The sequence below is a fragment of the Ictalurus punctatus genome, chromosome 5 (genome assembly GCF_001660625.3).
Source record: "Ictalurus punctatus breed USDA103 chromosome 5, Coco_2.0, whole genome shotgun sequence".
NCBI classification, from domain to species: Eukaryota; Metazoa; Chordata; class Actinopteri; order Siluriformes; family Ictaluridae; genus Ictalurus; species Ictalurus punctatus.
The window spans coordinates 18057819-18128563 of NC_030420.2; the positions used below are offsets into that span (position 1 = coordinate 18057819).

The 70745-nt window shown below is 37.8% G+C and overlaps 7 protein-coding genes and 1 long non-coding RNA gene across 10 annotated transcripts in view; 3 read left to right on the forward strand and 5 right to left on the reverse strand.

Moving 5' to 3' along the window:
- Positions 1–9472: 9472 nt before the first annotated feature.
- On the reverse strand, positions 9473–14849 carry ptger4a (prostaglandin E receptor 4 (subtype EP4) a). Its single transcript, XM_017467073.3, has 2 exons — positions 13254–14849; positions 9473–10560 (listed from the first exon to the last, which is right to left on the reverse strand). Exons 1-2 carry the CDS (start codon positions 14031–14033, stop codon positions 10033–10035), a joined length of 1308 nt encoding a protein of 435 aa, XP_017322562.1. The 5' UTR covers positions 14034–14849; the 3' UTR covers positions 9473–10032.
- Positions 14850–23332: 8483 nt separating this feature from the next.
- Positions 23333–34112, reverse strand: mrps27 (mitochondrial ribosomal protein S27). The gene is made up of 11 exons (XM_017468931.3): positions 33992–34112; positions 33470–33547; positions 33190–33260; positions 31037–31095; positions 30794–30908; positions 30548–30626; positions 30306–30421; positions 27815–27917; positions 27219–27361; positions 24069–24221; positions 23333–23720 (listed from the first exon to the last, which is right to left on the reverse strand). The coding sequence occupies exons 1-11, from the start codon at positions 34065–34067 to the stop codon at positions 23481–23483; spliced, it is 1233 nt and encodes a 410-aa protein (XP_017324420.1). The 5' UTR covers positions 34068–34112; the 3' UTR covers positions 23333–23480.
- A 7572-nt stretch (positions 34113–41684) lies between these two features.
- znf366 (zinc finger protein 366) lies at positions 41685–46640 on the reverse strand. Of its 2 annotated transcripts, XM_017468819.3 has the most exons (6): positions 46517–46640; positions 44250–45456; positions 43776–43967; positions 42894–42917; positions 42592–42766; positions 41685–42467 (listed from the first exon to the last, which is right to left on the reverse strand). In XM_017468819.3, the coding sequence occupies exons 2-6, from the start codon at positions 45309–45311 to the stop codon at positions 42100–42102; spliced, it is 1821 nt and encodes a 606-aa protein (XP_017324308.1). In that variant the 5' UTR covers positions 45312–45456; positions 46517–46640; the 3' UTR covers positions 41685–42099. The 2 variants fall into 2 exon arrangements, with proteins under 2 accessions (XP_017324308.1, XP_017324310.1); XM_017468821.3 differs by lacking the exon at positions 42894–42917 and having other exon boundaries at positions 41686–42467; positions 46517–46639.
- A 2326-nt stretch (positions 46641–48966) lies between these two features.
- LOC108265942 (isotocin-neurophysin IT 2) lies at positions 48967–51259 on the forward strand. The gene is made up of 4 exons (XM_017468822.3): positions 48967–49046; positions 49183–49304; positions 49498–49702; positions 50712–51259. The coding sequence occupies exons 2-4, from the start codon at positions 49185–49187 to the stop codon at positions 50846–50848; spliced, it is 462 nt and encodes a 153-aa protein (XP_017324311.1). The 5' UTR covers positions 48967–49046; positions 49183–49184; the 3' UTR covers positions 50849–51259.
- On the reverse strand, positions 49557–52206 carry LOC124628188 (uncharacterized). The gene is made up of 3 exons (XR_006982549.2): positions 52025–52206; positions 50698–50852; positions 49557–49691 (listed from the first exon to the last, which is right to left on the reverse strand). It is a non-coding gene; the product is annotated as an uncharacterized LOC124628188 (long non-coding RNA).
- A 218-nt stretch (positions 52207–52424) lies between these two features.
- Positions 52425–53458, forward strand: fabp1 (fatty acid binding protein 1). The gene is made up of 4 exons (NM_001201025.1): positions 52425–52494; positions 52727–52899; positions 53110–53202; positions 53346–53458. Exons 1-4 carry the CDS (start codon positions 52428–52430, stop codon positions 53397–53399), a joined length of 387 nt encoding a protein of 128 aa, NP_001187954.1. The 5' UTR covers positions 52425–52427; the 3' UTR covers positions 53400–53458.
- Positions 53459–54797: 1339 nt separating this feature from the next.
- On the reverse strand, positions 54798–61809 carry smyd1b (SET and MYND domain containing 1b). 2 transcript variants are annotated; one of them, XM_017467162.3, is made up of 10 exons: positions 61602–61809; positions 60409–60585; positions 59995–60208; positions 59752–59882; positions 59180–59218; positions 57764–57959; positions 56641–56733; positions 56190–56353; positions 55910–56078; positions 54798–55223 (listed from the first exon to the last, which is right to left on the reverse strand). In XM_017467162.3, exons 1-10 carry the CDS (start codon positions 61721–61723, stop codon positions 55068–55070), a joined length of 1461 nt encoding a protein of 486 aa, XP_017322651.2. In that variant the 5' UTR covers positions 61724–61809; the 3' UTR covers positions 54798–55067. The 2 variants fall into 2 exon arrangements, with proteins under 2 accessions (XP_017322651.2, XP_017322652.2); XM_017467163.3 differs by lacking the exon at positions 59180–59218 and having other exon boundaries at positions 61602–61808.
- Positions 61810–67573: 5764 nt separating this feature from the next.
- lzts3b (leucine zipper, putative tumor suppressor family member 3b) overlaps positions 67574–70745 on the forward strand; it is a 12554-nt gene continuing 9382 nt past the window's right edge. Inside the window, exons 1-2 of the mRNA XM_017467252.3 lie at positions 67574–68147; positions 68452–68988. Of these exons, the coding sequence (XP_017322741.1) occupies positions 67659–68147; positions 68452–68988 (1026 nt within the window). The 5' untranslated portion in view covers positions 67574–67658. The remainder of the gene's footprint in view (positions 68148–68451; positions 68989–70745) is intronic.

Below are 70745 nucleotides of genomic sequence, written 5' to 3' on the forward strand. Positions count from 1 at the left end.
TCAACAACAGTAGGATGACATCAAGTGACCTACAGAAAGAATTGCAGCTGGGGTGAAGTGCAAAGCCCTTCATCAATGAGAAGCAAAGAAGAGCCAAGCTGAGGTTTGCGAAAGACCATTGGACTGGATTGGACTGTAGAGGACTGGAGTAAGGTCATCTTCTCTGATGAGTCCAATTTTCAGCTTTGCCCAACACCTGGTCATCTAATGGTTAGACGGAGACCTGGAGATGCCTACAAGCCACAGTGTCTCGCACCCACTGTGACATTTGGTGGAGGATCGGTGATGATCTTGGGGTGTTTGGAGGTGCTTCAGCAAGGCTGGAATCAGGCAGATTTGTCTTTGTGAAGGACACATGAATCAAGCCATGTACAAGGCTGTCCTGGAAGAAAACTTGTTTCCTTCTACACTGACAGTGTTCCCCAACTCTGAGGATTGTTTTTTCCTGCAGCACAATGCTCCATGCCACACAGCCAGGTCAATCAAGGTGTGGATGGAGGACCATCAGATCAAGACCCTGTCATGGCCATACCAATCTCCAGACCTGAACCACATATCTCTGGAATGTGATCAAGAGGAAGATGAATGGTCACAAGCCATCAAACAAAGCCGAGCTGCTTGAATTTTTGCACCAGGAGTGGCATAAAGTCACCCAACATCAATATGAAAGACTGTTGAAGAACATGCCAAGATGCATGTAAGCTGTGATTGAAAATCAGGGTTATTCCACCAAATATTGATTCATGAACTCTTCATATAGTTAAAACATTAGTATTATGTTGTTTAAAAATGAATACAAACTTATTTTCTTTGCATTATTCGAGGTCTGAGAACGTTGCATCTTTTTGTTATTTCGACCAATTGTCAATTTCTATAAATAAACGCCCTAAATGACAATATTTTTATTTGGAATTTGGGAGAAATGTTGTCATTAGTTTATAGAATAAAACAAAAATGTTCATTTTACCCAAAAACATATCTAATAATAATAGTAAAACCACATAATTGTAAAACCAGGAAACTGGGAAAAAAAATTCCAGAGCCATATATTTTATTTTTATATATATATATATCTATATATATATATATATATATATATATATATATATATATATATATATATATATATATATACATATACATACATACATACATACATACATACACACACACAGCCTTAGCCCAGACTTGAACCCAATTGAACATCTCTGGAGAGATCTGAAAATGGCTGTGCACCGACGCTACCCATCCAACCTGATGGAGCTTGAGAGGTCCTGCAAAGAAGAATGGGGAGAAACTGCCCAAAAATAGGTGTGCCAAGCTTGTAGCATAATACTCAAAAAGACTTGAGGCTGTAATTGGTGTTTCAACAAAGTATTGAGCAAAGGCTGTGAATACTTATGTGCATGTGCTTTTTTTGATTTTTATTTTTAATAGATTTGCAAATATTTCAAACAAACTTCTTTCATTTTGTCATTATGGGGTATTGTTTGTAGAATTTTGAGGAAATAATGAATTGAATCCATTTTGGAATCAAAAAGTCTTTTGACTTTGTACCAATGACTAAAAATATGTTTTGCCTAGTGCAAATGTAGAGACCTGATTTCTTTTTTCTTTTTTTTTCTTTTTTTTACAGGAAATCACAAACCACCACTATTAAAGTTTTCATATTTATCATTGCATTCTTATAGTCATTAACCTGGAATTGAGTAGGTTTAATCCAAACCTAAATAACAAGTATAAAGTTAACATGAACCTAATCTGTTCTGTAAGTAGAAAGGTCAGGAATAAAAACCTCTATAACATATTATTATATGCATTTAAGTAATGTTTATGAAATAGATTTGTACTAAGGGGATCAGTTGAGTTAATTTTACTGTTAAAGGTGTATCTGGCAATACACTTAAGAATATTTGATAAAGCTTGCAGACATGGGGCTTTAACTGTTCTGCAGGCAAACTGTTATAAACAGATTTAGAAGATAGCGTGTCTGACAAAGAAACTCAGCTTTCAACATGTTAAACACATGTTTACTTGTACTGTGTTCATACAGAATTATGCAGTGACCAGTAAGTATTCATTCATTCATTTATATTCAGTAACCACTTTATCCTGCTTAGGGTCACGATGGATCTGGCATCTATCCTGGGAACACTGGGCATGTGGCAGAAATACACCCTGGATTGGATGCTAGTTGGATTTGCATGTTTATCATGCTTTGGGAAAAAAGGTTATATAGGATTAAATACAGGTATAGATTGCACATGGATATTGTATTTTATAGTGTTTAAAGAAGGAAATCATATCGATGGGAAAAATGTGCCCTTTGTGACCACAGTGCTTGGTTGATGAACTCTGTCTATATTTGACCTTCTGCATGTTTTCTCTTGAATAGCTTTTGATCTCTGTATTAGCCTGTGTATATATATATATATATATACACACACATACACACACACACACATCCATATTTAACCCCTGTCATGTTTCCAAATGCTTGTGGATTTTGGACTCTTAGGGTTCCAAATAAAAATACACACACTTGTATTAAGTCACCAATTCTATTACAACCACTAAAATATCAACACGAATAATATAATGATAGATAAAACAAACAAAAAATACTAATATATATATTTATATATATATATATACACACACACAAACACACACACACACACACACACACACACACACACACACACACACACACACACACACACACAGTATCTCACAAAAGTGAGTACACCCCTCACAGTTTTGTAAATATTTGATTATATCTTTTCATGTGACAACACTGAAGAAATGACACTTTGCTACAATATAAAGTAGTGAGTGTACAGCTTGTATAACAGTGTAAATTTGCTGTCCCCTCTAAATAACTCAACACACAGCCATTAATGTCTAAACCACTGGCAACAAAAGTGAGTACACCCCTAAGTGAAAATGTCCAAATTGGGCCCAGCTCCGTGATGCCATCATGGAGGAGTGGAAGAGGACTCCAGTGGCAACCTGTGAAGCTCTGGTGAACTCCATGCCCAAGAGGGTTAAGGCAGTGCTGGAAAATAATGGTGGCCACACAAAATATTGTCACTTTTGTTGCCCGCGGTTTAGACATTAATGGCTGTGTGTTGAGTTATTTTGAGGGGACAGCAAATTTACACTGTTGTACAAGCTGTACACTCACTACTTTACAATGTGGCAAAGTGTCATTTCTTCAGTGTGTACTCACTTTTGTGAGATACTGTGTATATATATATATATATATATATATATATATATATATATATATATATATATATATATATATATATATATATATATATATATATGATTGTAATTTCAGTCAGCTGGCTGGTTATGACTATCATTAAAAATGTATATAAACTCTGTAGGACTCATGTGGACGCCTAACCATCACACCCAGCAGTTATGTTTTTGTTTTCCTGCATCCCAATTCAAAACTAGAAACCAAGTACCTTAAATAGTCTCATTTGGGTTAACCGAAATTGTGTACATAAACATAATTATTAAAGCATGTTTAATAATGGTAATGATTTTTATTAATACTACAAGTCATGGTAGTAATTACAAGGGTCATAACAGGATTTTGAGTGTTTTCCTTCTGTTTGGGAGTGTAATGTATCTGTTTGTGAATGTATAAGCTCTGCAAAGTTCCAAAACAAAATATTTTCCCACAAAGGGATTTATTCTATAGAACAGAGAACACGCCTCTAGACCTGCCCAAAACGTGCCGTAAGAAGTCCAGATTTACTTTTGTAATTTCTCTACATCACGGCATACACGATCAGCATAAACCCACCCAAAGACAGCCACAGAGAAAGAAGGCGTGAATTCAGACACCATGTCGCGGAGACGCTGTGTGTTTATCCTTCCAAAAACAGACGAAATTAGGAATCAGTGGTTACTGTTTATTTATAACGCTGTTCCTGGGCAGTACAACCCAACCGTTTGCTTGTGCACAGTGCATTTTACAGAGGACAGCTTCCTGAACCTGGTTGAGTACAAGGCTGGCTATACATAAAGGCTACTCCTGAAAAGTGGGACGATTCTCACTTTGCTCTGACAATTTTGTGCTTCTGAATCATAACCTGTAAGTGTGTTTGATTATTTTATGAAGTATCTGCAATTGATTGTTCAAATGCGGAGTTTTGTGTTGTGGCTCAGTTGTAGACCTCTATTAATGTGCTAGCTAAAGTTTGCTAAGTTGCCTCAGTTTTGTAAGTGTTTGTTTGTATGTCGGTCGTCTGACAGACGTTGATTGTAGCTGCTGTTGTGATTGTATCTAGAATCACAGCTTTCCAATTGTATATCACATGAGTGCCTATATAGACACAGATGTGTACAGCATAGTTAGGGGTCAGAATTTACTTGTATCTGAAAGGAGAGGGAGTTACAAAGTAAAAACTTTGAACCTGTGAAACGTTCTGCTCAAGTCATGTTTGCAAACTTGCTTCGGCTTGATCATCCACATTTTCTGAATCGGGCTCAAACTGATACAGTTAAAACTGACAAAATGTTGATTACGTATTTAGAACTGCTGTAGAAGCCTTGGAGGCTAACGCTAAGGGGTTACTTTTCCGACACACGCAAGGTTCTTGGCCAATCACAATGCAATGGGTCAGCTGTCCAATCAGAGCACTCTGGGCTTTTCGGATGGAGGGAATTTGGAGAAATCAGAGCGTTTTATGCAGCCTGGGAATAGAGGTACTTCAATAATGTCCAGTAATTGACAAATAATGGGTTTTTTGGACATTAAAGCATGCTAACCTATTCTCTTACAACCAATAAACAACATAATAAATGTTTAAAAAATGATGATATGACTCCTTTAATACAATGAGTTAACAAAATCTTAATACTTAAGTATTTCCATTCTTAATTACTATTCATATATTACTCAGAGACTGTTACTGTATGCACTTCATTATTTCATGATGCATAACTGATAACTTGCTTTGATAACTTGTTTGATAACTTGCACTAACAAGTATTAACTCATCATTATGAAAGCACTAGTTAAGTATTAAAACATTTGGAGTGTGTTTGTGGGATTTCTTGCCCATTCATTCAAAAGAGCACTTGTGAGGTCAGACACTGATGTTGAACGAGAAGGCCTGGCTTGCAATAAACCAATTCATCCAAAAGGTGTTCAATGATCTCAAGCAGGCTACTGGAATTCCTCCACACCAAACCTGTCAAACCATGTCTTTATTGACTTGGCTTTGTGCACGGGGGCACAGTCATGCTGGAACAAGAAAGGGCCTTCTCCAAACTATTGCCACAAAGCTGAAAGCAAATGATTGACTAAAATGTCTTGGTACTGTATGCTGTAGCATTAACATTAGCATTACCCATCACTGGAACTAAGGGCCCTAGAGCAAACCCTGAAAAACAGCCCCAGACCATTATCTCTCCTTCACCAAACTTTACTGTTGGCACTATGACTTCACGTAGGTAGTGTTCTCCTGGCATCTGCCAAACCCAGGCCAGACTGCCAGATAGTAAAACGTAATTCACCACACCAAAGAACAAGTTTCCACTGCTCCAGGTGGAAGTGTACTTTACACCGCTCAACCTGACATTTGGCATTGTGCATACTGATCTTAGGCTTGTGTGTAGCTACCTGGTTACATACACTATAGAACCAAAACTGGGCCATAAAAACCTTGGCCCCTTAGTTCCAGTGAAAGTAAATTTGAATGCTACAGCATACAAAGACATTCTAGAAAATGTACTTCAAACTGGCAGCAGTTTTGGAAAGGCCCATATATGGCTGAGAGTCGGAGGTGTCCACATACTTTTTGGCCAAAATTTCCTGTGAAATAAACTTGTAAATAATGATCAAAATATCTTTAGCATGGGAATGTGGCCTTAAAAAAATTCCAGGGCTTGAAAACTGTCTGCATCATGAACCTTAAGAATGTTTGTTTTTAGAATTAGTATCATCATGCATCTCAGCATGTGTAGCCTTACTGGAGTACAGTCTGCATATTCTCAAAGTCAGTCACAAGAGTGCTGTGTGCCAGTTTTCCTGCTGAAAATACGATTCATTCATTAATCTTCAGTAACGCCTTTATCTTGGTCAGGGCAAAAGGGTGGAAAATTCACCCTGGATGAGACGCCAGTCCATAGCAGGGCACCATGAACACAGACACATTTACACACTTATTTACATCTAGCATCTAGGAAATGTAGCATTGTACCACACTCCAGAAATGAGGGTCATTTTGTGGATTCATTGAGTATAATCACAGTTATGTTATATCCATTTCTGTTCAAGGTTGTAACACTAGGACTACAACTGCTATGATAGCTTTAGGACTGCAATTGCCACAAACAGTTTTGCACTCAAGTCTCCTTCAGTGAACAGTGGAGAAGTTCAACAAAACAGACTTCATGTAAAAACTGAAATGGATTTTCCTGGTTACACAATTGCACTATTTGACCATGTAGTATTAGCACATTTATAGAAGGGATTTGGTGGTATCTGGTATCACCCAAATGAGGATGGGTTCCCTTTTGAGTCTGGTTCCTCTCCAGGTTTCTTCCTCATAGCGTCTCAGGGAGTTTTTCCTTGCCACCATTGCCAATGGCTTGCACATTAGGGATAAATTCTACATTTAATCTATATACTGAGTTTATATATTTCTGTAAAGCTGCTTTGGGACAATGTCCATTGTTAAAAGCGCTATACAAATAAAACTGAATTGAATATTCCAAGGGGGTAAATACTTATGAAAGACCTATATATCATTTATATTGCACCCAAAGAATTTAAATACTGTGTATTCAATCATTTTCTTTGCTGAGTATTTGAGCAGTTGAAAAGACCAAACTGCATATCCCTGTCAGAAAGAAGGACAATACTGCTCTACATGCATGGCATTGATACTGCAACTGCTAATGTAAGCCATATTGAAATTTTAAAGAAATAAGTGCAATGATTAAAGAGTATTATATAAACTTATCGACTCCTAAAGATTCAGAGAATGGGAAAAAATACAAGCAGCCTATACAAATAAGAGCAAACATTGCATGAAGGCAGCAATTCAGGTAGCAAAAACATCTTACCCCATGTAAGCTCTAGTGTGGTCCTTTATATGGGTCATGGGTCATGTAAAAATCTGAAATTCTCATTTGTACCCTTATGAAATGTGATATATATCAGCTAAATACAGGCTGCTAATTTATACTTGAATAGTGCATGGCCTATGCTGACCCTGCACTCTGACCCCAACCTCCTCACATGCTGGGAATATGCAAAGAAAAAAAGAATTTCACTGTGCTGTAATGTATATGTGACCAATAAAGGCTTATTATCATTATTATCATTATGGCCTCATTTGCCACAAATAACAACGATAAATGTGATAAGCTAAAACAGAATTACCAAATATATTTCAGTAGTTGCAGTTCAAAGATGCAGTGCCCTGCATGAAGGAGCAAGCTTTTCAAGCTTCTCTCTACCAAAGTCCTTATAGCACTCCTGATAGATGAGCCTCTGGAAATAAATACCTGTTTAAGTTTTGTCCAGCAGGAGGAAAACTCTCTTCACCAACATTTAATATACTCTACCAAAGGGTGCAAATGTTAATAAGAGTACAAAATATTTTTCTTGGTGTTATTCATTTTATATCCACTTCAATGGGAGCCTATGACTATACACACATATCATAGGGCAGCTTAACAGATCTAAATAATAATAATAATAATAATAATAATAATAATAATAATAATAATAATAATAATAAAAAAAACCCAGAATTAATTATATTTACTCATTTCCCCTACGCTTACTCAGGCCATATTTCATGGGTCTGAACACTTCAGTTTAGCAAACTCAGCAAGAGTGGGAGTAAGAAAAGTTTGGGGAAACAAATGTTTTACTTCCTTATAAATGCAGTGTGACTAGTGCAAAGGAGATCAGTATGGACCAGGGAGTGGTGGGTTAGACTATTGGGATAGTTGATTAGTATTGTTAGCCTTCTTCTGGTAAAATATACAGTATCTCACAAAAGTGAGTACACCCCTCACATTTCTGTAAATATTTGATTATATCTTTTCATGTGACAACACTGAAGAAATGACACTTTGGTACAATGTAAAGTAGTGAGTGTACAGCTTGTAGAACAGTATAAATTTGCTGTCCCCTCAAAATAACTCAACACACAGCCATTAATGTCTAAACCGCTGGCAACAAAAGTGAGTACACCCCTAAGTGAAAATGTCCAAATTGGGCCCAAAGTGTCAATATTTTGTGTGGCCACCATTATTTTCCAGCACTGCCTTAACCCTCTTGGGCATGGAGTTCACCAGAGCTTCACAGGTTGCCACTGGAGTCCTCTTCCACTCCTCCATGACAACTTCATGGAGCTTGTGGATGAGAGAGACCTTGTGCTCCTCCACCTTCCGTTTGAGGATGCCCCAGAGATGCTCAATAGGGTTTAGTCCATCACTTTCACCCTCAGCTTCTTTAGCAAGGCAGTGGTCGTCTTGGAGGTGTGTTTGTGGTCGTCATCATGCTGGAATACTGCCCTGCGGCCCAGTCTCCGAAGGGAGGGGATCATGCTCTGCTTCAGTATGTCACAGTACATGTTGGCATTCATGGTTCCCTCAATGAACTGTAGCTCTCCAGTGCCATTAGCACTCATGCAGCCCCAGACCATGACACTCCCACCACCATGCTTGACTGTAGGCAAGACACACTTGTCTTTGTACTCCTCACCTGGTTGCCGCCACACACGCTTGACACCATCTGAACCAAATAAGTTTATCTTGGGCTCATCAGACCACAGGACATGTAATCCATGTCCTTAGTCTTCTTGTCTTCAGCAAACTGTTTGCGCACTTTCTTGTGCATCATCTTTAGAAGAGGCTTCCTTCTTGGACGACAGCCATGCAGACCAATTTGATGCAGTGTGCGGCGTATGGCCTGAGCACTGACAAACTGACCCTCCACCCCTTCAAAATCTGCAGCAATGCTGGCAGCACTCATACGTTTATTCATTGAGGGAACCATGAATGCCAACATGCATGTACTGTGACATACTGAAGCAGAGCATGATCAGTATGCAGTATTCCAGCATGATAGTGACCCCAAACACAACTCCAAGACAACCACTGCCTTGCTAAAAAAAAATGGTGGCCACACAAAATATTGACACTTTGGGCCCAAATTACACATTTTCACTTAGGGGTGTACTCACTTTTGTTGCCAGCGGTTTAGACATTAATGGCTGTGTGTTATTTTGAGGGGACAGCAAATTTACACTGTTATACAAGCTGTACACTCACTACTTTACATTGTAGCAAAGTGTCATTTCTTCAGTGTTGTCACATGAAAAGATATAATCAAATATTTACAGAAATGTGAGGGGTGTACTCACTTTTGTGAGATACTGTACATAAAATGGTTTGAAAATACAAATAAATCATGAAAATGTTCTTTTTTCTATTTTTATTATTGAAAATTAACAATATATAGTATGACAAGAGCAAGGAATACAATCATAAATTTTATTTACACATATTCTATTAATATGAGCCTCTCATTCTCATGACATTCTGACACACTCTTTTGTAGAGGATGTTTTGAGCTCATCAACATGCTTACTGGGGCTTAAATTACTCACACTGCAGCTCACATTTATTTATGCAAGAATATAACATTTCTTTGGGAAGTGGAATGCTCAAAAACTTGCAAACATTTTTGTTAGGTTCATCTGTGCACAGTTTATTTCATGATCATGCTGTGACCAGTTTGAACCCTGCTGGAAAAATAAGTGTATCACTATTGTATGTAGCTAGTTATGGGATTTTTAGAGTATTTCAGTGTTTTATTTGTAGTATAGAACATGGCTGGTTCTAAATATCCTTTGTTAAAAATTCATGTTACAGCTGCCATTAAAATGGTACAAATGAAAATAACAAAAATACTTATAAATGCCAGTAGGCTTACAGATGTCACCGCACCTGGCTTTTAGCACTAAATAGTTTTTTCCTTGAAATTCACAAATTTAATGTCATTTGAGGATCCGGTTCTTTTAAGCATGAAGGATGACTTGTGTGGTTAATAGGGCATGGTTCTGCCTCATTCTCTGAACTGTTCCTGTTGGAGAACTCTGTGCCAAGGTGTTTGGAGGAATATGGAGAGGACCCAATGCGACTTGAACTGCATGTGTCTTTGTAGGGCTCAGTGATTGCAGAGAGATAAAGAAAAGTCTGTGAGGTGCTTCTGACCTCCCGCATATTCCGAGATACAAGTGATAGCGAGTCTTTGGAGATAATGGAGGACACTCGCTGACGCTCCAGCCAGTGGAAACTGGCCTGTGTCTGCTGCCCACGAGCAATGATCTTGCAGAACAGATAATTGATGTTTTTTGTGAGTTTGATTAGGACTGTTTTCCGAAGTAGTATGTAGATCCATGGATCTAGAATAGGGTTGGTTGAAGCAAACCGTATAGCCAAAAGATCTGGGTTTTTGTCCAACCGTTTCTCCACTGGAGTCTTATATATTTGGTTGATGAACACCTGCACCTATAGACAAGATGTTGAAGGATTACATGGGATTATGTGGGAAAGGAAGAATAAACATAAAGCCATGAAAATTTAATTAGCATCACTATTTGCTCTGTTCTACATACAGACACCAAAAACCGCTAAAATTTGACATTTTCTGGCCTCTACTCACCAAAAAAGAGCTAAATGTTTAGGGGTTCTTAAACTTTAGTGCTTGAGAGTCTGGCTAGTACAGTTTGATATGCCTGATCCATATTGGCCCATTATGATCCAGATTGGCCCATTATTAATCCGTTAATGAGTTGGAACATGTGTGTCGCAGTAGGGCAACTGCACAGTGTGGGTGTCCACAGAACTGGAATTGAGAAGTTTTGAAATTGCCAGTTCATCCTATGGAGACTGTTGAGGCTAAGAGACATACTGTTGTACCTTGCCTTTACTGTTTAGTGTAAAATATTAGTATTCAATTTTAGACATTACTACTTTACAGAGGTACTCCATAATACAATATTGTGCATAGTATGAAATTTGGGAAATAGCGTTTGCTCTGAAGAACTTATTGTTTGCAGTTTGCCTTACCCCTATCTGTAGCACATCCATGTTTGTGATTTTGATCACATGGTGTCACTACTATGGAGGGGCAATTATTCTAATACATGCATTTAAAATACACATTTGAATGATATATTTCGTCGTCATTTGTATTTGATTTCCAAAATGATTTGTGTTTCAAAATTTCAAAATACAGAAAATACTTTGCATAGTGAAATCATGTGAGGGACTTTAGATCCCTTGATTTCGATTATTTGATTTAGTTTTTTTATGTTATTTGTATAAAATAATTTTTCCTCTATTTTCAAAATACAGAAAATATTTTTGTTATGGTTTGATCCAAGTGATCTTAGACCTGGCAACTGCCCTAGAGCTGTCCAGCAGCTACCGGTGACACCACAGACTTGTGAAAGTCTGTACCTACAATTTGTGAACAGTTTATGAACAGTGCATCGGCTTCCCTACCAACAAACTTGCCAGTGATGGAAACAGAGATGTAACAGTGTGTTTCCTGACTAATTTCTCTTCAGCATGTGGCCAATACCAAGACTGATGTTACTGGATATTTAATAGGTGTTTCATGTGAACTGAAATGTCTTTTATTATTTGCAATATTATTTTATTATAGTATTATCGTTTATCATATTTATCTAGAATCATTAAAATAACTCACAAAAAAATAAAACGTTAAATTGTGACACTGTTAAGGCTGTGCACGGATGAAGATAAAACATCACCTTGTTTTTAAAGAGGTGTTTCATCTGATCCGTAATGTCTTTTATTATCTATCTTCATCTGGCTAACAAGATGGATGCTAGCTGGAGATAAGAGATAATATGTCAAGAATATTCAGTAATACTTCAGAAACCAATGTAACAATACAATATAATGCTTGATCCTTTCTAATTTACTGCATAGCACTAGTAGATTATTGGGGGATAGCTATATTTAGCCACCGTCCACCAGCATCCTACCCTTAACATCTTAAGTGGAATTATTACACCATGTAATTTCAAAATGACAAAATACTGTATTGCTTTTTAATTTTTAAAAAATTGTTTTCAGTCTTTACTCGTGGATTATTTTGCATCAAATTGATGTATTTGACTTTCTCTGGTCACTGCTTAGTAACAGCAATGTTGACTTTCAATTGCAAAGTATAAATACAAGAAAAAGTTTGTGTGTTCTGAGATTACCCTATTACTATTACTTGATAGCTCAGTCACCATGATTAGGGAAGCCTGCACACAGTTGCAACGGGAGGGCAGGTGTAAATATCTTCTTTTGTTATGCAAGCCTAAACTGTCATATTCACTGTGTATATGCTGGATATTGTTCTCTTTGACCATGGGAAAGTTCAACCATGCACATCTCCACTCCAAACATAGCTTATAAAGAAAAATCTGAGGAGCAAAGTAGCCTATGTAAATGAAACCTTGTTTGCATTTTGAATACTCTACTTCACCATAAAATTAAATGTGCATTTTCCAATACCTCATCTGTCCATGGATAAAGATGCTGCATAATATTTCATTTAAAAAATGTTATAATCTTACACTACTAACTGATTTGAAAAGGTAGGTCCACTCTTAGAAAAGGGTGCTCTTCCAGGGACTCCTCGAACGTTACTTGAATAGTTAATAGTTCTGAGCTTTTTTTAAAAAAAGTTCTGCTTGGAACCCTTTCTGATAAGGTTCCACATATAACCTTTTAGGGTTCCACCAGTGGAAGAACTGAAGAAAGTGTTTAAGAGTTCCAGATTTAACCTTACGGACCGTATGGTTACTAATAAATCGGCTTTTCTTTACACACTATACTGTGGAGAATATGGAACAGGTATATATGTTTGGTTAAAAATAGGTGAAAAATAAAGTTTGTTTGCAGTTTTTCTGTTGATGTAGAAAGCAATAAAAAGGTATATTTGTCTACACTCTTAGAAAGCAAGAAAAAAAGATTAAATCTACTGTAAGATCCTAAATAAAGGAAAATCTAAGTGGTTTTTCAGCTGTTCTCTCTGTGGTTTATAGTTTTTTTTCCTATTATAAACCTTTTAGGAAACAAAGAACACTTAACTATCCAAAGTACCCTAAAGGGGTGTCTTTTTTTCCCCCAAGGTGTGCCATGAAGTGCAATGATAGGCTGATGGATGAAAAACTCACGACGAGAGGAATGGAGCAAACGAGCACCACGGCAGATGTGGCGATGAGCAGCACGACCATGTGGATCTCGGCTCCTGCAAGGCGCCTACAGCTGCGCTTCCTGCCGACCTCCGTGGCTCTCCCCTGATCGCTGCTCAGCGACATCCTCCGTACAAACCTGCGGTGCATCCGCATCAGTGCGCCACACACCGCCACATTGCAGACGACCGTGGCCAGGATGAGGGCGAAGCTGACACCGGCGTACATGTACGAGAAGGCAGCATGTACATTTTTCTCGGTCCTCCAATCTAGGAAGCACCATGTCTCCGGATACTGCATGGTGACCCGGCCGAAACCAACGCTCGGAAGGGCGCAGAAAACACCGTTGGAGACGTAAATGGCGAGAAGCGTGGCGCCAGCCAGCCTCTGGTTAACATAGTCGTTATAGAAGTATGCGTGGTTTATGGCCACGTACCTCTCCACAGACATGGCACAGATGATACTGAGGCCGGCCAAAGAGAAGAAGAGCAGGACGAATCCGAAGTACTGGCACAGAGGCTCTCCAGCCGGCCACGAGCCCTTCACGTACGTGACAATAGTGACAGGACTCGCGAGCACCGTGCCCAAAAGATCCGTGACCGCGAGGCCGCACACCAGCGTGTAAAATATCGTCTCCTTCTGCTCTTTTCTGGATTTACACAGCACGACGATGGCGATCAGGTTGCTCATCACCCCGAATATGAACATGACCACCGGGACCGTAGGTTCCATCCTTAATTGAGAAATAGTGCCGTTGTACATTTTGGACGCGCCCGTTCTGGTTCCCGAAATTTCTTTCAAAAGTACATAGATTTTGCGCGAGACAAAAAAATGGCCTTTGCGTGATCGGAATATTGAGTATATTGACTTGAACTGTGTAAAAAAAAAAAGTAGAAAACTCACAAAAGAAGACAGTATAAATATCTTACTTTCTTTTCTTTTCTGCGACGCACGGGTCTTAATTTGGCGCAGGCGCGTTGGAGGAGTGTATAAGTTTTACAGGTTTGCCCCGCCTCTGCTTTCCTTACTCTAATGCAGAAAATAATATAGCAAGAATTATAAGCTTTTTTATAGTTTCAATAAAAACTAAATTAAATCGAAGTACATCTGGCTGTGTTAAAGATAACCACGAATTCACGATTTCACATTATGACTTGAATGAAGCTACAGTGATAAATGATGCCTAAGGTCAGGAGGGCTCGTAGTTTGCGGTGATTCTGTTGTCGTAAATATGAGTCCTAAGTTAATAAACTTTTCCCCCTGGATACCAAAAACGACACGCATCTTTTTTTTTGAATGAATTTCATTGATGTAGTTTGTAGCTATTATTATTATTATTATTATTAATATTATTTACACTTTCTAACAAGTTAGCAAAAAGCATGTCTGACCGGTCAAAGAAGATGATGTGGTAGGCCTAAAGGCAGAGTATAAAGTGCAGAACACAATAAGTGGAAAAAAGGCAGTGGTGTCTCAATGGTTCTGGGTTACTGATCAAAAGGTTGTAGGTTCAAGCCCCAGCACCACCAAACTGCCACTGTTGGGCCCTTGAGCAAGGCCCTTAACCCCATCTGCTACTTCCTAACAAGCTGGGATATGAAGAGGAAAAAAAAAAAAGAATTTCACTGTGCTGTAATGTATATGTGACCAGTAAAGTTTTCTTCTTCTTCAAAAAAGAAACAATAATAATAACTCATTCATTCATTCATTAAATGTAATATTTGGGGTAGCCTATTTAGCCTAATAAGTTTCCTAATATGCAATAATATGCAAAGGTCTTAAGCACATGCAGAGAAATACTATAGAACAAAGATGCTTTCAAAATAATGAAATTAAATGTTTCTCCATTTAAAAACAAAAAACAAAAAAAACATAAAGAGCAGTAAACAGTCATAAATGAAACAAATGCAATATTTGCTTTAAAAAAGTAGGCTCATATAGAATTAGTGCAGTTTTATAAGGAAATGAGCTGTAAGTTTTATTGAGCATCTTGCAAAACCAGCCACAGTTCTTCTGGAGATTTTGACTGTCGCACTTGCTTTTTATATTTGCAGCAAAACCCAGCAGCCTTCATAAGAGAAAAGTGTCTCTTACCACTTAATATGTTGCTTTCTTTACAGACATACAAACATTTTTTCTGTAACATTTCATTTTATGCTAGAAAGCTAATGTTTGGGAATCTAAAATGTTTTCGGACTGACTCAGTAATGTAGAAGTCATAAAATAAAAATCTAATAAAAATGATTACATTTACAAAATATACTCTTTCTGAGCATTACATATGTACAGCTTGTAGCATGGGGTAACCTGCCATTAAGAGATACATCTTCACTGTCCAATAATAGTGAGATCCTATCTGAAAATGTAGACTGAGTTATGACTAGCAAATCTGTTTGTGAATAGAAAAGGAAAAAAGAAACATTTGACTACAGCCCTGGGGTGTTCCTGTTATGAGTAGCAGGGCGTGAGAGTTTGTACTAGTATCCTTGGCAAGCTTTATATTACTTGCAGAAGAAAGTATCAGGTACAAGTGCCAGGTTTAACTTTGTTCTGAAGTCTAGTAAGACATTTAATTATGTTAATTGTGTTAAATGTTGAAGTGAAGTTTATGAAAATCATGCAGATAGGCATAATCTGTTCATATTCAGATTTGACACAATAAAAAAAAATAGGATACTTTATTGCCACACAGCAAGATGATATTCATAGTATATATGGAAAATAAGGAGAGAATAAAACACAAGACTGGCATCACAGAGTGAAAGGTGCTAGTCTGGGAAATATTAATGTTGAATTGAAGTCTATGATGAGTACGCAGCTACTGAGATGTTGAGAAGACTGTTTAGATACTGACAAATGGGGTAAAGTCCCAGAATGACTATCACAACAACAGGCCTGTTAGTTTGTTATATGCACTGCAGTGGTTCCATATGTGCATACTTCCAAATGAGCAAGAATTAGGTACTCAAAAAACCTTTATAGTCACGCATGTGCGAGCACTGGCTTGAGTTGTTCAGGCATGTTGTCTTTGCTTACTCTGGACCAGGCATGATAACGTGGTTCTTAAAACACTGTGCAGTTGAATATTATTTAAAAGAGGTGTCAAAGAGAAGCCTGAGCTCCAGGATAAACACAGTGCTAGTAGGAACAGACAAGACAAACCATGAAATGAGTGCCACTGACACAATTAACTCTAGTGCCAAAAACACAATCCTCTCATGCCTGAAAAAAAAAATCATACATCAAGTTGACATAAAAAAATTCCAAGAAAGTACTGCAGTGCTATGACATGGCGCAGCATGCATACTGCCTGAATTCACTCTCAGTAAAATGTTTAATTACTGAGGTATGCTAGTCAGCCTGAATGCCGTGTGTTTGGCATCACATATTGTTGTTCTGTCAACCCTCAATTATGTAAGAAAGGTAGCAAGGGGATAAGTCCTCCATAAACCTGCCTATACAGAACATGCATGCATGTGAAACCTCTAGCTAACAGACTCTTGTCAGACAGCCAGATATGGATTTACTAATAATTTGTTCCACATTATTTAGCTAGTGTATGGTGTAAATGTCAGGGGAATATGTAGGAAAATACAGAAAAACATCTGAAAACCACAATTATGAAGCCTTTTGAATGTTTATTGCTGTGGATATGCACCTTAACAGTGAGCCAAGCTTTATTTCAAAGGGTAAGAGGTTTCAGTTTATCATATGGGGCTTCTTGAATTTTGCCAGTGGCTATTCTATTTATAAGCATAACAACTACTAAGAACAGGGAACAATTATTTCTTTGTAGTAGTCAACATGTGGAGACACATTTGTTGGCTGGTTGGCAAAGTGCATAATAATAGTTCCCATTCCTGTTTTCAACCTGTGGTCTTTGAGATTATCATCTATTTTTATGCCTTTATGCATAAGAATATATTTATGATGCATTTTTAAAGATAAATGTAACTTTCATTTAACTTTACTGAAATATTATAGCTTATATACATGTCATTGGGAATAATTGTATTCCAATTTATATATACAGCCTTACACTGAGCATGCTCAGTAATTAGTTCTTTAAAACTCACAAAGCTGGTTTCCGAATTACAGATTAAGAGGCACACTGGTTGGAAATAAGAAAATGGAACAAAATGTTTTAAAATAAAAAATAATCCAGACTAAATATTGCCTATTATGGGAGTATGATGTGGAGCTTTGTCATCAGCAAGGCTGGAGGTATGAAACAACAAAGCATTTCATCATTGTGATTTATTCACTTTTACTGTAAGTGCATATGGCATTAAAAAAAAAACACAGTAGTTATTCCTGATAACCCATCATAGTTGTGAAATACAAAGTGTTTTGTATTTCAATATACATGATGAATCATTTCTGGTCATTTAAAGCTACACTGTATTAAAAAGAGCTTAATTTATAGTAACTTACTGGCTCCCAAGTTGATGTAGCAAATCATGGACAGGCAATTTAAACTGGAAATTAAAAGTGATGTATTTTATTGTAAACTGGGTGGTAGCAGATGATAATAGACCCTAAATCATAATGGTAAAAAAAATGCATTAAAAAAAAGCATTGTTCCTTGCGGGTCTAATCAGAAGGTTTTTATTTGCCACAATGCCAAAAACAAGCTTCTATCATTTTCAAACGAAGGCTACAGAAATTCAAGCATATAAGCAACATTTTAAAAAGCAGTAAAAACAGCAAGATTTAACCAGGAAGTAAACACAAACATCTTTAAAATAGTAAGTGATTTTTTTTTTTTTTTTTTTGGTGAAGATGGTGGTGCGTGCTGGGTTGCATTTTCTAGCCTACAGTTGGTTCTGGCATTGTGTAGCACAAATAAAGCCATGAGAAAGCAACATGTTTATTCAGTGTCTTCTGTAGGGGAACAGATTTTAGTTTAACTCTTTTATTACCAATAAAGATCTAAGATCTTTGAAATTTGAAAGAGTTAAACATATGTAAGAACAGACTACACAAAGAACTTCCATCCATCCATCCATCCATCTTCTATACCGCTTATCCTTCATTCAGGGTCACAGGGAAACCTGGAGCCTATCCCAGGGAGCATCGGGCATGAGGCGGGGTACACCCTGGACAGGGTGCCAATCCATCGCAGGGCACACACTACACAAAGAACTTGTTAAAATTAAAACAAAGAAAGAAAAAGAAAAATATTTTCCCAGTGTACCAGACGGCTGTAGCAGCTGTAAAATGTCTAAAGTATTATACTGGTAAGTATTATATCTTATTATAGAAATGACAGAAATTCATTTGGTACAATGTCAAACTAAACTACTTCATTTTCAAAGCCATCAATGTCAATATCAGAAAGGCTACAGAAGGCTATGTGCACTTTTTCATCCAGAAATCATAATTTTAATCATGATGGACAACGTACTATTTACAGTGACACCAAATACTGTCACTGATTTAAAACTCACACTGTTTTCGCATCATAGTGTGATTACTGGATGAAAAGGCCCATATTTAATCAAATTAATTTAGAATCTGTCAGCTGGGGAAAGGATGGATATGAACCCACTAACTGCGGAATATGAGTAACATCACATTTAATAGACCATAAATCCGATTAAGTGTAAATGCTCTTAAATATTCCTTTAATTGACCTAAATGGCTCCTTCTCATCCATCCCTAATGTTTCTGGTCTTCTCTTCATTTTGTAACTAAATTGTGAGTCTCCACTGACAGCTCAAAATAAGCCTGGGACAAATATGCACTGTGTGCAGAAAAGAGGTCTTGTGACTTACAGTTAACTCTAGAACTGTTGACACCCTTCAGGAAATTGAAAAAAACTACAATGAGTTTGGAGTTGTCAAGATTTAGAATTAATTTTCAGATGCCACCCCCATGCAAACAAGCTGTTTGGAAGTTTGCAAAAAAAGGTCTTCCCTTCCTCATAAAAATGCAGCATCTGAACTTCACCAAACATCATTGGAACTACAATTGGAATCATCTGTTGTGGTCAAATGAGACCAAAACATTTCTGGCCATATGAACACCATCAGCATGTTTGGTGGAAAAAAGGGACTGGATACATGAAGAAAAAACATAGCCAGTGTAAAATATGTGTGGCCAAACATAGATTCTTTAGTATTGCTTGGTGGGAATATTTGATCCCTTCTGGTTGTTCCTGGTAGGTGAATAAGAAATGGCAGAAGATGGATTAACAAACAGATAATGACTCCCCAAAAACTTAAAGCATCAATATTGAAATGATAACGGGAGCACAAAAGCAACAGCCATTTCAATCTCTATATTTGAACATGATTCAAAACTTGTGGCCTGAATTCACATGCACCAACCTAAGAATGTAAAGGAACTTTAAATGTTGCGTGGAGGAGTGTCCCAAGATGCCTCTACAAATGTCTCCCACTTCCTTATACTTCAGAGGAAGAGGTTTAATGCTGTTATTCTATCAAGGGAAGGCTTCTCCAAATATTAGTTGTGAGGGTTCATTGTCTGAACCCTCAGTCTTCATTGCTCAATCTCATGCAGTATTCCAAGAATACTGGAGATGACTGTTAATATACTGTAATATTACATAATCTGAAAAAGGGATGCAAAGATGAAGTAATATGAAATATGAAGCAAACCTGTAGTGTGGATCAACTGATGGCCAGATGTTTTCTTTGATTAGGAATTTTAACATGCACTTATTATGCGCTTGGCTGTGCTTCAGCTATGTTGCGAGGGATCCACTTTGAGGTCTCTTTTCTAATTAGAATGTAAAATACATTACAATCAAATATTTTACTAAAGTTTAAAAACTATGCAGTCCATAGGAACATGTACAAATACAAAAATAAACATGAATGTCTGAAAGCAGACCATCTGGGAAGGAGCTAAATATCAACCGTAGAGGAATCTGTACCATGCATTCAGCTTTAAATGAGTCAGATGTTCCTGATGTATTGATGTCAGGTGAAGAGGCCTGGTGTGCAGGTATTCGAGTTCATCCCAAAGGTGTTCAATGGGGTTGAGTTTCTGTGCAGGTTACTGTAGTGCTTCCAAATCAACTTTGGCAAACTGTGTCTTTATGGAGCTCACTTTGTGCTCAGGGGCACTGTCATGTCTGAATGGGTTTGGTTTACTCTCCTTAATTCATGTGAGGGGAAATTGTAATGCAAAGATATTCTAGAAATTCCTGTGCCTCCAACAATGTGGCTAAATTTGGAGAAGGCCCAATAAGGGCACAAAAGGGGTTATGGTCAGGCAACCATATACTTTTGGCCATATAGTGTACGGTCAGGTACATACAACCCCAATTCCAAAAAAGTTGGGACACTGTGTAAAATGTAAATAAAAATACAATGCAATGATTTGCAAATCTCATAAACCCATGTTATTCACAATAGAACATAGAAATAATATCAAATGTTTAAACTGAATAAATGTACCATTTTAAGAAAAAAAAACAATAGGGTAATTTTGAATTTAATGGCCACTACACATCTCAAAAAAGTTGGGACAGGGCAACAAAAGGCTGAAAAAGTGTTACTATAAAGAAACACGAAAGAGAAGACAGCTTAGGTCCACACTTCTCACTGAATCACTAGAGCGTCATGAAGACTACTGGAACATTTCAAGTCATCAGCCATACCCCAAATGCCAGACAAATTGTAACCTATACAGTGATTTATTTATTTAACATTCCTCACAGAAATATATGGTTCTATGTAAGTCTCCTGCCTCATGGTTAGAAGAGTCTATGCTTCAGGGTTAGGTTTTCATTAATAACTATTGTAATAATCATCATAGCCGACTAGCAATGACTCAAGTGTTACCAAATCCTTCAGAAGGAATCACTAATTATTTGGAACTGTATACTAAAGTGAAGGTTTTAAGAAGAAAAGAATTCTTTTTAGAGACCAAAGGCTTTTTTCCTGGCAAGCCTCCTGTGCAGGTCAAATTTGTACAATCTCTTTCTGATTATAGAGGCATGCACTTTGATACCAGCAGTTGCAGGACTTAATAGCCAATCCTGTGATTAAATTTTGGGGTTCTTGGTAATTTCTGCTGCTGGTCTGCTATTATGCTGAATTTGCTGGGGTGTCTAGTCCTGATCAAATTGGCAGTGGTTGAAATCTGCACCACTTGTAGATGATTTTCCTTACAGTGAATGGTGTATTTCAAATAATTTGGAGATCTTTTTAAATCCCTTGACAGATTCATACTGTAGGCATCCACAACCTTTTTTTCTGAAGGCCTTACAGAACACTTTAGCTCTTGGCATGATGATCCCACACACCTCAATAACAAAGGGAACACCAGACACTACATGTGAGAGGTATAAATAAGACAGGTTCCACCTGCACTCCCTAAACAGGTTCTAATCACTGGCACGCAATCATGAACACCTGATTCTAATTTTATGGATTGGTGTGATATAATACATTTTTCTGTGTGACTGCTCTGGTTTTTTTGTTTGTTTTTTTTTAGTTTAAATTGTGAAAATTACTAAAAATGTCGATTTTATGTAATATGATAGAGTGTAACACCTTCATTAATAGGCACTCTTTCAATGAGGATCAAATGTTTGCTTGTCCAAACATGTAAACAAACAAAAAAATAATTTCCATGGGGTGTACTTATTTTTTCAAATGACTGTGTATATATATATTTAGATATTCTGTATTGAGGAATAGTTTCATATGTTTTACTCTGAATCATATAGAGCACTACAGAAGAAGATTCACTGTTAACCCTAGGAAGTATGTAGTAACTCAAAGAGTCACTCTCTTTACAACGTGTTGAGCAGAAAAGCATCTCAGAAAGCAGAATACATCAAATCTTGAGGTTACTATGTTCACAGGCTCACCCAAACTGGACAGTTGTGGACTGGAAAAAGACCAGGAACTGAAAATGTCCAGTTTGGGTGAGTCTATGTCCATGATAGCCTCAGATTCCTGTTCTTGGCCGACAGGAGTGGAACCCATATGCCTCCATGTTTTGTGCATGCTGAGATGCTTTTCTGCTCTTCTGATCAACACGGTTGTAAAGAGTGATTATTTGAGTTACTATATCCTTCCTGGAAGCTCAAACCAATCTGGCAATTTTCCTCTGAACTCTATCACCAAGCTGTTTGATACTGATACCGCAGAACTGGCAGTCACTGTTTTTTTTTTTTGTTTGTTTGTTTGTTTAGTTTAGTTTAGTTTTTGCGCAATTCTGTGTAAACTCTAGAGACTGTTGTGTGTGAAATTCCCAGGAGATCAAGACTCCCTTGTCAGACTTTGAACTAATCAAACCGGCCCATGTGGTACCAACAACCATGCCACAATTAAAGTCACAGAGATCACACTTAAAGCATTACAGGAGAAGATTCACTGTTGTATGATGGCAAAGAGAGATTGCACAAATGCAGTGGTTCTGCTCATTTTGGCACATAAAATGCTGTCAGATCCATGGCAGGTAGAGCTCTTTGGACTTGAGAGTGAACAGCAACAAATTCCAAATGCAAACGCCATATATGAAAATCAACTCTAGCCCTTTTATCTACTTGTAAGTGAAATATGAAAAGAATATGAGGGGAAATGAGGGTAATAACACCCCTGGCTATGGAACATCTGATCAGCCAAAATTCTGATTACTTTTGGTCCCTTAAAAAAGGAGGGGACCACATATTAAAATTGCTGCAATTCCTACATCATTCACCCGATTTGGATGTAATCAAATTAAAAGCTGAAAGTCTGCACTTTGAGCTTACATGCATTTAATTTCAACTCTATTATATTGTGTTAGACAACTAAAATAACAGAAATGCCAATGTCCAAATAGTTATGGAACTGACTTATTAATATGGGTTATGTCCTTATATAAATGTATATATATTTTTTATCAATTAAAGGTTAGAGGTCTCATATTTTCAGTGTGAGATTAAGCCAATTAAACACAAACAATTTTCCTTAACCGTTTTGAATCCATCTCTACCAAGAGTGTTAATAATTCTAAAGTTGACTGTATAAACTTAATTTTTGTTTTCTTTTCTCTTGAGCATGCAATCTAGCACATAAATGAATGAAAACTAAGTGTAATAGTTAATAAATTCTGGTTTATTTATTATTGTTTAGACTTTGACAGAGTGTGGAAAAAAACCAACAGAAAACTATTTTAATGTTGTGGCTATTTAAAATAAACATGAAATAACAATATCTCTTCTCTCCTCCCAGACTGAGAGTGTTACTGAACTGCCTGGGCTGTTTTTGTGGCCAAATGTTCCTCTTCTGCTTTTCTTCGCATCACTTCCTCCCTCTGGACAAGTTGTATCCGCTCTGCTTCCCAGGCCTGCATGTTCTTCTCATACTGAGCCACATCTAGCTCCTCACAGGTCTTCAGTTTCTCTTCAGCCAGGATGGACACAAGTGTATCTAGACTGCGCATCTCAACTTTCCCCTGTGTGTGTAGCTGCTCGTTTAGCTCCTGCCCAGCAGACCAGCAAAAGAAATAATCCAGTCAAACATTAAACTCCAGCCAAAATTGCTATTATTTTTTCCATTTTTAACAAAAACAATAATAAAAAAAATAATACTAAAAGCAGATGTCCAACATGCAATTTGGCTTGTTTTAACTAACCAACATGAAAAAATATTTTAAGAATTGTTTATGGCAGTTATGTCAGGACTCTCAGGTCTCTATGTTCAAACACTTCTTTTTATTGAGATTTTGTCCATTAACTATTGTTCTAGGTAAATTTTATCAAACATTTATATGGATAACAGATCATGATCTAAATTTGAGGATGTGTGTAGGAACAGCACATACACTAACCTTGAACCTAGCCATGTACTGTGGTAGTTTGGCTCGTTCAAGCTCATCTTCCTCATCTATGGTAATAGTCTGGTTTTCTGCAGCTTCCTGTTCTGCTGCTTCAGAAGCAAGTGTTGCCTCAAGTTCCTGCAGAATCATCTGCATGTAGTCAAGCTGAAAAATACAAATATCACATAGTAATAGTGGTGATGTACACACCTATGCATTTGGTTGTAAAATTAATATACACTCAACGCCCACTTGAATAGGAACACCTGCTCATTTGTGTACTTATCTAATTAGCCAATCATGTGGCAGTAGCACAATGCATAAAATCATTCAAATGGGGTGAAAAAAATTGTGACCTGTGTGACTTTAACTGTGGCATGGATGTTGGTGCCAGATGGGCTGGTTTGAGTATTTCAGAAACTGCTGATCTCCTGGTATTTTCACAGTTTACACGGAATGGTGCGAAAAACCAAACATCCTGTGTGCAGAAGGTCTGCAGGCTGAAACACCTTGTTGATGAGAGAGATCTGAGACTGGTCTGAGCTGATAGGAAGGATATAGTAACTCAAATAGTCACTCTCTTTACAAGCGTGGTGAGTAGAAAAGCATTATTATGTTATTATGTTCACAGACTCACCCAAACTGGACAGTTGTGGACTGGAAAAAGACCAGGAACTGAACTGTCGGTAAGTATGTGACCATGATATCTTCAGATTCTTGTTCTTGGCTGACAGGAGTGGAACCCATGTGGTCTTCCTCTGCTGAAGCCCATCCACCTCAAGTTTCAAAGTGTTGTGCATTCTGAGATGCTTTTCTGCTCAACACAGTTGTAAAGAGTGATTATTTGAGTTACTATATCCTTCCTGGAAGCTCAAACCAATCTGGCAATTTTCCTCTGAACTCCAACACCAAGGTGTTTGATACTGATACCACAGTCCTGATCACTGATACCACTGTCATTCATTCAAAGGTTTTTTTTTTCTTTTTTTTTTCTTTTTTGCACAATTCTGTGTAAACACTAGAGACTGCTGTGTGTGAAATTACCAGAAGACCAGCAGTTTCTGAAGTACTCAAACCAGCCCATCTGGCACCAAGAACCATGCCACAGTTAAAGTCACAGAGATCGCACATCTTCCCCCATTCTGATGTTTGACGAACATTAACTGAAGCGTTCAACCTGTATCAGCATGATTTGTTGTGCTGTGGCTGACTGAATAACTGCATAAATGATCCTATTAAAGTGGACGGTGAGTGCACAAGTGAAATAGAATACAATATAAGTACACATCTGTTAAAGCAGATAAAGGCAACACAGGCAAAAGAGAGCTACAAATAAACTTAAGGGTTGCACCAAATGTAGTAATGATGAGTGGAACAACCAGTCAAAATAGAACCAAATACATGACATTCAAACTGGCCACAAAGAGGAACATTTTGTGTGCATGAGGGTTTGATTGCAAAATATTAAGAATGGAACAGAAAGGCCAAGAAACGCCTTATAGTTATGATTGCTTGCAAGTAAGGCTGTCATTTATCTCGCATGTCAATCAGTGTGAGTGAGGCGGGAACACTTAAATTCATATGGTCTCTGGAAGATTACTTTGAGGGGTAGCGCCTAATTATCTATAAACATTATACAAATATATAGGACTGCAACTAACGATTATTTTCATAATTGATTAGTTGGCCAATTATTTTTTTCCAGATTAACCGATTAATTGGACAGAAGGGCAAACTTTCAGTACTATGTTTTTTTTTTTTATTTAAAATAAAATCCACAAACTGAATGTTACAAATATAAACTTCAGACTAAAACTTTACACAACTGTTTATCCAAAACAGAAAAAAGCCCAACACACACACACACACACACACACAAACACAAGAATATATATTATTAATTTAGGACTGTAGTTTAATTCCGTGCTTTTTGTGCATCCATAAAAAATAGTGCATAAATACTTATAATATAAACTAAACTAAATAAAAAATATATATGTATTTATTTTAGTTTACATTATAAAATAGTATTATGCATTACTTTTTATGGATGCAAAAAAATTACTGAATTAAACTACAGTCATAAATGAATAATAAAAACTCCATTTCACTGCACCTTGTGGTTTCTGTTACTCACTGCCTTTAGACATATTTTATTTGTGTTTACTTTTGATCATAATGTTTTAATTAGACATTACAGATCTTACTCGCGCTCCCACTGTGCATCAGCGCGTCTACACTGCGAGCGATCAGAACCGCTGCCTCTTACTAACACATCACTTCCCTTATAATAAATGACAGAATTTACACTGCAAGCACAAATACAGCATATAATGACAATAAACTGGAATTAAACTAAATCCTTTAAGCAACTCGCACCAGTTTCCCCTGCCCCTTACACACAGTGGAGCATTTTGGATATAAACATAACTTTGCGCTCGTGCAGCACTGTCTGATCTCCGCGGTGTTTAATATACTCTCCTGCCTTAGAGGACTTTCTTCCTCAGTCACGTGATGATTTCGCCTCCATCTGATGGTGACTGAGGTCATGTTGGGAATAAAATGTAACGTTGACAAACAGTAAACTGAAGAAAGTCATTATCGGTGACTCTGGGTATTAGGCTAAAGCTAGTGGCATCGCACTACATGCGTATGACGTCTCGTGCCATCGACTAGGAAGCAGCATAAACTTCTGGTTAGTAAAAAAAACGCTAGTGATACATTTGAGATATTACCTTTCTAAAATCCACACACTAGACGTTAGAGTGCATAGTGTAAGAGTATAGTACGTCATTTGGGACACAACTTTAGTATTTACTCTCTGATGCGTGTTTTCAGAACAGAAGTAACGTAATGAGCAAATGTACCCCGTGCCGCGCGCAAACCAACTAATCGATAATGAGATTCAGTGACAAAAATCATCGATGATGATTATTGATTTCATTGATTAGTTGTTGCAGCTCTACAAATATAAGGTCTTGACAATTACTTTCCAATCTTCAACCCATATTTCCTCTAACACAGTTTCCATAATGTAAAATAATTTTTTTTTTTTTTTTTTTTTTTTACTCTAAGGCCTTATATATACACTTGCAATCCTTACTTTGTCCCACAGATGTGAGCAATTTGAGCAGTCTTCAGGAAACCTTACTACATACTCACAATTTCCTTGCATAGTTTCAAATCTCCAGCATCACTGCACACTCGCTCCATAACAACCAGGCCTTTACCGAGATAACCAGGGGTCCACATCAAGGGCATGTTGTGAAACACTGCATGGATTCCTCTGACCATCTCCACCTTACCTGATGAAAGGATGATAATTATACAATTTATAGAAGTAAATAGCATGGGCTATTCATACCAAAATACATGAATGCAACAAATAAACACAACCACATGCTGCTTTTACTGGAGCTGTTGCTTGGTGCACTTTTCTGAGTTCTACAGCACATTCTTAACATGACTAAAGCAAAAGTTTTTATAAAGCTTACACAGGCCCTTAACTACTCCACCTGACTTGTAGTTCCATTTGCATAAAACCGCTACCCAATGTATACATTTAGATGTACATGAAACAGTCTAACAGCTGTGGCAGAAGTGCCCTTTTATAAAAATAAAGCACATACAAAGCTTGTGTAAAAGTCAGATTATGCAACCCGTGATCGTGTTGCATTTTCAAGTTCTTTAACAGGAAAACTCAAGTTATACATTTAATAAAGATAATCATAATATTTATTGGAACACTGGATACATACCAATGAGTGCATGACCAAGTAACTGAGCACTAAAGCCAACAGAATTTTCCTGCTTCAGTCCAGCCAGCAGAAGAGCTGCTCCTATGTTCCTCTCCTCCTGCCACTGCACAAATTATACAATGAAGAGAAAAAAAAATCTTCAGAATAAGTGAAAGTAGCTAAAATTCTAACATCAAGAAATTGACGTACTCTTTACAAAAGCTAACATATTATATACTTGAAAAATGGGACCCTCCAAAAATAACACCTCTTCATGATCCCCAAGACACATCTTGTTAACAAGCAGCCTCTTTTATTTCAAATTATGTTTCGGTCAGAAGTGCGCTATTTTAAAAATCATTGCGTTAAAATGGATTTTCCTCATTCTAGTTGGATGTAATCATTGTGAAAGCTGCAAAGCCAAATTTCCTGACTAGTCTATATAGTACACACAGGGAAGGTATAACAGAAAACACTGACTATTGAAGAAAGCCCACCTGTTTAAATTATCTTTTTATATTCTATTTTAATTAATTGCCAAGTGTGATGTTTCTTTACTCTAAATAGTGAATGCCAGATAAACATGCTATAGAACATTACACCTGTAAGCATTAACTATCAGCAATTTGTTGCCCTTTGTTTTTCTGCTGTGGCCATATCACTATTTATATATCTATTTCATCATAAATCACATAACCCATTACTCTGATGATGGAAAAAAATTGCTACATGTGCTTTTTAAAGTGAATGCCTGCAATCCTGATTCAGGATATCTTTTTTTTTTTGGAAGCTGCAAATTCACTGATGGGGTCTGGCTAGTTCAACTCGAGTGCCATCTGATCCAGACTTTGAGTCAAGGCAAACGCAAACCTACAGTGCATCCAGAAAGTATTCACAGCGCTTCACCTACCCACCTGTGGTAAATTCAGTTGATTGGACATGATTTGGAAAGGCACACACCTGTCTATATAAGATCCCACAGTTAACAATGTCAGAGCACAGACCAAGCCATGAAGTCCAAGGAATTGTCTGTAGACCTCCGAGACAGGATTGCATCAAGGCACAGATCTGGGGAAGGGTACGGAAACATTTCTGGAGCATTAAAGGTCCCAATGAGCACAGTGGCCTCCATCATCCGTAAATGAAAGAAGTTTGGAACCAGTAGGACTCTACCTAGAGCTGGCCACCCGGCCAAACTGAGCGATCAGGAAGAAGGGCCTTACTCAGGGAGGTGACCAAAAACCCGATGGTCACTCTGACAGAGCTCCAGCATGTCTCTGTGGAGAGAGGAGAACCTTCCAGAAGAACAGCCACCTCTGCAGCACTCCACCAATCAGGCCTGTATGGTAGAGTGGCCAGACGGAAGCCACTCCTCAGTAAAAGGCACATGACAGCCCACCTGGAGTTTGCCAAAAGGCACCTGAAGGACTCTCAGACCAAGACCAAGACAAAGATTGAACTCTTTGGCCTGAATGGCAAGCGTCATGTCTGCAGTAAACCAGGCACCACTCATCACCTGGCCAATACCATCCCTACAGTGAAGCATGGTGGTGGCAGCATCACGCTGTGGGGATGTTTTTCAGCGGCAGGAACTGGGAGACTAGTCAGGATCGAGGGAAAGATGAATGCAGCAATGTACAGAGACATCCTTGATGAAAACCTGCTCCAGAGCGCTCTGGACCTCAGACTGGGGCGAAGGTTCATCTTCCAACAGGACAACGACCCTAAGCACACAGCCAAAATAACAAAGGAGTGGCTACAGGACAACTCTGTGAATGTCCTTGAGTGGCCCAGCCAGAGCCCAGACTTGAACATCTCTGGAAAGATCTGAAAATGGCTGTGCACCGACGCTCCCCATTAAACCTAATCTAGCTTGAGAGGTCCTGTAAAGTGGAATGGGAGAAACTGCCCAAAAATAGGTGTGCCAAGCTTGTAGCATCATACTCAAAAAGACCTGAGGCTGTAATTGGTGCCGAAGGTGCTTCAACAAAGTATTGAGCAAAGGCTGTGAATACTTACGTACATTTTCTTTTTACAATTTCTTATTTTAAATAAATTTGCAAAGATTTCAAACAAACTTCTTTCACATTGTCATTATGGGGTATTGTTTGTAGAATTTTGAGGAAAATAATGAATTTAATCCATTTTGGAATAAGGCTGTAACATAACAAAATGTGGAAAACGTGAAGCACTGTGAATACTTTCCGGATGCACTGTATTAAGCAGTCTGTTTTACTCAAGTCTTAACTGTTAATGACAATTCTTTATAAAGACTGAACAAACTAGCACTACAAGACTGTCTCAAAGATTATTTGCTTTGAAGGTCAGATGACATGTAATGTGAATGTAACCAAAGGCTATGCTTTTTAGAAAACTAAAAACAATGTGTTTGAAATACCCGATGTTAGCAAGAAATTTGTATGTGGTTTCAATTCTGATACAAATCTGCACATGCATCATATCAGCTACTGTGTCTATTTCTGAGATGTCAAAATTTACTTGCAATACATACGCTAAAGTCCGGCTTGGTTGCTAAATACTTGCTCAGTGCAAACAGGGATAAGATCTGTGTCGTGGGGAGGTCAAAAGCTTCCTGAAGCATCACCTCCACAACAACTGAGGAGGCTTCTGTGATGATAAAAGCAACAAAAAACAGTCGTTAAAAGATCCAACATAGATTACGGAGTAACGTTCTAAATTAAGCAGTAAAGCAATAACTGAGTCAAATCTCCAACTTGTCATTATTGCTCATACCCTTGTATTCTTCATCTTTTAGGTAAGAGTCAATCAGGATATTAAATGTGAACTCATCTGGAAAAATTCCAAATTGTACCTAAATACAGGGAAGTTAATGTCAGATTTTTGTACAGTGTGTAAGTGCCTAGCCATAATACACCAAACAATTAACCAACACACAATGAAGAAGAAAGGGGGGGGGGGGGGGGGGGGGGAGACACACAAGTTCTATTACATAAACTCAGTTTTCTGGAAAACTCCTACCTTATTCTTGAGTGTGTACAGGGCTCTGTCTCTGGCTCCATATTTAACACACTGTCGAAACCAGCTATGAATGGTCCAGTCACGGATATACCAGCAGTTCGGACTGTGTCGAAACCTCAGAACACAGAAGAGGGAGAGACTACTTAGAGATAGAGACTTACTTTTCTAATAAAATGTTGGTGCAACATATTTCAGTCCATGGTTGACTGAAAAATGACTAAAATGAGAAAGGTTTGTACTTACTTATACAAGTAATATTCTGCTTGATCAACTTCCTCTCTAGAAGATATATTGTCTACAAACTTTAAAAAAATAAATAAAATAAATAAATAAATAAATAAAAAAGAGGTCAGTTGATTTACACATATACACTAATGCCTTCAATTTTCTGAAATGCAAAAGAAGGGTACAAGTAAAAAATAATCATGTAGGATTAGTTGTAAAATAATCTTGTACAAAATAGAAAATTAATCATCAATGTAAATAACTGATAACAGTGCTTAGAACAAAAAGCAAAAACAACAACAAAAAAAACACCAATATCATAACATAGGTACATAATATCCACTCACTGAGCAGTTTATTAGGAACACCTGTACATTCATGCAATTACCTAACCTACCAACCATGTGACAGCTATGCAATGCATAAAATGATGCAGATACAGGCCAGCAGCATTGGGTAATGTTCAAATCAAACATCAGAATGTGGGAGAAATCACACATTCAGTCAGTGATTGTCAGTGAGTCAGTGATTCTGACTGTGGCATGGGTGTTAGTGCCAGATGGGCTGATTTGAGTATTTCTATAACTGCTGATCTTTTCATGCAAAGCAGTCACTAGAGTTACTCAGAGTGGTGAAATAAATAAAATAAAATAAAATAAAATAAAAACCCATCCAGTGAGCAGCAGTTCTGCAGACAGAAACACCTTGTTGATGAGAGAGGTCAAGGGAGAATGGCTAGACTGTTTCGAGCAGACAGAAAGGATACAGTAACTAAGACAACCATTCTATTACAATTGAAGTGAGCAGAAAAGCATCTCAGAACTCATCAAACGTTGAGGCGGATGAGCTATAACAATAGAAGACCATGTTGTGTTCCACTTCTGTCAGCCAAGAACAGAAAGCTAACGCAGCATTGGGCACAGGCTCAACATAACTGGACAGTTCAAGACTGGAAAAACATAGCCTGGTCTGATGAATCTTGATTTCTGCTGGTGCACACAGATGGTAGAGTCAGCATTTTGCACCAACAGCATGAATCCATGGACCCAACCTGCTTTGTGTAAACAGTCCAGGCTGGTGTAGATAGTGTAATGGTGTGGGGAATGTTTTCTTGGCACACGTTGGGCCTGTTAATACCAAACAAACAATCATCACTTGAATGCCACAAACTATTTGAGTATTGTAGCTGACCATGTGCATCACTTCATGGCCACAATTTATCATCTTCTAATGGCTAATTCCAGTATGATAATACACCACGTCACGACGCATTAGTCACCTCAAACTGGTTTCAGGAACATGACAATGAGATCAAATGTTCTTCAGAAGTCTTCCCAGACACCAGATCTGAATCCAATAGAACACCTTTGGGATGTTGTAGAACAGGAGATTCACAGCATGAAGGTGCACCTGAAAAATCTGCACGAAGTGTGTGATGCAATCATGTCAACATAGACCAGAATGTCAAAGGAATGTTTCCAACATCTTGTGGAATCCAAGCCATGAAGAACTGAAGCAGTTTTGAGAGCAAAGGGATGCCCTACCCAGTATTAGTATAGTGTTCCTAATAAAGTGCTTGGTGAATGTGCACAGTTTCAGTCAGGGCCAGTCACCAGCTACAAGTTAACTGCAACCAAGCATAAGCACACCAACTATTAAGCCTGCATTATGATTTTAGCATTATGTGTCCCTGCAATAAAATATCATTTACACATATTCCAACACTTTTAAAATAATGGTATTCACCTAATAGGCAATGTGTGCAAGGGCAGGGTCAAATTGGAGAAGAGTAACTGCTTATTAGAAAATGGCTTTCTGTTGATGATCTGTTGCTTGAGGAATTGGAATCAAGGTGTACATGGCTACTTTTACAGGCTAAACAGAAAAAGCTGTGATCTGTTAGACCAATTAACAAAGGGAAGGGAGACAAGGAAGAACATAACTTTCTCAATGTCAGCCTGTCGAATAGATTGTTGTTCTAGTCTCTCGCAGACGCCTGAATTTGCACAGCTTTTCAAAATTCTCTATTTCTACTCTGCACTGTCCACATCCACACAGCCATCTAGTTTATAAAAATCCCATGGGCGTTGTGGTGACCTGCTTGTGCTTGGTTTTAATGAAAACTTAGCCCTGTTTGTAGAAGGTCCGGGTAAACAGTGTTACTCCCTCACCCGTGATATCGTCAAAGAGCTAACCGGAAGCTTTTTCTCATAAGTCTTGTCCATAAGAGAGGCCAGTGTAGCTGAAAAGGATAAATGAAAACAGTGAAGATGAACAGCATGACACACATTCAACATACAATACAAGTTAAGCTCAAAGAACACCTCCAAAAAGTGAGGAGTAAAGTTAAAGCCTTAGTGTCTGCAATGACATGAGAAAAGACGGCTAACGTTAACACTGTTAAACACTATTGCATGGATGACTGCTGTTGAATGTGGAAAAAGAGCTTACCTAGGTTTTGGGGGTCGTGTTGTCTTTGCTCCCACACTCTGGTGTCTGTGTAAGCCGCTGAGAGCAGACATCTTCTGCCTGTAACATACACACAGACTCATTCCCAAATGCATGATCATACATAGCTGGAACGCTATTATTAAAATCCACGTTTTAAACAGGGATTTAGGAACATTTGGGACCTAACGACATTGTGGCCTGATACAGCCAGCAACTGCGTCTCTAGCGGACAAGAACGACCGAAAATTACTCTTTGGCTAATACCAACGCTTCATGTTTTCTTATTCTAGCATTTATCAGATTTATCTGGCTGTTCTTCACTTGAGGTGTTTGATTAACTCCTTATCTTCTCAGTAGTAATGCCATATTCGAGCATAACGTTACTAGCTAGCTGGCTAGCTGGCAACCTTGGCAACTATATCATACACTATCAAGGTATTTACAGTGAATAAACGCTTACAAATGCAAAGAGAGAAAAGCCAGTTTATAATAATTAAACTAAACGCTGAATTAAAAACCCACCACTTAAGCTGGAAGTCACATATTTCGACGTAGTCCTGACAGATAGGAGAAAGCGTTGCAGGATGGAGGCAGCCATGTTTGGGTTGTACCATTTCAGGCTTAGTGGGAGGGGGGTGTAAAGCTGTACGCTGTTTTTATGTTTTTTAGCCTTTCTCTTTGTGCACCTAATTTCTCATCGTATCTCATCACAGACAGCAAAGTACATAAAGCCAAGAACGACTTTAGGTATAGATTTAAATGTTACGGGAATTGACCTTAGGGGAATTGCGCTTTGTCCAGGTTTTTATTTTAAAAGTAAAATATTACAGTGTGTCAGCAGAGGGCGCTATTAGCCCGCATTCGTAGTTTCAGACACGATGGTATTCGTGTGGTGCCCTAGGAAAACTGTGGAGTTAAATTTGTGCCAAAACTAAACAAATAAATGTAGCATTCCGCAGACAAACACGATCTGCTTTGCAAAGGAAAACTCTGACGCAAACAAACAGAAAGCGATTTTCTCACAAATGCAGAGCTCGGAGTCAGCTCCAAATATGAGGGTCAAATGGGGGGATCAGCTTCAAATGGGAGGATCAGCTCCAAATGGGAGGGTCAGCTCTAAATGGGAGGATCAGCTCCAAATGGGAGCGTCAGCTCTAAATGGGAGGATCAGCTCCAAATGGGAGGGTCAGCTCTAAATGGGAGGATCAGCTCCAAATGGGAGGATCAGCTCCAAATGGGAGGGTCAGCTCTAAATGGGCGGATCAGCTCCAAATGGGTGGGTCAGCTCCAAATGGGTGAGACTTTAGCTCCAAGTGGGCTGTACAAGCCTTCAGAAGACTTTGATTGGTTACTGTAGTGTCTGTCACGTAAATTGAGCTGCCGTTTTTTTTTCCAACGGCAATACAGTTTGAAGAAGTTAAACCGGTAATCTTGCAGTTTTTAAATTTTAAATATTGACACACTGAATTCCCAGATTATATAGAATCAACAAAAGGAATCGTATTTTATTTATTAAATTACTTTTTTAAATCCATTTTATAATGTGCTTTCTGTGCATCCACCAGGTTAACTGCAGACGAGGTGAGCTCCAGGGCATTTACACCAAAGCATTTTACCCAAGATAGTGCAGTTTGTCGTCCATGCAATCCAACTGTGTTAATGAATAGTGACATTGTATAAGTAGAGGAAATGCATGGAACCTTTTATCACTATGGACTGTAAATATATGTCAAATTTTATTTTTATTTCTGAGTAACTTACATATTTTGTAGTAGATTTTCTTGTGAAGGAATGGTTCACCTAAAAACAATATCATTGAGCAATAAAAAAATTGTTGGTTATAATGTTGTTACACATTCACCTCCTTGGGTGCAGTTAATATCTCGTTTTAAGTTTGTTTCCATCTTGATACTGTTTAATTTTAAAATATTAATATGAATATTTATATTAATATAAATATTGATTTTTAAAATATTAACATTAATTAATATTTAATATTAGACAGTTATTATTATACATTTCAATCTTCAAATAGAATGGCATTGGACATGCATACAGTAACTACAAAGCTGTAAGAAATGAAACTACAAGAAAAAGTGTTGATATTTAGTTTTAAGTCGATGTTTTTGTTATCATTTATCACCGCGCACCTTTTGGGGATTGGGCATTTCCGCATACTTGCCATCAATTCTGTATTTTCGCCTAAATTCCGCCCATTTCTAAAACCCCGCCTACTTGCGTTGTAAGTACCTCCCACTTGGATGCAAGTGCCTCCCACTTGGAGGTAAGTACCGCCTTCTTGGAGGTAAGTACCTCCCACTTGGAGGTCTCCGGGCCACAGCAATACATATTTGGAGTTTCTCACAAACGCAGTTAAGCAATTCCTCTTCCAAACCAACAGATGGTGCTATCAGTCAAATCACACTACTCTCCTGGGAGAAGCGTTACAACACGCATTACATTACACCACAATAGTGTAGTGTGTGTGTGTGTATATATATATATATATATATATATATATATATATATATATATATATATATATATATATATATATATATATATATATATATATAAATTACATCCTGAAATATGGTCTGTGATTAACACAAACTCAAATTAGTTTCAAGTTTTATTCAGTGGCAATAACAAGTTTATGCGCCAATCATCCCAATCTCAATTGCCTTAAGAGGAAAAGTTTACTGGATGTCTCTTATTGATAACATTCAATGGAGGAAAATTTGGTTGTTGCCATATAAGTATTGCATACCAAATAAAATTAAGGAAGTGTACGATTGCTTGGAATTATATGTATTGTACTTGTATGATTGAAAGCTGCATCTATTGTTATTTCTTTGCATAAAATGTAATTGATTAAAAAAAACCTTTTTGCTGCACTCTGTTGTTGTGTAATGTAATGTGTGTTGTAATGTAAATTGACTGATAGCGCCATCTGTTGGATTGGAAGAAGAAGTTGCTTAGCCGCATCCGTGAGAAGATCTGCGCCGAAACATTTGTCCCTTTTGGTTTGTTTGAGAGTCGAGTTTTCCTTTGCAAAAGCAGATTGTATTTGTTTGCGAAATTGTGTTTGTGAACACTACTAATGTTACAGCATTTTAAAGTAAAAATGGAAAACATTTAAAGATTCCAACTCCACTGAAAGTGCCAGCATATTAATTGTATTTATTTGATTAACAAAAGCATGCACTATTTATTCATTTAAATTAACAGTATTTTTTAAGTACCAACCATTCTTCATAACCTACAGACTAATATGTTATTCAGAGCTCCAGGTCATTTGGTAATTATTCCATTTTAATAAGAACATCCTTTAATTTAATATTTTGTTTTTACAATGAACTAATAATCACAATATATTATTAAAATTCACTGTATTTACATTATAAAGCAGATTTTGAGTCCTAAATTGGTCTCGTTAAGACATGTAGATTTCCTGTGTTTGCACGATTATTATTATTGTTTTTTTTTATTATTATAGAAGCCTCATAAACTAGTCAAATATAGCCAAATGAAATAAAATCTTTACTACATGGTGAATAAAGCCAGTGTCAGAGTAAACAAGTAACAACAGCTTAGAATGAACAGGGATATAAATAGTATGATACAAATAGAAAATATTCGATACATAATGAAAATAAGACATCAGATACACTACACAATATACTGTAAATTCCTATGCAAAACAATTGAGCAGTAATACATTTTAACTGTAATTCTTGTCTGCTATTTTATTTGTGTTCAGCTGTTATGTTCGTGAAGCCTCTCATGTACCTTCCCACCTATGTAGCAGAAGTGGAACTAGTAGGAGGAGAAAAAAAACAACAGTGGTTTTATTTTCTGCATTTTTGCACCTTTCTCATGATAAAGACAGTTATAGATTCTCCTTTGTCCTGACTCATCCAGAGGTTTCACTTCAGCAGACCTGAGTCGCAGTACCTGATTCTGCAGCACCGCGTGCTTCCCGTTAGTCTTGGGACTGAAACACTGAGGTGGATGGAAGAGAGGATGAGGATATGAGTACTTCCTTTCCAGGTTCATGGTTTCACAAAGGGCCACCACCTGATAGAGGTGTGTGAATGGCCTGAAAGGGCTGAAAAACACATATGAAAAAGGATATTCAAGTCTGTGAAAGATAGTTGCATGTGGTTTTAAAACAAAACTGGCGTGAGACAGTAAGGTGTTCCTGAGGTTTCTGATGAGAAAGAACACAGAAAAAAAGGTCCTTTTCTTGTTTTGTTTTACATAGTTATTTAATGTTATAACATTGGTGTTGTCTACGCTCTAATATGCCATCACACATACAGATAACATACTTCTGTGTGTGTTATCTGTTCCACCAACAACACCCAAATAAGATCAATTTAAATATTTAATTAGTTAATAGCTTTAATTATTGATCCAGAAATAGTTATGCTTTAGCCATTCATGGATTCTATATTTCTTTGGTTATGGTGAATTATGTCTTCTCCTTCATGAAGACTTTGCCCCACGTGTTCATTTGAGTGTTGCTGAATTTTTGATACTGCATTTTGAACCAGAAAAACTGTGGCAGAAGTTTAGCTACTGGTGAGGTGGATGTGATGTGGATGTCTTAAAAGTAAGCCATTCAGTTAGCCAGAGATCAGTATTTGATGTGCAGTTAAATAATAATCATTAAATGATAATGTTCACTTTTCTAATGCTATGACATCACAGAAGGTTAAATCACACACCAAAAAGCAAACCAACATGCAACTTAGCTGATGTTATCGTTACTTATCAGTTATCAATTATTTGCATGAACTTTCACTAGCAAGCTTAATTTGTGGTGTTTTGGCCAGGTATGAAGCAGGTAGTGTATCAAAATGAGGCGATAGTCTAATAAATATATCTGTGCTGACCACACTGATTAGAGTTCACCCTAAAATACTTTTACTCCTTTATTACCATCCTGTCACTTGCCTCCCAGACAGATGTACTCTAGTAGTTTAACTAGTAATGAGCTTAACATTTCAGGATACAATTCCTGATTATATTATCTAATGATGTACTCCTTCCGACAAATTTGCATAGTAATGTATGATTCAGTATTTGCAATAAATCCTGCTGTTATACAGCCATTTCTCCCTTTCTAATTCTTCCATGAGCCTGTCAGCACTACAGGTGACCCAGGCCCAGATTGGCCATCAGGAGATTCAGGAGAAATCCCGGTGGCCTTTCTGATTTTGGCCTGCTCACTTATTTCGCCTGCAGTGCCACCAAGTGACCTACAAAACCTGCAGTTCCCTGAAAATCTGGTCAGACGTATAGTCAGACGTGATTGATTAATAAATCATGAATCCACAGTCATGCAACACTATTGGTCATCATTCACCTCATCTCTGTCCGGCTTCTGTAAACAGCATTGTGAAACAACAATGTAGACACCCTGAAGAAAGAATAAGAAACAGCCACGTGGAACAGACAATGAAAGGTCATAAAAAAAAAGAAAAGCCCTCCAAGAGGATGCTGCAAAATGCAGCAAAATAACAGACAAGTAACTCAAAGAGCAGTTACGTCTGATCTGCAAACACAACCTGAGTATCACTATCTAGCAAGTAAAGATGCAACTGGCTGCATAATTCACATTATTAGGCTATACAGATATACACATTTTTGTTACAATTTAATATTGTCTATTAGAAACCTTGACATATAAATGAAGCATAAGTAGCAAAGAACTGTCACATCCCCATATAGCACAGGGTTATCTATCAATCAGCTATAACTTAATCTAAACCAAAAACAGTAGGCAGCATTGATTGTCAGGGAGTAGTTAGCTAGAGGGAAGCTAGCTAGCTGTGAAAGAATGATCAGCCAAGAACAGGAAGTGAAATTACAGGTACAGAACAGACAGACAAACAAACAAACAAACAAAATTTTAAGTTATTTAAATTTAACTCTCTCTGAGCCAATATTATAACAGTGATCTTGCACTAAAGAAATTTCATGATTTGATTTAGTAATGTAGCTCACAACCTCATTTGCATGGTGTTGTGGCTTCTGTAAACTGTAGTACTGGTGTTATCGGTTAGATAAATGTGGGGAGCTAAACAGTGCTTCAAGTGAAAAAAAAAGTGCCAGTACTTCCCTTATTCACATGTTGGTGTGTGTTTCGGCCGGTATCGGCTAATCATTAAGTGTTGCATGCTGAATTTCTACAGTGAATAAAAGATACTAAGAGATATTGCTGACGTTCACAACATAAATTTATTTACTCAAAGGGACAACCTATTGCCAAACTATTAATTTGATAATATAGAATAATGATATATAATAATTTAATAAGGTAATATCTGTATTTTACTGTAATAATATAATAATGCAATATCTGTATGATACTATATACTATTAGTTGTATTATTATATTATGTATGTGTGTGTGTTTTAAGTGGAAATTTGTTGAACATGCTCAGTTCACAAGGAATTGTTGGTGCTAGCAGATGCTTAGCTGTAGGCTAGTTATTTAGGAATGGCAACTCAGGCATACTTACAGGAACCATGTATACAGGAATATTCCGATGCCTGTACGCATGTAAACATCATATTCGGAATATGGCTGCAACCAAATATAGACCTTAAACGGAATTTGACGTGCATGTAAACATAGTCATTGTCTGACTCACGCTTTAGCTTTGTGCCCTTTTGGAGCCAGGTCAACATTATAGACATTTAAAGTTACTTAATATCAATGTTACGTTACTTATACTAGCATTAACGTTACATTACATAATGATAGACTAGCATTAACGTTATTTATCTTGAGACTTGTCGAGAGAACAGGAACAGGTGAGTTTCACGTAGTGCCCCCGGGTAATGTAGTTTATGTAGGGTAATTATGAATCTGCCAAAACCTGATATGGAGAAGGCAGGGAAGAGTATCGGTAGCTTGTGAGAAGTGCCAGTATGCAAGAAAAAGCCACGGTATGCCAAAGAGTAAATGCAGTAGTGCTGGTACTGTGTTCCAGTGAGTACTGGCCAACTTCGATCACTGGAGCAAAGATATAGAATAGTATTTTTTTTAAATGGTGCATTCTGAGATTCTTTTCTACTCACTCTATTAAAGAGTAGATATTTGAGCTTCTGTAGCTTTCCTGTCATCTCGAACCAGTCTGTCCATAGACTGTCCATAAAGTCTATAGTCTAATGTGTATGAAGATCCCAAGAGTTCTGAAATACTCAAACTGCCCACCAACATCTATGCCATGGTCACTGAGATCACATTTCCGCCCATTTTGATATTTGAACAAAATGAACATTAACTAAGCTCTAAGCTCTGGTTAGGAAGGGTGAGATATAACAATAGCTATGTATGTAACTTTGGTTTTATGAGCACAACATAATTGTCAGGGTTCCTTGTCATTCAGAAATGTGCCAGCTCCGTGAGAAGGTTCAAGGGAATGGTAGTTGCATGATGGGTGTATTTAATGTATTGTCATATGCCACTAGATGACTTTAGGTCTCAGCAAGCATATGCATGTGTACAAGTGTTTCACACTGTCCCATGCTGTTCTCTGGGGTTAATATAACAAGAGTTACATATGTATCTAGTGACTAATGTATAAAAAGATGATAAAATGCATTTTTCAAATAAGTAATTGTGAAATCAATGCATTCTATTAGCTTAATAGACTTCTGATGACAAACAGTGTGCTGAATTGCAATGACAAGTGTTACAGTTATCTTTATATGGTCAAGAATTGCATATTTTCTTTCCCATAAGAGCATCAATTATGGTAAACAGTGGTAAATACCACATATTACATAAATAATACTGAATGCCTGTGATCTAGACCTCCCACAGAGTTCAGACAAGGCTTGTTTGATCAGGTTATGTGATGCATTCTGTTGTACTTCCTTTATTTTCCGAGAAGCTAAATATGTTTCAAGAAAGTTAGAGAACTATTAATAATAATATACAGAATTAGAAAGACTGTTAAAAAGACATGTCATCTTAACGTTTTGTATGATTTTGTCAAAGAATGAAGCATGTATCACCTTTATTACACCTAAATTACACAGCTAATGCTGTTCTCAGATATTAACTAAACATTTTTTTCTCCATACAAAATTTACAGGAGTTTATTCAAAATTAATAGGCTGGTTTATAATGTCTTGAATTGAAACTACATGCATGTAAATGAAAATTGATGGCAGAGCTAGACAGTATTTTTTTTTTAAATCATATTTATTATTTATAAATACAGATTTCGATTTATGTTGACATTTCACACAAAAAAAACACAATCAGAACAGCTTACTTTCAGAATTATTTACGATATTTCTCAAAAAACATGTTATCAAATGTTATGAAAATATCAGTACATGAAAAATTGATTTATCATTCATTTCTGAAGTCACTTTTTCCTTACATCAAAAATTATATCTCCTTCTTACAAAATATACAATAGGTTAAAGCATGCACACTGTTAGAAATTATGTATTAAGTAACATTTGGGGGGGAAATTATATTAATTATTTTAAATAATATGCTGTTTTATTAGCAGATTCATTCATGCTACAATATTACTGGAAATGAAGACTGTTTCACAGATTTATTTCACTTTTGTAAAAGATATTTTTATAAGGCTTCATTCACAGCTTAATTTTCTATCCCGGTATGTTCTACTGCAGTAGAGCTCTCCATCAGAGACTGAGCCTTGCTGACTCGCTCTGTAACTTCTTCTCTCTTCTTCGTCATGAACCATCCCATCCTCTTCCTCCTCATCTTCATCGTCTGCCTCTCTGGCTCCACCAAGTTCTGTCTGATAACGATCAGGGCTGTACTGGCTCATCCTGTACAAACTGTCCTCATCTTCCTCACGGCTCTCACCATCTGACTGAGAAAGGCGGAGTTGGGGGTGGCTCTTCTGGGACAAATCGAAAGGCTTGTCCTGACTGAAGCGAGACAGGAGACGTAGAGGGCTGGAAAGACATAACCGTCCTCTGCGCCTGAATACTTCAGAGAGAAGACGATATTGGAAACATTCTGATAATAATTTTTAAAAACATTCTTAATTTGTAATGAAAAAAATAGGTAGATTAAAATGACCCAAACTTTGTTGACTGGTAATACTCTGTACCTCGGGCATCTAGTCCTCGGTCCATGATGCCGTGTTTGACCTTCATGTGGCGCGTCAGGTTCCCTTTCAGAGTGAACTTGCTGGGGCAATACAGGCACTTGAAAGGTTTGCTGTCTGAATGCAAGTGCATGTGGCCCATCAGATTATGCATTCTGTTGAACTCCTTTCCACATAGCTGAAAAGAGAATATAACCATTCTTACTGCCGATAATTAATAAAACTAGAATTCTATAGACATAATAGTAACAAAGCTGTTATTTCTTCATTGTACATTTAAAGGAACACCCAGAAATTCCACCTACCTTTTGCTCCACTTGAGTTACAAACTTAAGTAGAGTTCAAGGAAACACAGAGAAAACAGTGTAGTAAATTTAGCTGTTATCAAACACACTTAGAGCTGAGAGTAATCATGAATGGGTGAGCAGAGCAGCAAAAGGAAGAGGCCAGCAGAAAGGGCCAGAAACCTACTGGGAAGGGCACTCCCGTGCTGTCCTTCCTCTACATTATTTTTTTCATTAGGGTGGGCCTTTCCTTCAGGAGGAGAGAGGGACTGTAAACTGTCCAAAAGGACCGTGAGAAAACAGGAAGTGCTCCCAAGCACAAGAGAAAGCGAGATGAAATCTATTTGCGTGGCCTTTTCTCATGGGACAAGAGCGCTATTGTTACAGGGGCAGTTTGTGAGGAGATATCCTTCCTATGGACAAGGAGACATAAGGTTGCCAAAAACTAAGCTATCTGGTCATCTCCTCAAGCCTCCCATCTTAGCCTAAGGTCACAAGCGTTCCAAAACAGCAAGGACCCCAAAATGACTTGTTTTGGTATTACCTGTTTAAGGATTAGCATCTCTGCAAGTATGTCACATTCAATATACTACCAATGCATGTCCATTTGCTTTCAGCTCAATGAAAATGGAAGAAGATAGTTCCATCAGTCAATAAGAGCAGGTAGAAATTTAACCCAAACTGAATTGTATTCAATTCCTAACACATTTATGATGTCATCTGAAATGACAAGACTCATGTTTTAATAACCAGATACAGTCCCATCTGGGAGCTTAGGATTTTATCTGATCTTGGCCTTTACTAATTGTCTTTCTTCCCATGTTATGAGAGTCAGACTCGCATAATAATACTTCACTTTGGGTTTTACTGGGTTATCATAATGGAAGTCATGCTGTGACTCACCTTGCATTTGTAAGGCTTGATGTCTGAGTGGACAATCATGTGAGCCTTGAGGGTCTGCTTCTGGACAAAGCTCTTGTAGCACAGGTGGCACTGGTAGGCTCGGATGTTGGTGTGGATCAAAATGTGGCGCTTCATGTTGGCCAGCAAGGTGAACTCACGGCCACAGATGCGACACTTATGCTCCTTCACTCCCTGCAAAACATGAAAAGGGGAGTAGGATATGTTAAAGGTCCTTATAGGATCATGCAGTTGATGTGACATTATAATGAATGCCATTAATATTTAAATGCAAAATGTTGATTCTAGTAATACCTCGATCCAAGTTTTAAGACTGCAAGGTTCTCAGTCTGCACATTATAAGACTTACTCAGTTTATACATGGTCTGATACAGCTAAACTGCAACATTTTGTTTGTTGTTGTATTCTGCAACTACTTCATCTTGCCCTTATCTCCCCAAGAATATTCACACTTACCTTGTGGGTCAGGGTGTGTTGCTTGAGGTGATGGGACTGCACAAACTCCATACCACACTCACTACAGATGAACGGCCGTATGTCCTTGTGCTTCATCATGTGGTTTTGCAGCTGACTTGGGTACTGGAAGCTCTTGCCACACTCGCTGCAGTTGTACTGTGCTGGCCCACGGTGGACTGTCAAATGTCGTTTCAGCTGTGCAAGTGTTGGAAAGTCAAGGCCGCACTCCACACACACATTTTCTTGGCCCCTCTCATGCTTAAGCTCATGGGCCTTAAGCTCACTAGGGTAGGCGAAGCCTCGAGCACACACACTGCAACTGTATGGCTTGATATCACTGTGTTGCATCATGTGTCTCTTCAGGTGACTTGTCTGAGTGAATGCCTTGTGGCACACCTGGCACTTATGGGGACGGGCACCTTGGTGGGTGAGCATGTGTGTGTGCAGGTGGCTCAGCTGCTTGAAAAGCTTCCCACAGAGGCCACAGCCATGTGGCTTGATGCCACTATGGCCCAGGATGTGCGTGACAAGGTTGTACTTAGAAGTGTAGGACTTCTCACACATGCGGCACTTCCAGCGCTTCTGTTCACCTCCTACATCCACATAGTAGCTGTCATCTATGTGGATGTTCAGGCCAAACTTTTCAGCACTGCTCAGCCCAGCTCTGGTGCCGTCTGTGCCTCTTCTGTAGTATCTTGGCACTTCGCGTTGGTAGAAGGAATTGGCAGAAAGGTGCATGACTGGGCCTGGCATGAGGAATGGGAAAGGGACCAAACTTGGACGGAGGGGTGGGAAGTATGGAGAAGGAGGGTGCAGGAGAAGATGGGATGAAGGCCATATTGGCATGGGTTTTACTGTTTCTTGTTTGACCTGCACTGTATCATATCTGCCCAGGACTCTATGAAACTGAAGCTTGTTGAGATCAATCATCTCCGGGATATATTTGTGTGGTAGAGGTTTGGTAGGGACAGGTTGAGCAATAGGGTAGGGAAGATGGGAGAGGTCAACAGTTCTGGTAATGGAATCATCTGCCCTTTTGGGCTTGTAACCATTGGGGTCCATATTGAGAGGGTTGAATAGCTGATCTGCAAATAAAAGAACCTCTCAGGTAGAAAGCTGTTGTGGTTATGGGTCTGGACAAGTCCTCAGATTTGTGTCAGTTGGGTTCTTTCTTTTACCATAAATTATGGATTTGTCCATCACGTGCCTGGGAAGATAAACAGCAAGTCATACATGTAAATGTATTTTCATAGTAGATTACATGAAGAAGAGAATAATTGTATTTGATATTGACAATACATTTTTAAAAATATATCTAAAAATGCTAAAGACAGACTGTAATAAGAAAGAATCAATGCTCATGACCAATATTTAAACAGGAAGTGTATACAGATTGATGAATCACTTTTGTCACTTTTTTGTCACTTTTTTCGCTTCTCCATGTTGGTTTACTGAACTCATCTTTCACTTTGGCACAGCAAGCACTTCTCTCTTTGCACCAGCCTACACAACAATCATCTGTTTGAATTAGTTTAGGTGAAATGTAAATGTAACCCTCTTTTCAACAGGGTGTAATAGTATTCCTTTGGCTAACATTGCTAAATATGGGGAAAGTAAATGGGGAAGATTAACCATAAAAGAGAAATACCGGAACTTCTGCAGTTCTTCTCCGTTTCGGTATTTTGGGTTTGTGACATTGTTATTGCTCTGAAAAGAATTTCCCAAAAATACCATAAATCGTTTTAAACCCATGATCTCAACTGTAAAATTAAAGCTCAAAAATCTTTTGGAAAAATGGCCCAAGTTGAGCAAAAAATTATATACATGTAAAGAACACCTTTTGTCCCATAAATAGGTGGTTATAATGTGAAATACATGTGGTCCACCTTATGTCCAACATTCACGAAATGTAGAAGGGGTAAATAAAAATTTCCTTATTTTGTGGCTAGCATTAAGTAGATGACATGAAGAGTAAGACACTTTACTAAGACACAGAGAAATTCTACATTCATGCATAGCATACAGTATATTGCATGGCCAAACAAAAATTAGCAACGACTCACAACTCAGAATGCACCCAACAACACCCATATAAACACCTGTAAAAACTAAACAGACTCACTTCAGTGACCACAAGGACACTGCCCAGCTCGCTGTCCCTGATGGATTCAGGTAATAAACTCAAGCTCCTCCTCGCTCAGTGCTCCCCAATTAATTAATACCTTAACCTTTGCTTGTGTGAGTGTGTTAGTAAACCATGCGCTTACCTGTCGCTTGCCCCGTGCTCTGGACAATGAGTCTCCAACACAGCAGACAGCATTTGAAGTGACTTAAGAAAGAGAACAGGAACAATCACTTTGTTCCCATTTTTCAGATGAGTACCTTCGGAGAGAAGGAAGGAAGGGAGGGGAGAGGAAGTCAACAAGCCTGTGCCTTCCTGTCGAAAAATAAGGAAACATTAGATAGACATCTCCATTTCTCTTCAAACTTTTACACTTGTGTTGCTTAGAAAAAACTAAATGTGTTCATTATTTACAGATGAATAGATTTAGAGCTGGTCGTCATAGGTATGCTGTATTGTGGATGCTTTAGACAAGCACTGAACACTGCAAGGAAGAACCTCATAGTGCATAGGGGTTTAAGTCCTCTATCGACTGTCTATTTTGGTGGGAATGTAGAAAGCCTCAGAGTTCCTGCAAAGATACAGTGAAGGAAATGTTATACTCTCTGCCTTGTGTGCAGTATCCTCACAGTGTTATTCAGGAGGTACAACATGTACAAAACCTGACAAGTCATTTAAGACTGAAAGCTGTACACAACGTAGTGTGTAAACCATATAAGCTTACAGCTGAATTATATACAGTATTTTATCACAATACTCTTTTACAATACATTCTCCCCTTCTGTTTACTTCTGGGCTCAGCAGATTTTTTTTTAACATGGTTTGCTAACTGTACAACCAAAAGTCCTGATTTTGGTATATCACTAAAATGTGATATATCTACTGACAGCTTCATATTTTTCAAAGAAAAAATTGAATGAGATACACCAAGGGTGTCCAAAGTCCAGCCCAAGAGGCAAATGTAGCCCATGGACAGGCGTTAATTGGCCTGGGCTTCTTTATTAGAATGTATGATAGAGGGCCCACCGGCCATGTTGTGATTTTTCCTTTCACCTGACAGTGGCAGTAAACTGTAGTATTTTTCTCTGACTCCAACTGCAAATTAATTTAGCAAATGCATGTACAAATGCGTGTGCCTTGTATGTCAAGAGACTATTGTGGCAACTAAGGAATTTAATACCATGAGAGATTATAAAATATATTCATGGGCATTGCAAAAAACTATTCAGAGGTTGAGTGAGCAGATAAACTGCAACAGCTGGAAGCTCTACTGGCAGAAGTAACTTTTTATCAGAGCAAACAGGACACAAAACATTACTGGAGCTAATAAATGGAGATGCTTTCAACCACTAAGCATGGATAACACTAGGTGTTACTTAGAAATAGTACTTTAAAAATGTACTAGAATTAATTTTATTGTTCTAAAACATTACTTTTGTTCTTCAGAAGTTAAAATAGTAAATTAGGATTTAAATTCAGTTGTATTATTGCCTTCTATTATTGCTCTTAAAAAGTAGAGGCTTCTGTTTTAAAATGCTTGTCATGTTGAAGAATGTGCTAATGATATAACATCAATAAGTATATTGGTATGAAGTAACGTTATTGGTATAGCTGTTTCAGATTTCCTTATCATAGCCATACTGGTTTATCAGTATACCCGTATTCTGGAATATTTGACTATAATTATCTACATTCAGGCATTTTATTCAGTAGAAGAAGCTAACTGAGTAAATCAAATGGTAGATGAAATATCTTTCATTTTTATGATTACTATTACCATCAGCACATCATGTCAAAACTTTTATTACACCAGTTAACCTGCTGACCTGACAGAGGAACAATAATTTTCATTAAAGATTTGGGGTGGAGGTGGGTGACTCTATGTGTGTGTGTGTGTGTGTGTGTGTGTGTGTGTGTGTGTGTGTGTGTGTGTGTGTGTGTGTGTGTGTGTGTGTGTGTGTGTGTGTGTGTGTGTGTGCGTGCGTGCGTGAGTGAGTGTTCATACTTTTACAGTGGGATTAATAGGTAAAGGGTTCAGTGACACCCATGTTTTAAGTAGACGCATGTGCATTTATTCCACATACATGTAAATATGATCGGTAGGTTAAGAGTTGCATTCTGGGTGCCTTTTTCAAGAACATTATTTTGTACAGCAGATTCACAGAACTTTTTGTAATTGTGTTCGGCTATGAATTACCATTAAGCAATTATGTTCAGATGTGATGAAAGATCAATAATGAACTAAACAACTTTTCCCCAGTTAGTCTTCTTGAATCTGAGAATTCAGGCATGGCAAAAAATAGCAGACAATTCATGTCTGCAAATAACACACTTTGTAAGTGAAGAGTGAAACTACATGAAGTCTGTTTTTCATTTGACTAAGTGTTCCTTTCTCGTAATTATGCTGGTCCCCTCCTGTGGTAAATGCATGATCATGCACAGTCTGTAGTGACCCTCTGCTTGACATTAGACCATGGGGCCTAATGCGTCAAATTATTCACCTAATTAGATTATTAACTGCTGTGATTAAGATTAAATCATTTGATGTAGACGTGCACATGTGGCACTTGCTTTACTCAATAAGTGAGTATAAAAATACTCTCTTTGTCCTCTAACGCCTCTAACATCTCTTCTGCTCTCTTTCTCAACTGTCAGCATCAGAGGCTCCTCAAGCAGTAAGTAGCTATATTTTGCTGCTTCTGCTGCTAATAATTTAAATATGAGGTAGTTTATGTGTCTCTAATTGTTTATTGTCTTGTCTTCCATTGTAGTTTATGTTTATATGTTTACACTTTCTTCTAATTTTTACAGCTATGTCTGGGGCTGCACTGTATGTGTCTTTGCTGTGCTTTCTTTCTATCTGCTCGGCCTGTTACATCTCTAACTGCCCAATAGGTGGCAAAAGATCCCTGATAGATGCACCAGCTCACAAGGTATATATACAGTACATATACTTTATGTACTTTATACTTTATTTATCTTAAATGTGTCACCTGAGGTACCATGAAAACACATAATGATTTAATAGAGATGATGATTTTTTTTATTAGACTTGTATTGGTTATGGTGAAAATATCCCACTTAACGGTTACTACCATGCATTTCTTTATTTTTCTCATTTTGTAGTGTATGGCGTGTGGTCCCAGGGACAGGGGCCGCTGCTTTGGTCCCAATATTTGCTGTGTAGCAGGTTTAGGCTGCTCTGTGGGCTCTCCTGAAGCAGCAAGCTGCATGGAGGAGAACTACATTCCCAGTCCATGTGAGAATGGAGGGAGTGCATGTGGATCTGAGGGGGGACGCTGTGCTGCTCCAGGTGTCTGCTGTAACTCAGGTAAAAAAAAAAATTTTTAAAAGAATGCTTCGATTTTAAATGTCTCAGATGTTTATTTTATGACTTTGTCTGAGTCTGTAAAGCAGTTTCGATTTCCAAACATGGCTTTTACAACAACAAATGTAATGTTACAGAAAACTTAACATTAATTTAACATATTACATAATAGACTTTTTTTTTTTTTTTTTTTTTTTTTTTTTACAAAAAGGCTGTCAAGTTTTATCTTCAAAAACAGAAGTAAGTTTGATAGTCAGACTCTCCACAAGAACTGTGGCAGATTCACCAAGGTGTAAACCTTACCAGCCAATTTCCTTAGAAAACTGCACATAATAAGTTACAAAAAGTGTTCCTGATGTCTTTTTAAAAATCACACCAAATACTGACTTATAGTTTTTTTTTACTGTTTACTGATGAGATCACTCACAGTTTATATATAGCAATTACTGAAGAATATCTATAATATCACTATGGAGTAAGCTAGCTCTGGGTTAAAACACTTATCATGAAAATGATTCAACTGTCGGATCTCAATTTATGGTGACAAAAAATTGTTAGACTTGTTAAGGGCCAAGGTTGAGACAAAAAGGGCTTGAGACAGAGAGCAGAACAAAATCATGGTGCAGTGATCTTAACAATCCTCTTATGACCTTGTCAGAAACCAACATAGACATGAGGTCAGTGTGGCTTTTGGTGCTTAACTGAGTCATCAACAGAGATAAGGTCAACTTTATTTTACAACTCGTCATAAACTGTGCTTTGGTTTGCAACATCGGATACATAATTGGTTTGGTAACACATAAAGTGTATGCTGTATATGATTGGGTAAATTTCCTATACTTGAGCAATAATTGTGCTGCTAAAATTTCATGTGAAAGTGTAATTAAATACACTTTTAGGAGATGGGCTGTGATTTACTTACTATGCTTATCTATTGTTTTGATGCTCTGGTAGATAGATAGTCTTTTTTTTATTATACATTTGGATTATTTACATACATTTTCTTTTACAGAGAGCTGCAGCACTGATCTGTCATGTCTAGCTGATGATGAATCTGATCCAGAGAGCAGTTATGGCCCTGGTGCAGATCTCCTCATGAAACTGCTGCATCTGTCCACACAGCATTTGTCCAACAGAATTCACCAGTGAGCCTCTGTGAAACCAGCACTGTATTTGTCTGATTTTTATATTACTGGAGCTCTTCACTGGCTCTTATACACTATAATGCACTCCAATTTGAAATGGCTTTATGTCGAATATAATTATGGTATCATTTAAAGATTAACATGTAGTGGCTATGGTGGTTACTGACTTATTACAGTTATGTTGATAATAAATGTAGTGAAAATATATTCTGTGTCACTTGTGCAACTATGTTTATTGGAGGCTGATGTCATTTGGATTTGATGTCTATAAAAATAAGCATGTTGTAAAAGTACACAATCAATTGATGAGGCCAATATGTTCACGTGTTATCTTCCTTAACGCTGTTATCTGGGTTAATGAATTTGGTACAGGCAGCTCACTTTAAATGGTATTACTATATTATATATGTGATTTTTTTTTTTTTTTTTTTTTTTTTTTTTTACATATGCTTCGGTGGGATGTTTTAGATGCATTTAATGTACATCTCATGATCACTTTTCAATCTGCACATTCATGTGTGCACTAATTTATATAAGAAAAAAGACTTCAGTGATTTGTTTCTGATAAGACAAAGTAATGGCGAAATAACTGATAACCTCTGACTGAGAGGAGAAGCTTTAAGTTCAGAGTCCACCAGTGTCACCAATTAAAGAATACAGATTTAAGATCTGAATCTAGTTACAACTTACTACAGGCTGACCCCTAAAATATGCTTTAAAGTGATTAACAGAATAATAATAATAATTTTAAGGGTAAATATAGAACTGTGGTGTAATTAAAAGTAAAAAAAAAAAAAAAACAACTTTGTATGAAGATTGAGGAAACTGTTTTGTATGGGTTACCATATACTTACAAAAAATCCTGAAGATAGGTAAAATAGAAAAAAAGTATTAATTTATGTGTGATTAGATTAGTTTAACAGTGTAAAGTTTTGGGAAAATAGTAGGATTTATTAATTGTGGTGTCCATGTTGGTGAAATAGTAGTATTTCTTAAGCTTTCCTGAAGAGGTGAAAATGGGTAAAATGAGTGCCTCGTTGATCGAACAAAATGGAGAAAGCTGTAAAGTGACAGTTACTATGGGGAGCAAAGTTATGATTAAGTTCTTCATTAGGATAAGAGTGGGAGGTGGAGACACTGATTGGAGAAAAATGGAGATAATATAGTCAAAAGCACTTACCGTAATGCTGAACCATAATAGTATTTAAACTCAATTGTTTTTGCCATTAAAATGGTGTCAAATTGGTGGATAAGTTGGTATAATGCACTACAATTAAACCAATTGTATTTAAATGCTTTGATCATCATGAGCTGAGAGATATGCTGAGTAAAGTTTTAAGTGAATGCTGGGCCAAAGGTCAACATTGCATCTACGGAAGGCCTTGGCCAATCTGACCAGAGAGCCACATTTACTCTACAAACACTAATATGCATTGTGTGTACAAACATGTTAACCAATAAGAGTGAGTGTATGACAAACATCAGATGGAATCTCCACCCTCTTCTGTTAATCATTACAGTACTGTATGTAAATATAAAAAGTCTCAGAAGTTGGAATTTCTCCTCATTACTCCTGTCCTGTCATGTCTTTCTCCGGAAAATATCAACTGGAAAGCCAAGAGGGCTTTGTGCCTTTCATGAAGGCTGTTGGTAGGTGTGCCGAGGAAAATATTTCACAACTTGCAAGGTTTACACTTGATCGATGGGATTTATTAGATGATATACTTCATGTCTGTTCTATTTTCATAATATTTCTATCAAACAAACTAAACGGAATAGTTTTTTTTTTTTTTGATTAAGAAAAACTGAGCATGCTAGATTTTGCATTTAGAATGAGATTTGCTGGACTGAATTACTGTTGAAACAAAACCTCTTCTTCTAGGTCTTTCTGATGACCTCATCGAGAAAGGCAAAGACATCAAAAGTGTCTCTGAGATCGAACAGAATGGCAACAGCTTCAAAGTAACAGTTACCACAGGGAGCAAAGTTATGGTTCACTCCTTCACTATAGGACAAGAATGTGAAGTGGAGACAATAACTGGAGAAAAAGTCAAGGCAAGACTGTCATATTTCTGTAGCTCTGTGTCTCTATGCATGCATTCAGTGCTTCATGCTATAAAAGATCAGATTTTGCACTTATCCATGCGTTAGGATTTTGGTTCAAGCACTTAGTACTTTTCATACAGCCTTACATAATGAGCTTATTAAACATGGCTTGGTAGTGAATGGTATTAATTTCATTAAATATGTCTTGCTATCTTATAGACCGTTGTGACACAAGAGGGCAACAAGCTGAAGACAAATCTAAAGGGTATTGACTCAGTCACAGAGCTTTTGGATGCCGACACAATTGTGCATGTGAGTACAGACTGGAGATCTCTCTTCATATCTCCTTCCATTATCAAAGTTTATTTTCTGTAAATGGCCACTTACATTTATTTGGTGTACTTGATTATTTACCAGTCATCTGACCAAACCATGGTACTCTTTTTCCCTTTCAGACCATGACTCTGGGCAGCATTGTCTTCAAGAGAACCAGTAAACGCTTGTCATGAAAAACACTGTTCTTGTTAAACATGATTACACTGATTGTATTAAACATGAGTACATTTTCCCACAGTTGTCATGATGCTCTTTCATTTATAATTGTGCTGTGACACTAAATTAACCACTGGACATTTCAACCGCATTCAAGGGCGTAACCATGGTATGGACATGGGGGGGTCCAAGCATATTTAGAACATAGTTTTAGGATTACAGTTACCGTTTGAATTCACGTGATTTCTGAGTGATAGAAGCTCCCACAGCATGGGGAAATTGTAGGGCGCTGTGGACGTCCTGTGGGCAGATATATTCTCTGCTCCATAACCTACCATGAAACCTACCACACCATGTACAGGCGAGCTAAGATGTGTGCAGGCAAACCACACACGCTAACATTAAACACGCAATCACGACTTTTAAACAAACTCATAAAGGATGGCTAAGTATGAAACTAAATTCAACAGTATATATGTTGTAAATACAATTTCCCCACGTATGCTTCCAAGCAATGCTGTGCTGCCTGCATTGTGACCAGGTACCATTATTTTCCCAGAAGAGCAATGACTGACTTAGATGATCAATTTAATTTGATAAACTGAATATTATGTTTGCGTAACTGGTGTCATTTATTATGTTAATGTCATCATGCTGTTTAGCTTGCTATGTAATAAGTGTACAAAGTGTACAACAATATATAGTGGTAACCTGAAACATTAGCTATGTAAAGGGTACTGGAGTTTTCTTTTCTTAATTCTAAAGACAAACTGCCATAACTAGTTCTGAATGTTTAACTACAATATGGCCACAACTCAGACGTTAGTTCCATATCTCTCGTCGACAAGCTAGCACATCTCAGCATTATGCTGAGCCTTATATTTGAGGTCAAAAACTGGAACTGACGTTAGCCTAGCCTACTTCGTGGGTGTGCAAATATCAAAAGTTAATTGACGTTCTTAAGAACAAACCAAGCCATGGTATGATGCCTTCTATACTAAGCTAAGGTTACCTACTATTTAGGTATCTAGTTACTTACTGTCTGAAAAAAAGCTTGTATGCTCTGCTGTACTTTTCTACACTTGGCTGCTGTCTCCATTTCTTACAGACTGAGCTGCTAAAATATATCAACGAACTTGCATTGAGTATGGGTGCAACCAAGTGTACAATTGGAGGTGGGGCACACACTTATTTTCCTTAACAAACGGAAATATATTAAAAAGGAATAGACATAAATAAATAGAATAGATGAAGATAAGACAGATCCGTTGGCAGGGTTAAAGGGGGACATATAGAAAATATTTTCTACTGTATATTGGGGGGGACAGATTGATATTTCCTCATCATTGGGGGGGACAGCATTAGACAAATTGAAAGCGACATTTGGGTTCTTAGAAAAATACACTTTAAACATCTTTCAGCTGGTGATGACTCTTTATTTACAAAATACACAATTCAAAATGTGTAGGCTATTAAATCAAAAAGAAATACATGACCTATAAAATACAACCTAAAAACCTTTTGATTTTATTTTGATTATATTATCTAAGAAATTACCGAAAAGTACTGCAAGTGGTTTTAAATAGCTGTCAGTTATACTGATAACTGGTCTGAGTATCTTAAGTCACAGTGATGAGTTCCATACCAAGTAATCATAAGGATGGCAGTGTGTGAGCTGTTTGAGGTCACTTCTTGCGGAAAAGACTCTTGATACCCTCCTCAATTGGCTCTGACATCATCTGTACGGGCTGGTTTTTAAGCGCTGCCTCACGCATGGTGTGGTAAATGTACTCATTCTGCTTAAACATTCGCAGCTCCATCTCTGTCTGCATGCGCATAGCCTTTAGAGGAAAAGCAGAGGGACTTAGCTGCACCAAGATGATTATAAAGATGGAAAGTTTTCAGTTTCATGGGTTTTTAAACATGTAGCATGTGGCATCAACAAATAAATTAAACAAAATTTAATGTTTTAAATACAAATTTAAATATTGTTGGGCTAAATTTTATTTTAACCTTAAGTTATGGTTCAAATCTTAACTTCCAATTAAAACTGGGGGTATTGATAATTCTGATTGGCCATTATGAAGAATTTGCCCGTCTAAATATGTAAACCCCCAATGTTATAGGGGAAAACGTCTCTTTTGAGAAGTTCTTTTTCTGTAATCAATCTAAAATATGCTGCCATTTTTAAAGTTTAAACTACAGATGCTGCAATATTACTAACTGAATTTTAAAGTAATATAGTAAAAGGATTAAAGTTAATCTACATTTACTGCAAAACTACGTAAAACCAGAATTCATAATTGCATATATAATAAGTGCTATATAAATGCATATATAATAAGTGCTATATAAATAAGTAAATCCTATTTATTTTAAACAAAGCTTTAAGTTTGGTGCAAATGGTTTTATAGATAATCTTTGATTTAATCCAAATTAAAGCCTAATCTATGTTGGAGCAACCCAATCATGGAATACTGATTTATCTATTATAGGGTATTGTGTATAACACAGGATATACATTTACCTCTAAGTCCTTAGTAATGGGATGTGTGGGCCCATGAGTCACCATGAGAATGGCATATGCTTTGCAGATCATGCTATGTGCCACCTCTATTTGCCCAGCCTGCCAGTGAGTCACTCCTGCTCTCATTGTAGCCATGCCTAGTTGGGCATTGTTTGGATTGTATAGTTTCCTATTTTGGGGTCACAAGAAAAAGATGGTCAAAAGTTTGAGAATATCAGTGTACATACACTATTTGTGTTTATCATGGACTCCCATTTGATTCCCAAAAGTCTGTACTTACATGTATCCATCCACCATCTTGCGTGAATAGATAGCTGCCTCCTCAAAGAACTGCAAGTAGGAAAGGACCTCACTGAGTGTACTCCACATCTTTAGCTGGTAGATGTGGGTATCAGCAAGGACGTTTTCCTGCTTTTCCGTACATTCTCGGCAGATCTTTACCACCTACCGAGAGCAGATAAAGCATAAAAGTGATGCATAGCTAAATTAATGCATCTTCATAAAAAATAACCATGTTTTGTGATGGCTAGTTCCTTAAAGAGTCATTAATTTTAAGGTAATGAAATAAGGAACGCTTACTACATGTTGTGGTGAAGTTGCACAGAGACCAATTATGCCATTCAATTTAAAAGAGATGTGATTTTTTTTTAAATAAAAATTGAGAACCTATTAAACAGAACCTTTATGCAGTGATGTAATACATGTGTGTGTGTTGGCTAGATCTAACATACCTCATTGTAGTTTGCATCTATACGGGCCTTCTCCATTTTCTTCAGCATCTCCTGACTATATTCTGTTATTTCCTTCACCTTCTCATCTGGTACCTTTGATAAAGTGAGGTATTGATTATACCAAATCAGTCAAAATGGAACATATTGAGACCCTTGAATAATAAGGTTCCATCAGTCAATTCTGTGATATAATATATTGGGCCATAAAGTTATGACCCCAATAAAGTCAAAAACTTGATATTTGTCTATACTTTTAAGGAATATTTTGGTGTAAAACATCTTACATATATTCAGTGGTATGTACACAACATATTTATAACAGTAACAAGCCAAATAATACCTGATAATTCCAAGTTCTCAATATGACAAAAATATTTACTCATGAGAATTACTCATTGGGTTCTTGTGATATTCTCCAGCGCATTGCATGTACTAGTTATTTAAGTGTACAGCTCAACTACATCTCAAAACTCATTAAAAAAAAATTGATATTAGCCCAAATTTTTCTGCAATATGCCTAGTACAAACATCCACAGACATAATCTTTCTTTCACACAATCTTTACAATATATTGTACAGAAATGGTTCTATATATCAAAGATGTCTGCACCTTGGTCCCTTTGCTTGCCATAGCCTATGTTTGCAGAAATTGGACAGATTTAATTCTGATTATTTACTTTTAACCAAGATATTTGTGACCACAGACTACATTTTATAAAATAGCCACACACAAACTAGCCCAATTTGGTGTTAAAAACAACAACAACAACAACAACAACAACAACAACAAGGCCCTGGTAACTATGCTTGTACTGGTCCAGCATAACAAAGATAGAGAGTCTAAATATAGCACAAATGTGCCTGGACATCAGGTCCTTAGGTCTACAGATATCTACTGATACTAAGGCTATTTTCTCATCTCTCACGTCTTGGAACTTTAAAGAATGGGAAGCCCTAGGGCCTAGGCCATACACTAATGAGTGCAATTACGTTCAGATTGACATTTTTTAAATAACACAAATATCTGTAGAGTCAAGCTCATTGAGCTGTAGCACACACTAGCCTTTATTAACTGATTAAATAAACCTATAAATCAATCTATAAAAAAAGTGTGAAAACTCACCTTAACTCCATCCACTTCTGCACCAGCCATCTTCAGGTCATCATTAGTTTTGTTGGTGCAATGATCACAGGTGCAGTCAAAGAAGTATTGCTGCTTTAGCATGCGTTTGCGGTCCTCAGACAGATTCAGGTAGTCCACATATGCCACAGTCAATTCCTCCCCCACAGTGATCTTAACCAGGGCCCGTAGCTCAATTCTGAGACAAGAAACAAGTCTGTTGAAATCCAAAAGCTTTTACTGCAAAAAGTGCATATTTGGAGTGTTTTTTAATCCGGTATTGTCATTACAGAAAGTGTTAAATCTCTCACAATTCAGCATCAGTCATCAAACACACAGCTTACTCCATATACCAGGGGTTCTCAAACATTTTGCAGCCATGAACCCTTTTAATTATTTAAAAAAAGTTCTGCTGACACCCTCAGTACAGATTTATTTTATCTATATAATCTAGCCATTCAAATATTAGGCTCATTGTTTAGTGTACAAAAATGATTTTAGTTATTTATTGACGCCATTATTGAATAGCATTTATTTCAGAACTTTTCTACTCAAAGATCTTTTGACCACATTGACATTATTTATAGGCAAATGAACATAGGCTGATGACTATAATAACTCAATAATATATAATGAAAACATTGATCATTACTTTTTGTGGTGATTTCTACCACTGTAACAAAATATAAAATAGCAGACCCCCCTGCTCTGCTTCATGGACCCAAGATCATATTTTGAGAACCATGGCCATATGTCATTTAATGAAGTTCCCCAGATATTTTCTACAGTAAAATACAAAATCTCAAACAGCAGAGATGTGAGTTCTGCATGTCAGTAAAAATTGTATATTGATCATATACAATGTGTGACTTTGATTTGAAAGTAGCTGTAAGTAGACATAAGGAGTAGCTTTCAGTTACTTTGAAACAAGTAATGGAACATATAGAAATGCAGGAAGAACGTTACAGTAAGTATAGTAACAGAGGATGAAGACAGGAGATATAAATATGCAGTTTTACAAAAAGCCAAGACATCTATATGTTGACAAAATCTGGAATCAAGTGAAGGTTAAGAGCATGGTGGAAACAAATGATGGAAAAATTGGACCAACCACCCAACAGCATCAGCCATCTTGGTTTAAAAAAAAAGGATTACTAGCTTTGTAAGTTTGGTTAAAACAAAATCAACTGCATATAAACTAGAATAGCTTTTTGTGTTAAACCATACTTTCCAAAAAATTGTTTTTAGGCTAATCCTGATCTGAAAATGTAAGCGTTTTCCTGTTATGATGTTGGTTATTTGAAGATAGCTGTATTTGGGTAGCTAATCATCAAATAGTGTGATTAAGGACATTATAGTAAAAGGAATATAACAAGAAACAAAGAGCTTGGCTGATGAATTGTGGCCAAGCAGACCCACCTCTTCTGAGTATGATACATAGTACTGATGGCAGAGTGACTGAAAGACAAAGTGAGAAGCAAATTGCAGAACCCGGCTATTTCAGAGTGCTCATTCTGAATACCCTCACTCACTCAGAGACTGAACTGACTAAACTTAGGCTCAACTGAACTGCAAAAAAAGAAATGTACTGTAAAATTTTTATTTAAATGAGTAATAGTACAAGTCAACATATACATGAATCAATAATACCACAACTTTTATGTAAAGGAGCAGTTGGTGATCACTTGGCTACATGTTTCACATAACTTCAGTGGACAACAGGATATCAGTGATACATAATGTATACTTCATGATTAAGCTACTACATCACATGAGCAATTTTGTTATCATTAAAACTACTGTAGATTTGTTTCAATCTTGCCCTAAATTTGCTTCCTGTCTCTTTCACTTCACGTTCTTACTTCCTTTAACCATCCACAGCCTCATCCATTATCCGCTTCCACTGACTTGTATGTGCTGTCTTTATACTGACCACTAATGTTAGTTTGGGATGCACACTTTCAGAGACAGTGAGCACTGAGTGCACTTACTTGCCGTTGTTGAGGATAACTGTGCAGTTTGGCCAGCAGTCATGGTTGACCAGACAGAGGTTAGGGAAGAGACCAACACCCACCGCCTGCAGGCCTTTATGATCACTTATCATGAAGCCATTGCAATTGATCTAGTGTAAAACATGTTAGTTACGGGGGAGAGTGTTATTTGTGGATCTAGTAAGTAATAGCAATTGAAAAGGAATTGGCGTTTTGAAACCAAGAGTCCACATTCTTACATACCAATCCAAAGATGTGTGAGATGCTGTCAACAGTGTGTTGCTTGCATGTTCTGGGCCAGTAATCCAAGAAGTTGTGAATATCTACTTTGAGCTCCTTCAGATCAATCTCAGGGATGTCTGAGATATGGTCTTCCAGGTCATCCAGTGTAATGAGCTGAAGGTCTGAGATCACACCACCATCCTTATCAAGACGCCACATAATACGAGCAGCAAGACTAGCCAAAGACAACGAAGAAGGGCATTCGATATTGCTGGTTTTTCTTTCTATTTCTAATAAACCTGAACCAGGTTGTGTATGCACATTTGTATTAAAGTCAGATCTTTCACTAAATAGTGATTAAGTAATGCAAGTTTGTATACTACTGATTTAATATTGGTGTTTTTCACACCCTTCTCGAAATGTCCAGACTCTCACCGGATGTTTTCATTGGGCACTTTGCCATGGCTCTTAATGGCAGCACACTCATTTTTGTGTTCTTCCCAGGCTGCACGCTGACATGTGCGATCGCAGTACTGTGCAAACCGACATTGGCCACAACGCTGCAGCTTCTGCTGCCGACGGAAGCAGTTGTGACACACATGAGCTGCAAAACTGGAGAGGCCAGAAAAGACAAAGACCATAATTGAGGCAGTGAGAGAGAGAGAGAGAGAGAGAGAGAGAGAGAGAGAGAGAGAGAGAGAGAGAGAGAGAGTGAGAGAGAGTTTATTTATTTCATTTCCTGACAAGATGACAAGAGTCTAGCAACCTTTATTATGCACTATTAGGAGTCTTTCTATCTCATTAACTGAGCTGAATGATAATAGCTACAAGTCATGGGAAAAGCACATTGGGTGGAAGGCAGAAAAACCTCTCACTATGTGCTGGCCCATCACATGACACCATGAACACACATTCACACATTCATTCAAACATAGAGGCAATTTAGAGTAGCCAATCTACCTACTGGCATGTTCTTGGGAGGAAACCAGAGAACTCAGAGGAAACCCACATGGACATGGATAAAACTGGCAAAATTCCACACAGACAGTAACCAATGATCAAACCAGGAGGTGTGAGGCAGGTGCTACTTGCTGCATCATTGTGCAAACACCCACCATAATCTTCTTATCAGTTTCACTGTGGTTCCTGATAAATGCATAATATTTAGTAATGCTGAAATACATAGCATCATCTGTGTATAACATTGCAGTGCGGTGTTGATTGTGTGATAAACAATTAATAATTAATTCATAAATCTTTCTTCCATTTTGAAATTTGAATACTATTTATTTATTATTAATTTCACATACATTCTGAATATGAATATTTTACAATATCCATACAAAAAGAATTAGTTTTATCTCCCATGATACAGTGAGAAATTAAACTTGTATATCCCAGCATTACTTTTCAATATACTGTAACCAAGAATAAAGCTGGAAATAGGCTAATGTTAGAATGAAAAAATGCCACTATGACATCATACTATATCCAATCACCACACATTTGTTTCTGTCCTTATATTAAAGCCTGATGTGGGTGGTGCGCTGCTACACCCATTCTGAACTGAGTAGAACTAAATCTACTTTTAAAAGATTTCCTTTAATACAACATGTAAAACTACTTACCTATCAAAGACAACAGAAGCAAAGCAAGGTTCTGCAAAAAGAACATCCCCAGCCCATACTTCCTTTGTGGCCCTTAAACCACGTCCCTTTCCTGGTGAGTCAAACACTTCCACGTTTTCCATGATGTAGCTGTGCAGTCACTGTAGCTCTACACTATCTGTTACACTGGCAGAGTGTGCTGTAGGTCATCAGCTTAACAGCTGGACATTCCACTACCACCTTCTAAAATAGCCTGCACCCTCAAGTCATACCATCTTCTGCTCAGAAAGGGGGGGCTGGGTTTGTGGTCAGTCTTCATGAGAGCATTGTAATGCCAGCAAAGACCATCTATTGAAAAAGATCACTAGATTATTACAAATCTAATCTATTAATCTATGTAAAAAGACAGTGTATCCTGACTCTACCGACTCGTGTGTTGGTTTCTGTTATGTTAAATAACCTCCCATGATGTTGCAAAATGGAACATCTCTGTAAGCGTGCATGGCCATTCAGGATCCTGGTTGATATTTTAGTCTCTCAGTTGGCCCTGTCAGTCATAGATTGAGTGTAGAGACGAAAGACAGCTGCTCCCACCTGGGCACACACTTTGCTTCATGTGATTGGTATTTATTTCCAGCACTTTCCCAAGTCTTCCTTCTTGTTTCTCAACACTTCTTGACATCCTACAAACCTTGTACAGCAAATGTCCTGTGTTGCTATTTGTATATCTTTTTCATTATAACTCCCATTTATTTCTACTCCCTCAATTGAAATTGTAGCACGTTAACATCGTACAAAATACAGAACTTGGCCTTTTTTTAAATATATAAATGTAATCCTAGTTAATCAATAAATATAATACTGCAAACCTTAACACAGAGTCTGAATTTAGAATAGTCTGAATTCACCTTTTTGAAATTCAAGTACTAACATTTCAAGTTTAAATATTTAAGCAGTGGAAATTTCAACACTGCTATGAAAACTCAATTTGTAAATGCTGAAAAGTTCTGAAGTACTCAAAAAGAACAAACAAATCTGGATTTAGTTAAAACAACCACAACATTACGGTTCATAATTATGTAAATGAACAGGAAGACTATCACTACTATACTATGATCTGTGAGTAGGTGAGAGTGGGGCACAAACTAACACATTTTGGTTTTCTCTAAGTAATGTAACAAATAGTTAAGTTAGAATAATCGTGTTTTATACAATAAATATATACATCTCTGCCACATGAAAATATTTTGCTCATGGGTGGAATTAGCTTTATAAACTTTCAAGAAAAGTCTGATCAATTAGTGCCAACAAAATTGAGGAAATATAATTCTGTGTTTTATATACGTATTGTAAATGTAAATACATTTTGTAATAATAAAAAAAAAAACATTATGCCTATGAACGCGATGGGCTCATTTCAGCATCCATTCATTTCAGTGTAACATACAGTCAAGTTAATCAATTTAGAAACAACGCATATCCCAGGCAAAATAGTGACGGTGCTTTAAAATAAAATTCTGTTTTAGAATAGTAATAAAAGCTACTTTTCACATGAAAATATGGCATTCACTTTTTTTTATCGGTTAAAACTTTTGCTTTTTCATTTTTTAATACTTGAGTACATATAAAAGTAGATTTTTTTTTAAACTTTGACTTAAGTAAATTTTTGGATACTTCCACTTTTAATTGAGTAGATATCGATACATTATCTATACTTTGGCCAAAATGTCAATATCACTGCTCAGTTAAAACACTCAGTTATGTTTAAACAAATTTGAATATGGGCTTTCAACATAAAAAAAAAAACCCTTCATGAAAATCCTAAATACAATACTTGTGAGTGTATAGACACGTGGTAATAAACCTTTGATCTCAGAGTGTTCAGAGTCATGTGATAAAGTAAGTAGCACTGGGGTGTGCTGTGGAGTTAAGCCAAAGATGAGAGAGCAGTACCTACTAGTAAAAACACAATCTCACTGCCCATAATGATATAATGATAGTTCTGTTATATTAGTCACCAATATACTGTATGAAAAATTCCAAATATTACACTGTGGTGGTTTGTACTAATTGTGAAGTTTTAATTGTACGTTGTAAACTGATCGGCTCCAGTATAGGGGAGCGCGGGAACAACCGAACATGGTTGTAATATGGACTTTATATGTTTTTACCCAAGAAGGGTGGGCACATAAACTGTGCAATAAGGTGTATAAACACTAAAAGTAGAACTGTGTTGACCTATTTGTTGTATTGTGAAAAACACCGGTCAGGCAATTTTACATTTCTGCCAGTGCACAGGTAATTTATTTCCAATATGTTGGCAAAGATTTAAAATAGAATGATCAATTGATAGCTACTATAGCTACTATCCATGCCAAATTATATATAATACTGAAATAAGACTTTTATGTCAAACACTGGCATGATTTTTTATAACAATGTAGGGCAGCAAATAAAAAGCATGTCTTTAGATGTTTTCTCCTTTCCTTTTTAAATCTTTGGGAAGTAAATTAGCTCTACACTGGCAGCAATGTAAAATTTCCTGACCAGTGTTTTTAACAATATAACGAACCAGTCAACACAGTTCTACTTTTACTTACAAATATATACACTTTATTGCACAGTTTATGTGCCCACTCCTCTTGTGTAAAAACATAAAAAGTCCTTGTTACATTTTGCCCCATGTAGTTCCCGTGCTCCCCTACTGGAGCTGATCGGTTTACAGTATACAATTTAGACTTCATAATTAATACCGACCACCACAATGCAATATTTGTAATTTATCATACAGTATATTGGTGACTAATAGAACAGAACTACTTTTAATATGGACAGTGAGATTGTGTTTTAGTAGGTACTGCTCTCTCATCTCATCCTTCCCTAGTTCTACTAAATGTCCGTTGCTTAATCACATGACACTGAACACTCAGAGGTCAAAGGTTTATACAGTAAGCATGTGTCTATACACTTACAATTTTTCTGTTTAGTTAAGATTTTCATGAAGTTTGTTCATGTTGTAATCCCGTATTCAAATTTCTTAAAGCATAATTGACTGTTTTAGATGAGTAGTGATATTATGCCATTTTGGCCAAAGTATAGATAATGTATCAAAATCTATTCAATTAAAAAGGGATTCATTTGATATATAGCAATTGGCTGTATGAGAGAAGAAGAGACCTTTGTGAATTGAGTACTTCGAAGGTGTAAATAAAAATGCAAGGAATAAAAAGTATGTTCTGTTCTTGGAAATGTAATTAAGTAAGAGTACATTCTTTCAATTTAAATTATATTAAAGTAAAGTATAAATACACCAAAATAAGTACTTAGGCTAAGTATAGTAATGAAGTGCAATTACTCAAAATATTTTCCATGACACCACAGTTCATAGCATGTTAGGAAACGATGTATGTAAACATGTATTTCAGCAAAATGAAACGATAATTATTATTGTATTAAAACTTCTTTCTTAAGTAGTTGCTTTTTCCTAGTCGGGGCAGCAATGGATATGCAGATCACTTTTCATGCCTAGATAAGGAATAGTAATTAAAACAGACCCTTCTGAAACTGACCTTTGGAAACATCTCTGGTACATTAAAATTAACTTCAGTGGAGCTGGTTCTAGATTTATGTGAGTATCAAAGGTTGTTTGATTTACAATTAAGCCTTCTCAATCAGTAGCTATAGACCACAATGAACAAATATTGCATTTCATATCTTGGTAATATCTAAGTAGAAATCTACCATGATACAACTAGAAATATTTCACTATCAGGTTACTTTACTGCCTCAACAGCACACCCTGGTGCCGTTATAGCTCCTTTGTGTCACATGACATTGTACGCCCTGAATTTGATGGAGCCCGTTTCCATGGTAACTGCTACGTGTTGATGTCACCAGTGAATTTGTGAATGGAGTCTGATACCTGTTAAGTGACATTGTCTGTATGTATGCATCAGTCCATACTAGATGTGTAGAAATGCACAAATAAGGCTTTTTATAGTTGAAAATCATTGATAATATAAGTCAAAGCATGTAAACCGTGGTAAAGATTTCATATCCATATGGCAGTCTCCTCCCTGAAATTCTAAAACATTTTTATTTAAATATTGCTTCTGGTTTGCAAAAATATTTGACTAGGCTTGACGGAGTTTCAGATCACGCTGGAGTTCATCTTTTATTCTCAATACCTTGTGCATAGACCTATTTCTCGTCAAAACCAGGAGGTCTGTTATAACTTTATCATAACAGGTGTCGAGTGTCTCGGACCCCACTGTTCGTCGTCAATTTTTTACTTCTCTCTAAACTCAACAGTTAATCACCAGAAGGTAGGCTAGATCTCGCCATCGATCGTGCCTTAAGAAGAGCGCCAGCTGGATGGTAGCCACCTGGCCGCGGGTGAGCTACTACTCACAAGCGCGTCGCCTATCACGGCCTCCAAGGGGCGTTTCCAGCGTGCGACTAGAGGGGCGGGGTCGAGGTGGGCGTGTGGCCCAGCTGATACGCGCGTCCGCCGCTTCCATCATCCGATTCAAAGCCAAAGGCGATAATAAGATATTTTTTCATCTTTGTGAGTCTCCGATGTCCATGAATAATTCGCTCTGAACAGTAAGTACGGCGGCACACGAGCAGAGACAGAACCGGTAAACCTCACACGGAGAATCACAGCTACGTACCTACGTGTCACGCATAGCCTATCGCTCTCTTCGCGCATCCGTATTTTAATGTCCGGAACGGCATCGCGTGTAGACGAACCGTTGCGATTTTAGTCGCTATTGTTACAGGGACACGCGGGCAAGAAGAAGTGGAGCCTTTACAGTCGCTGAGACTCATTGGAGTGACAGTGAAGCAGGCTAAGGAGCGCGGGAATGGCACAGAAACGCTCCGAGGAGAAAGAGCCAACGATGCGCCCTTTCTCTCTCATATAATCCTACTGAGGACGGATCCCGACGCGCATTATGTAATGCACATGCAAGCGGCGAAGAGAATAAAGAAACAGAGAGTGTAAAGAGCCAGGTTATCGCTCGTGATGCTCCTGTAAGTGTTTTGAGCTCACCATTGTGAGCACTGCTGTGTATCTGTGTGTGATGGCAACAAAGTGATATCACAGTATCACTAGATCGGACATGGAGGCCTCATTGGTAGAGGATGTAGAAAATCATGTGTGTATGGCGCGTTTCATAATGCACGGATAGTGATGGAAGCACAAATGAGAGAGAGGCAAATATGAGAGCTATAATAAGTAGACACCTTTTCTTGATTTTCAGAAGGATGTGGTGTCTCAGGAGGTGGCGATGTTGATTCAGATGTTAGATAACTCTGGGAGGTAATAACAGATATGAGTGAAATGTTTTTAAGAACATTGTGCAAACACATGGCTTCTATTGACTGTATTTATATGATACTGTAGATGTTATAGGCAATTCTTCATACTTCGTACATGTCAAAACAGTCAAAAATCATCAGTGTTAGGCTGATTTCTGCAGAAGGACAATGAAGAATATAGCTTGTCAGGAGGAAAAGCAGTGAAACTAAAGTTTAAGGCCTCAATAACTTTCACAAAACTGAAGTTCCTTACAGGCCTGGGTAGATTAGTGCTACTCAGCAATCCTAAAAACTGGGTGAACTTTGATTTTGTGATACTGAAGAGTCTGTATCTCAGAGCCTGTATGCATACTGGTGTGTGTGTGTGTGTGTGTGTGTGTGTGTGCTTTTGAGATTAGAGGTGAGGTGAGAGATGAGGTAATGTGAAGATTCAGGAAGGTATGGGGGGTGGGGGGGTGATGTCTATCACAGTCATGTCTATCACATCTTAATCAGTTGGAGCATGTACATACAATATATTTACATCTGTCTAATCTGCCAGGAACTGCCATTCATCAATACAGATCCTACCCTGCAGGGAGCTAAATGCATTTTCTAATCTCTCTCTCTCTCTCTCTCTCTCTCTCTCTCTCTCTCTCTCTCTCTCTCTCACACACTGTGTCCAGTGAATGTGCCTGCAAGCTGATGGTACATCCTTCACTGCAATGGCCCATGTAAGGGGTTGTGGTGCTGAGTGAGAGGCAGACGTTAACCACCATGGGCAGCGTTGGCAGTGGGGTGGCTGGCGAGCAAGAATTCGCCATGAAGAGTGTTGGCACACGTACCACCCTCCCTCGTGGGCCACCCCTATCACGTAGAGGCCCATCGGATCGCAGTTTCAGTGCTGAGCGTCTCAACCCTCCACCTTCCATTTCTGAATGCACAGGCTCCAGCGATGAAAGGGGGGGTAGCAGCACAACCACAGACCGACCCCAGCTTGCTGGCTGTGAGTCCACCACTGCCTCCTCCAACCTGGAGAGGGTGCCCTCCATCTGTGAACGGCTGGAGAGCAACATTACTGGCCGCAGGGTGGCACCGCGGCCGTTAGGGGACATGAGTGTAGATGCCCGTAGGAATGTGGTTGTACACACTGCTGAAAAGAGTGGTGACAACATGGCTACCGTGAAAATCAGAGAGGGGAATGCTACAAAGGCAAATGGCCGAGCGCCACCCAAGATTCTGCCCATGTCTGGAAAGTCAGAACAGGTACTTGTGAGCTGAGGAATGTCATTTTCAAAACAAATGGACCACTATAACTATGGAGATATTTTTGGTTGTTATAGATGTTTTCATGAGAAAACAAGAAGAAACAAGGCTAGGCAGGCTTAGTGATCTATCACTTTCTGCCAATAGTTGTTTCACTATTGCAAACCTTTTTAAACCGAACTGGACTGAACAGCCATCTTATAATATTTACTATTTTCAGGCAAAAATATTTACTTTACTGTTGCTGAGTTAATTTCTTGTATTGTGTATTAACCTGTACCACCCTCTTTACACACACTCTCAGAACAATGCCGGATTGGTGCGGCCCTCTGCCTTCAAACCTGTAGTGCCAAAGAGCTTTCACTCCATGCAAAACCTAGTGGCACATGCTGGAGGTGGAGGTGGGGCTGGAGGTCAGTGTGCCAGAGGCACAGGAGGATCTGATGACCCCCAGCCACTTAGTGAGCGAGACAGTCCAGAGAGGGAGCAGGGCAGAGAGGATGGAGGCCAGGGTGTCATGTCTGACTCGGGAAGGAACTCCTTCACCAGCCTGCCCACGTATACAGGCCCTGGTTCCAGCTATGCTCCAGCTCCGGCCCTCGGACCCTTCAGTGCCTCCACCAGCCATATCAACCGATTGGGCACGGACAAACTGGACAAGCCCAACTACCAGAATGGCCTGAGTGCTTCAGACAGTGGCCGTTCATCCTCGGGGAAGAGCTCTTCATCCTATCACAGACTATGTCACCTGGCTGATATGCCAACTGCTATTCACCCGTCACCCTCCTCGGATGATATAATACAGGACTTGGAGGACCGATTGTGGGAAAAAGAACAAGAGGTGAGTGAAATGACCTGGAGTAGACTTTGGGGGTTACAGTTGGTCTTTTCCAATACTACAATACTGTTCCAAAAGTCTCCATAGATGGGGGAAATGAACACTTTTTTTAGCAAAATGTAACGTTATTTTAATAAAACATCACGTACATGAATGCCCTTTCATTAGAAACACAAACGGAGTCGTCTTTCCCATTCATAATGAGCTTGTGTTAAAACATCTGGTGTCCATCACAACCTTGTGATAGCTTCCAGATTCATCCATGAGAATATTATATATATGCAGTGGGGGAAATAAGTATTAAATGCGTCAACGTTTTTTTCAGTAAATATATTTCAAATGAGGCGATTCACATGAAATTTTCAATAGACACCAGTGTTAACTCAAGAAATCCACAAGTATAAAGAATTCACAACATTAAAGTCCATAAATAAAGTTATGTGTAATAAAGTGGAATGACACATCTAAAAAGTATCGAACATGCTAAGAAAATGCAGTTCTCCAATGCAAGGAACCAGCTGAAATCCATAAGTAATTATACCCCTTATCTGTGCAAATTAATATCAGCTCGGTTATTCAATTGATGGTCTATAAAAAGGCTTTTCCTTACCGAGGTGTCACACAAGAAACATTTCAAAGAGCTCTCCCAAGACCATCACAACCTTATTGTTGTGAAACATATTGATGGAATTGGATACAGACGTATTTCAAAACTTCTGAATCTTCCAGTAAGCACCATTGGTGCCATTATCTGCAAGTGGAAGCAGCATCACTCCGTCATCAACCGGCCACGCACAGGAGCTAGATTTCTGACCAGGGAGTCAGAAGAATAGTCAGAAGAGGAGCTCAAGAGCCAAGGACCATTCAGAAAGAGCTCCAGAAACACTTGGAGGCAGCAGGTACTATCGTCAAAGAGAAAACAATAGGCAATGCACACCACTGCTCACACTCACCCCGCAAGACTCCATTACTAAAGAAAAGGCATGTCGAAGCTTGTTTAAAGTTAAATGCTACAACTCATTTGGACAAGCCTGTGAAATATTGGGAGAGTGTAGTCTGGTCAGACCAGAGCAAAATTTTACTTTTTGGCTGTCATACTACACACCATGTTCGGAGAAGAAATGGCACTGCACATCACCCTAACCCTATAACCCTAAACACTATACCAACAGTGAAGTTTGGAGGTGGAAGCATCATGGTGTGGGGCTGTTTTTCATCACATGGTACTGGCAGACTCCATATAATTGAAGGAATGATGAATGGAGCCCTTTACTGGTAGATTATTGAGAAGAATCTGCTGCCATCCACCAGGATGATGAAGATGAGACATGGGTGGACCTTCCAGCAGGACAACGATTAAAGCATACAGCAAAGGAAACTCTCAATTGGTTTCAGAGAAAAAAATTCAAGGTGTTAGAATGGCCCAGTCAATCACCTGACTTCAATCTAATTAAGCAAGATTTAAATACAATAAGTTTATAAGAATGGGCCAAAATCACACCTGAATACTGCAGCCAATTCATTTCTTCATGCAGGAAGCATCTTGAAACTGTCATTACAAACAAAGGCTTCTCCACTAAGTATTAAATACGTTTCAGTTAGCGTGTTCAATACTTTTTTCACGTGTCATTCCACTTTATTACACAGAACTTAATTTATGGACTTTAATGTTTGGATTTCTTCAGTTAATAACAAAGTCTGGTGAAAATTTCATGTGAATAGCCTCATTGGAAATATATTTACTGAATTTTTTTTTTGGA

Excerpts from the sequence above, each read along its gene's own strand:
- ptger4a (XM_017467073.3), bottom strand. The coding sequence starts at position 14,033 with ATGTACAACGGCACTATTTCTCAATTAAGGATGGAACCTACGGTCCCG. Across the intron at positions 10,561-13,253 it reads TTTGCTCCATTCCTCTCGTC|GTGCAGGTGTTCATCAACCA; the intron begins GTGAGTTTTTCA and ends TCTTGTCTATAG.
- mrps27 (XM_017468931.3), bottom strand. The coding sequence starts at position 34,067 with ATGGCTGCCTCCATCCTGCAACGCTTTCTCCTATCTGTCAGGACTACG. Across the intron at positions 33,261-33,469 it reads ACACGACCCCCAAAACCTAG|CTACACTGGCCTCTCTTATG; the intron begins GTAAGCTCTTTT and ends TATCCTTTTCAG. Across the intron at positions 30,627-30,793 it reads TGTACACACTCAAGAATAAG|GTACAATTTGGAATTTTTCC; the intron begins GTAGGAGTTTTC and ends CCCTGTATTTAG.
- znf366 (XM_017468819.3), bottom strand. The coding sequence starts at position 45,311 with ATGGACCCCAATGGTTACAAGCCCAAAAGGGCAGATGATTCCATTACC. Across the intron at positions 42,918-43,775 it reads TCAAGCCTTACAAATGCAAG|TTTGTAACTCAAGTGGAGCA; the intron begins GTGAGTCACAGC and ends ACTCTACTTAAG. Across the intron at positions 42,468-42,591 it reads CCGAGGACTAGATGCCCGAG|TATTCAGGCGCAGAGGACGG; the intron begins GTACAGAGTATT and ends TTCTCTCTGAAG.
- LOC108265942 (XM_017468822.3), top strand. The coding sequence starts at position 49,185 with ATGTCTGGGGCTGCACTGTATGTGTCTTTGCTGTGCTTTCTTTCTATC. Across the intron at positions 49,305-49,497 it reads TAGATGCACCAGCTCACAAG|TGTATGGCGTGTGGTCCCAG; the intron begins GTATATATACAG and ends CTCATTTTGTAG. Across the intron at positions 49,703-50,711 it reads AGGTGTCTGCTGTAACTCAG|AGAGCTGCAGCACTGATCTG; the intron begins GTAAAAAAAAAA and ends TTTCTTTTACAG.
- fabp1 (NM_001201025.1), top strand. The coding sequence starts at position 52,428 with ATGTCTTTCTCCGGAAAATATCAACTGGAAAGCCAAGAGGGCTTTGTG. Across the intron at positions 52,495-52,726 it reads GCCTTTCATGAAGGCTGTTG|GTCTTTCTGATGACCTCATC; the intron begins GTAGGTGTGCCG and ends CTCTTCTTCTAG. Across the intron at positions 53,203-53,345 it reads ATGCCGACACAATTGTGCAT|ACCATGACTCTGGGCAGCAT; the intron begins GTGAGTACAGAC and ends TTTCCCTTTCAG.
- smyd1b (XM_017467162.3), bottom strand. The coding sequence starts at position 61,723 with ATGGAAAACGTGGAAGTGTTTGACTCACCAGGAAAGGGACGTGGTTTA. Across the intron at positions 60,586-61,601 it reads GCTTCTGTTGTCTTTGATAG|TTTTGCAGCTCATGTGTGTC; the intron begins GTAAGTAGTTTT and ends TGGCCTCTCCAG. Across the intron at positions 59,219-59,751 it reads GTTATCCTCAACAACGGCAA|TCACTCTGCCATCAGTACTA; the intron begins GTAAGTGCACTC and ends TTTGTCTTTCAG.